At 37.6% G+C, this 71184-nt stretch overlaps 2 protein-coding genes across 2 annotated transcripts; one reads left to right on the forward strand and one right to left on the reverse strand.

Annotated features, from left to right (window-relative positions):
- Positions 1-924: 924 nt before the first annotated feature.
- On the reverse strand, positions 925-9047 carry LOC139726433 (fas apoptotic inhibitory molecule 1-like). Its single transcript, XM_071637392.1, has 5 exons — positions 8910-9047; positions 4947-5074; positions 4105-4327; positions 3250-3299; positions 925-1256 (listed from the first exon to the last, which is right to left on the reverse strand). The coding sequence occupies exons 2-5, from the start codon at positions 5055-5057 to the stop codon at positions 1107-1109; spliced, it is 534 nt and encodes a 177-aa protein (XP_071493493.1). The 5' UTR covers positions 5058-5074; positions 8910-9047; the 3' UTR covers positions 925-1106.
- Positions 9048-14956: 5909 nt separating this feature from the next.
- Positions 14957-60273, forward strand: LOC139726448 (uncharacterized). Its single transcript, XM_071637404.1, has 14 exons — positions 14957-15078; positions 27395-27453; positions 28888-28942; positions 38535-38609; positions 39855-39949; positions 43293-43457; positions 48068-48194; positions 49656-49730; positions 50720-50850; positions 51892-51952; positions 53895-53939; positions 54517-54573; positions 57004-57216; positions 58556-60273. Exons 1-14 carry the CDS (start codon positions 15049-15051, stop codon positions 58661-58663), a joined length of 1296 nt encoding a protein of 431 aa, XP_071493505.1. The 5' UTR covers positions 14957-15048; the 3' UTR covers positions 58664-60273.
- Positions 60274-71184: the final 10911 nt, after the last annotated feature.

Genomic DNA, 71184 nt, shown 5'->3' on the forward strand with positions numbered 1-71184 from the left:
CTGCACTGCCGGCATACAGGAACATCTTTCTTTCATGGGAGCTGAAGTTACTCTGTCACTGCCCTGAAAACAAGGGCAAGATCAATAAATTTCAAGGTAAAGATTGATTAGATCTCATTTGAAAAAAATAAACCAACAAAGCAGCAAAACATCAGTTGATGCGTAATAAGAGTACACACACACATACAACACACACACACACACACACGTGAATAGGCATTGTAAACATAGATATGACAATGTCCATAGAAATCAATATGACCGGCAGTGAGCATAGTGGCTTTTTGATTTTCCTTCACGCAAGGTAAAATACAAGCACAGTAATGACAAAAAGTACAATGCTGTATGTCCAATTTACAACGATAAAACCACACAGGAAGGTTATTGTCAAAAAACAACAATCTCTGTCACAATTGTAAAACAGTCACTCAGGCTAGGTGAACATACCTTTGATACACACAGCATCAAGGAACTTGATGTTGTGACTAAATCAATCAGAAAATCATATGAAATGCGCACAAACATGGGTGAGCCGCTGAGATATGACATTTGCAATTTTTGTTTTTCATTTGTCTATATACTGCTGATACATCCATCTCAGCTGCTGTCTTTACTCAACCACAGTTGTTCTCTCTCCACAAGATGACTTAACTGTCTTCTGATCTTACTGCCTACTTCACACAACCCCCCCCCCCCCCTCCCCCCACCTCCAATCCAACAAGGCTATGTCCATAGCTTGCGAATCAATGGCCTGGATTAAGGCATGTCACTTTCTCAACACCATGCTGGGCTGGACAGCGGGTTTATTTTTGCTCATGACATATTTCAGTTACAAATTACTAACGTCGAGATGTGAGAGGACTCATGATATGGCATATTTTCTGTACGTGTCTGTAATCTATTTTCTCCACTAAAATGCTCTGGACAAAATAAACAGACAAAGAAAGACAAAAATCACATAGATACATAAAGCTCTTCATAAGCCCTACTTCATTCATCTCTTGACAACAAAACCCAGTGGCATCGAGTCGAAAATGGGGCAAATGCATGAAATACATTACGTGTAAAGTTCCGCTACCACACTGCAGAAAGGGAAATTGGGCTTCTCATTCTATCGTCTCTGGGTATTCGACGTCGTCTATGACGAGGGAGTGAATGATGCCCTCTCTCCTCTTGCCGCTGCTGACGGCCTTGATGTAGCAGGCATGACCAGCCATGTCAAAGTGGGTCTCCGTTCCGTCGTCCACAAATTCACCCTGGCAAAGAGGCAGAACAAAAATTGGCACCATACATTGAATGTGAACCATTCCTGACAAAGTGTAAAGTTAATCATCTATTTCATAAAAGCATTGCTATACAAAATACCAGGGTATATATACTGTGTATACCATCTACTGGTGACTCCCATTAAAACAAAGTTCTTGGGACCAGCAGTTATTTGTATTACATCAAAATTTTATGACAGCCAAACACTAAAGTACGTAAAGATATAAAGATGATAATTTTAAAATTCAAATTCGCTTTTTGACATTGTTGTAACAAGATTTTTTTAAAAACTGTGTTTGTTATGACAGGAGGGCATCATATTCAACATTGTTGTCATATTGAAATTTTTTTGCAAGTCCACTAGTCTTTGCTAAATTGAAAACCATTAACAGAGACATTGCCTCAAGTAAGTGAAATCAAATTAAAATGCATAATTGAGAAATGGCCAAGTGTTCTCTTGAAAAGGGATATTACATCTTTCTCACTCCATAACTATGGTTCTTCATCACAGATTCAACCACTCAATGATAATGTCCATCAAGTCCCTATTTGTCACTAAATATATACTGACACTGCAGCAAGGATCTTGGAGGAAGTTTATGGCTGTGTCTGTTGCTATAAAGCTCATACTGTTATAACACAGGTTGCTAGTGCTGTGCTTGATGTTAAATGGTGTCTGTGGAACTAAGCTTCACTGTTCATGTTGATGACTGCATACTCTCCCCCCATTGCCTAACACCAGCCCCTAGGGTCTATCAAATTTGTCATTCCCAGTTTGCCGCTGGCACTGCTACATGTATGGGATCCGGATCCATGACATTTGCTCCTCTGACAATTGCTCCCATGAATATCTGCACGCTAAGCCAAACATAAATTCTACCCACAAACATAACCCTAGCCCTAATTCTAATCCTCACGTCAAACTAAATTTAACACCTTATCACAACCCAAACCCTAAGTCCTGGGAGAAAATAACACTAAAGCAATTATCGAAGGAGCAAATGTCATATCACCATGGGAACCACATTCACAGACCTCCAAACCTTTCTAACTGAAAAAAAAAGAGTTTATTTAGTTTGAAAGTAGGAAAGAAAGAGCAGTTCCCATAGGAGTGTGTAGTAAAATTATCAAGAAAAATAAACACTTATTGAAACACAAGCTAAGAATTGTCAAAATTCAGAATCTTTCCTCCAAATTCAGAATGGTTGGGAGGTCTGCATTCAATGTTCATAGCAACCTCTACTAACAGCAAGTTGATGCAATAGTCGTCTTTTTAATAGAAACAAACAGTCTAGATATGGCCACATAAATCTGTGCCTAGGAGTAAGCCAAGGATCACTGTATGGGGGAGCTGTCATGTAATTTGTCATTTTCATTCTTCCCAGTCATCTGTACAATACAAAGTAGTTTCATTTGACATGAACCAAAAGTAATCACTTTAAAAACCTAGTGTTTGGTTACGAATATCTATGATCAGTATTGTTTGTCTTAATCTGACCGGCAATGTTGGAGCTTGATTTTAATGCAACTGATTAGGTATACAGTGTACTCCTGTTATAATAAAGTCCTCGGGACCGCCAGTTTTCTTTAGTTATATCGAAATTTCGTTATAACCGAACAAATAAACAATAAAAATACATAGTGTGGATAGCGTTGCGGCCTAAATTTTTACTTTGTTGTAACCGGAATTTTGTTATAACCATGTTCGTTATAACGCGAGTGCACTGTAATACCAGCATCACCACTACTACCAAACTTGAAAGCACCCACTGCATTACAATGCATACTTGATATCTGTAGATCAAGACAAATCAAAACATCATATAATGATGTACACAATAAGTTGTAGAGTCACTACCAATTCTAAACGCATATATTTAATACCAATGCCTATTAGTCATACACATATCAGTCAGTGTTTTCCCTCCGAGTGCAATAACCTCACAAGCAAACTATTGCTGTCAAGTTGATGAGAATACTTACTGCTGTTTCTAGTACATGTCCATCACACCAAATCTGCATCGAATCCTTTTCTGTGAAAAAAAAGCACAAACAAACATGAATTAGACTTAACAATGATGAATGATTCATAAGGTATGGTGACTATCCTGTATTATGATACATTCTCAACACTTTCATGATATTACTGCTGATCAAGGTTGCAGTTTGCTGCTATTAGCAGAAAAGAATTAACCTGAATTTCTGTCTTACCTACAATTTAGTCTCATTTTACTTTAATGCCCCTTTGCACGTCACATGTGATACCTGTAGGAAGACATCCTGTAATGTGGACCACACCATATCAAAGAACTCTGAAACTAATGACTGAAATATTGAAGTTATAATGATCTTCATGAAAATATTTCAGTAAATGACCTGTTCCCGACATGAATTTAAAGGTTTAAAACAAATAAAATGCTATAAGTCACAATGTTTGGAGGCCTTTGTACAAGTCAAGCAATTTGCTAATTGATAAAGGTCTCTCCCACCTGTATGCTGAAAGATTTGTCATGAAATATAACTTATTATTCACATGATTATATATTTGTACTGAGAACTCCTGTTTACATTTTCATGATGTGTGAATACGTTTGATATTGTCATACCTATTTTTCTTTTATACAAGTGGAGAAACAAAACTTACTGAAAGTGAAAAAAAGAAGTCACTCTGACATGAAAAAATATGTCACTCTGATATGAAATACCAACTACTGTGTATCAAAAAAAAAAGAAAGAAAGAAGGAAGGCTACTAACTTGCAAGAGGAAAGAGGATTACTACTCAACAGTCGACTGTGCTAGCAAAATAGAAGAAAGAAGGGCTTTATCAGATGGATTACCTAGTACAATTCTGTGGCCAACCCCATCAACAACAGGAGTCCAAACTTTGCATGTTCGTGCCCGCTGCTCGGTGAACTTTTCCAAGCTCTTGCCACCGACCTCCAGCTGATACTCGTAGGCAAAGCCGCTGCAAGCATCGATGTTGATGACGGCCTTGGTCCCGCTTATGGTGAAGGTTTCTCTGCCGACCAGCTTGAACATCCAGTTCTTTCTGGATAATTCCTGATAAAGTTTCAATCAGCATGCACCAGTTTAGCAACATATACATGTATGTGTACTTAGCATTATTGCTGTCAAGTAAATTTCTTCACATCTTTGTGTGACATTAATTGTGCTATGTAGGACACTGTCTACAAATAGGCAGTTCCACCACCAGTCCAGGAAATTGAAATGTAGCCAATATGACATACAACAAAGAGTAACATAAGTGAAACTCATGAACTTGTGGTATGTGTGGTTGATTCTAAAATTCCTATCTCACCCTTGAAAAATTACAGTACATGGTAGCCATTGCAACTATATCTTTATGCATATCGGTGGTATACTGAAAGCAGAGCTGCTCTGAAATTACCAAGACTGTCAGTTATGGCCTATGCTTGCACAGGCGTATGTTAAATTTCTATCAATAGAAAAAGCATACACACACACACACACACACAAAGCAAATGGTTGATTAATCAATGTCATAACTTTGAAATCTTGTTTGAAATACAATGCATACCACTCATAGATGCATGGTGTTGATGGCTGCATTTTGCAGATTCATTAGAGTCAAACTGAACTACAATCAAAGCGATTTCAAAGGGCTTGGCTCATAAGACACCATGACACTAACTCTCACCTTGCCATCAACATAAATGACTCTCTTGCCTGTGGTAGTCCCATGTTCAAACTTGACTCTGTGTATACCATCACTAAGTGCCACTGTCCATACTGCCACCACGTCTGTCATTGCGAGAATGCAACGGCCTGCAAACAAAAGTGAAATAAAATGGCAGGTTTTTGTCTATGTACTTTCACTATGGGACAACAAGTGGTACCAAATTTAACATGAGAAGGGGTGTAAGCGAGATTCACAGTTTCACTGGACAATTCAGAGTTTGGTTATGTGATAGTGAATATGAGAGATAACTTTAGGTGAAATAATAAACACAAAACAAAACAAAATAAAGCACTGAATTAGGCATTATAAAAATAGGTCTCATATAAGGATTATCCTGATAAAATATAGTCTACACTTGCACCTGGTTGTGTGCAAAATATAATGGTATCACATCATAACTTGAGCACGAGATCTTCAAGCATGGGAATGTACACAAAATTTGACAAAAAAACTATGTTACATTCAAAACCTTGTTGCTCACTGTTACTGTTGGATTGTTCTGCTATGTTTTGTTTTGTTTTGAGACAGCTGTATGTGGCTGAAAGATGTAATAATCTTATTCATAATCATATGAGCGAAGCATTGCATGATACATGTGCTAGCGAGATTTAGAGGTGATCGAAACTCGGGTCCTACCAGATAATCTACAATATAATCATTGTTTTAGCTCTGTGTTGTAATTTGGAAGTGTCTGTAAACTGGCCAAACTTAGAGCCATAGTAGGTCCATACTGCTTGTGGACTACATAGAACATAGTGCATTGTCTGACAGTTAATTATGTGCACTTTTTGAATATCCCTTCATACCAGGACATTGAAACCCCCGTGGCTACACTTGGTTCTACATTGATAAACTTTTTTTTTCCAATGGCAAAATGAATTTTTATACAAAGTTTCTACTTTTTATGATTATTTGATAAGAAATTAGTGATTGATACATACTGTATCTTGAAAATGTTGTTACAATTGTGTTCCAATAGAGCAATGTTAGAGTGTATATAAGTCCAGATTAAACAGTGGCAGCTTTTTCCATTTTAAATGTACATGAGTTTGTCATTTTGACGGCTATTCTAGATCTCAAATATAGAATCTACATGATTTTGAGACAAAATCGCAAACGTATAGAAAAATGAGCAAAGTCTTCTTTAATTCTTAACTGCATTGAACATTTTCAATGTGCGGTGCAAGTTACTCAACTACATAGATCTGACTCATAAAATACAATATCTCTGAAATTTAGTTTATCATGCAGATCGTGTGAACATCCCTTAACATAATGCAGCATTCTCTAACTTCGTTGTAGGGGATTGCAAACTTAGGCCAGGACTCACAATGGAAATTGTGATAAGCACAATCAGGGTATGCAATCATGGTTTTCTCACTTTAAAAAATTGTAACTTCAAGTTCTAAAAGAATGCACCAACTGACTTCAAAATTCACATGCAGCATGCTGACATCAATAACCACATGTGGTAATACAATAGCTAATTTTTTCTCATTTACTGTTAATCATTGAAGATTAATTACCAATAAGTCCCCCAAAAGTAACTGAAACCCATGTAATGCATAAAAAAAAGCGTTTTACAACTTACGTAAAATCAAGATTTGAGGTCTGAATTTTAAGTCTACCCCTATGTGTGCGGTATCAAATTAATGGACTTTTTCCTGGCATTGCTTGCATGCAATAAAATATAGTGGTCCTTTCTGCTGGAGAAAGTTATGAGGTCTGATATCCCGGCATCGTAGGAGTGTAATGCTGGCTTATTTTTGTGACATTGTGACCTTTTATCCCATGTTGTGCAGTTATACATGGAGAAACAGCATATTTTCTCCTTTTCCTAAAAGTACCGAAGATACACTACAATATGGTGTGCTGTTTGCCAATAACTGTTCAGCCAGTTTTGAGTTTTGTGCCATTTTCAAATGCTGAGGAAAATAAGTGCAGCCGTTTTTTTTTTTGTTTTTTTCTTTTCTTTTCAGTGAGGTATATCCTAATGTGACTACTTAAAAGAACTATTTCCCCTTATTGAATATCCTTGGTTTTCTAGCCATGAATTATACATATGTAGTAATCTATTGTGGGGAAATTTTAGCAAATTTGAGCAATAAGAACATTTTTTTATATATATTTACAAATTGCTGAGGAAAAATAAGACTGATCCACGCCCATCTTCTACTGCATGAAAGTCATGGTAAGTGTTCACTGTTCTTTATTTCAATGCTTTTTTTCAATTTTTAAAGACATCATAAGCAAAAACATAGCATTTTGGCTCAATATGTCATTGTTTGAGTGTCACAGCTTGGACATCAACTCAAGTCAACATAAATCTCATATTCATTCCTCTATCTGTGTTTACAAATATGAGAATGGATCCAAACACTATGCGCACATTCAAGGTCAAACTGTACAGATAATTTTTCGATGAAAAATATCATACCTTCCAAAATACCAGCCCTAGTTGCATAAAACTTTGTAATAATGGCCAGTATATGTCTGCTACCTATTCCTGAAAGTTTCACCTCTTCACTCTTTGGCAATAGTGAAATATTATTAAATATATAAAGTGGTTTTATATGAATTCAAAGTAATGCCTACAAAATTGATCATCCATTTTGAGTAGTGAAAATATGACATTAATTCATATTTTGTGATATGTCATGGCTACAATTGTATGTGCTAGTGGTGAATGAAAGGGGTATTTATCAGGAATGTCTAAAAGCAATTTCAGATGAAAAAACACTCTCCTTTTTTTAATGAATTTTTCCAATATACCAGTCATTTCAACGTAAGTTGACACCCCTAATCAAAATGCTAATTAATGTGCATTCTAATGCAAAATTTTGACTCTTTCTTTACATGAAATGAAAATTTGAACACTCAGCTACAACAAATAGCAAAAAACAAATTTTCACCAAGTTTTCTAATTTTTCCCCTTAGGCCCTATTAGAGGTCTATATGCATTTGCATACCCTGATTGTGCTATTGACCACATCAAATCTACAATTCTGAATGCATAAACAGCCTTAAATGAGCATAATAAATCATGTACACCAACAGACATCCAGTGATGCAGTGGGCGGCATAAGTGTATTAAATGATACCTATTTTTCGTATGTTTTTGTTGATCTGAATTTGAACAAAACCTCATTTGTTTTACACATCCTTGTCTTGAAAATATTAGAGTCTACAGACCCCAGTCTAGTCTAGATCAAGATCTAGGATCTAGATTCCAGACCTTTATACGTCTTTCTAAATGACAGCCACACATTCACACAGGCATTATTCATTACTAGTCTGAAACTGATATAAATCAGTGTATAAATTTAGTGAAAGGTAGACAGAAAGATTTGTCTGTCCGGAGGAGTCTTTAACTTTTTTTTTTACGTCATTGCCTCCGGAGGGGATCCGTGAAGCCAGACACAGTCTCCGCGGAACATTTCCCCAACGACCAGATACAGAGTGAAAGAATCCTCGTGAATTCAATAGCGGCAATGCATTTGAAAGTAGGGGCCTACTACGATAGGTAGCTTGTCTCATCTGTCATCTGCATCTGATCTGGTCATGTTGTCTACGACAGACTTGTTTAATGATAATGTTAGCATTTACGTCGCATCATAAATTACAGCAGTTAGGCCTACTACAGACTAGTAGTTTCATAATTTCGTTAACAAATTGGCTACAATTAGATCTACCGCAATTGATGTGGGATCTGTTTTAACTGTCAGATCGGCCTACCCTGGCTATGTAATAATGTAACCACGGTGTGGCGTCGGACTGGGCCTTGTCGCTAGGGCCTTCGTGGGCCGTGGCGTGGGCATCCAGTGCAGTTTCCGGAATTGTGATGCTCGCATGCACGACCATGAGACTGAATTTACGGTATAAGTTAATGAATGAAACTATTTGTCAACCAGTTAATATTACCTCACGGTCACCACTTATTGTCGATTTGAGATTTGTGCAAAGCCACAACCGGTCTTTCAGCAGTCTGGAATGGAGACGAAAAATTACCATCAACCCGCAACAGGTTCTGTGATACAACTGTCCAGAAAAACAAGCCGGTTCACAGCTGATCAATGCATGCACATATATAAGTACTCTGTACTACTGGGACTGTATCTGTGTGCATACAACACACTACGTACCCGTTACGGTTTAAAACGTAGATGGCGCTGTTAAGTGCCGTATGTCAGTGCCGTATATTAAGAGAGTCTGGCCAACTCGGTTTTTGGCTTATGTGTTTTGAAGCCTGTGATTGGTCAAAAGCTGGTCCCGTGATCTACAGGCGCCATGTCGTTACCAAAGTCAATCACGCGGGCGCGAGCAAAGCTCATACGCAGTGCCCATTGTTCATTACGCGCAGCTACGCGCTAATTTTGTTTGCCTTTGGGAAATCCCCAATATCAGTCACGGTGCAGTGGGGATAATGAATTGTCATTGCCGTTGTCTACTTTATTGAAGTAGAAGGTATATAATATATAATTTTAAAGTTATTTTGATATGTTTCTGCGAAAAAACTGAAGATTTGTCATGCCTAAATTCCTGCCCAGCATGGCGTTGCTTGAACCACCTGACTCATGTGTAATGATGCACCGCTTTCCGACAGATCCAAAACGAAGGAAAAAAAAAAGATGAGAAATCAGTGTGCGACGGGAAAACTGTATGATATGTTTTCTTTGGATTCCTCACGGTGTCTTTCAGACTATCCAAGTTTTGATTTACATTTGTATGCCACCGCCATAACGTACGAAGTGTAGCCTGAGGCATCTGTTTTGGTCGTCCGTCCGTCCTTCTGTCTGTCCTTCATTCCGTAATCATTTTTTGGACACCGTTTGTAATGAAACTGTTTGACATAAGATGTATATGTGTGAGTGGACGAAGTTTTGTCTTTAGCTTATAAACTTTTGTGTGAAAGTGAAAGGTCAAAATCATGTACATAATGGTTCAATTCTTAAAACAATATTACTATTTCCCACATATCTACATGCAATTTTTTAAGGTGAGTACATGTATTTCCAGACAAAACTTACTGCGGCGACTATGATTCTCTTGTGATTTATTTATTTATTCATTCATTTATTGGGGGGGGGTAGGGGTGGGGGTCATGGGAGGGGGCCAAATGTCAAGGATCAATGTCAGGTAAAATGTTAAAATTCTAGTATCTATTGTTAGGATATTATTACCCAGTTCCTCCGTACCTTGGAGATTACCCAATGCAAAAACTTAAAACCAAACACGGTATTCGCATGCCATCATTACTACACAGTTACGCGTATATTTATAGGGAAAGATTGTGGCCATGATGGTCAGAGGTCAAGTGAAAATAGTAAAATGACAAGATTTTCCACATGTTTTTAAAATAACCACTCAAGGTATTGCCATGAAGTATAGATAGGTCAACTGACGAGTAAAAAATTCTCAATATCCTTAATACTTGCTCTCTTAAACAATAAAAGTCATCCATTCACACTTAGTTCAAGGAAAGTAAACACTCGACGTATTATATCTTATGACAAACATGCCATTTTTTTTCTGTCAATTATATGAAACTGACGTGTAACATTGTCAAAACGTACTCTACCGTATGTACCAAAAAAAAAAGAAATTACAACGGGACTCTCCGCATTGATATCTTTAAAAATAGTCAATCAATCTAAATACAAATTCATGGTATGAAACTATAACTCATTGCCCACATTATTTACAGAAAACCCCATTCGATTTGCTTCAGTGGTCAAAGAAAAATTAGGGGTTTTGTAGAAGATGTCAGAAATCTCTTCCCTCCAAGTTCTGTATATTGTATTCTCACACAAGAGCATCGTAAGAATCAGACTCATGACATGCTTTACAACAATCCACTTTTCTCTGTGACCGCTTTACCAAATTGAGAGCTAAGATATTGTATTTTAAGACTCTGAAGTAGCATTTAAACAGTTTAATCCTATTGGGTGTTATCAATGCGAAAATCTTATTGTATTTTTTTTTTTTTGGTGGGGGGGGGGGGTATACTGTACACCTGCTATGGCTGAGGTATACGCCGGTAGCCATTTGGACAATTTTATTTGTTTTTAAACTATATCTATGTTAAATGATCCTGAACGTGTAGTTTATATTTGGTACGGATGTCACTAAGGATATCCCTAATCATCATATGTTATCCAGGTATTTGTGCTTTCGTTCAATTACAGGTCTTTTTAAAAACTATTTCTAAACAATTTGAGATCATTTTACATACCTTTAAGGTATATGAAATGATCTCAAATAATAAGCACTTGCCGATGACGTTTCATGTTGTACATTGTACATAGGCGTTTTCCTTTTGGATTACCTAGAAGGCCTTCATGTCTGTTTCATACATAACTATATGGTACTAAATAGGATGGTAATTGAGGGTTATTTACGTGCTAAACAGTAATAAGTTAATAACTGTGGAATTCGTCTATTGCCTGTGCACTGCTAGAATTGTAAATTTATTTATCATGTTGTACAATATTTTTGTTCCCTGGACAGCTTGCTAATATAATATAGCATACAATCTAGTGAAAGTGTATGACAGTAGTGACACGGCATACTGTGAATTCTTCTTTTATTTTTACAGCAAAAAAAAATATATTTATATTCAAGAATTATGTCCTTTAGACAGCTTCCCTATACCTGGGTGCTTGTGTCTGCAATGGTCTATTCAAATGTGTAAAATGATTGACGATTGTTGGCTTTGTTCAACATGGATGGAATGAAAGAATGTCCCTCCCCCAACCTACACCCTTTCTCTCTCTGTGTCTCTCCCTCTCTCTCTATAATAAAAAAAAGTCAAGCAATACAGTGCCTTGCGCCTTTGGGACGCCTGCGCGTAACGCTAACCCCCAAGCGCACACGCTAAAACCTTAAGCGCGCTGTACGCTGGGTAACGACATGGCGTCCAATTTATGAGTTGGCCAGACTCTCTTAATATACGGCACTGCCGTATGTACCTGTATACGGTTACAGCTCGTTATTCGTTCGTTATCCCGAAGGCTCTTTATTCCTAAGATTCGTTATTCCGAAGGTTCATTGTTCCGAATTTCAGTTACAGATTAACCAATCTTCGGAATAACGAACCTTCGGAATAACGCCACAAATTTTCGGATTAACGAACCCTTTTTCATTTTCGGATTAACGAACCTCTAGGTATAGGGAATTTGCGTGTTTCGGATTAACGATCCTTCGGAATAACGAACCTTCGGAATAGCGAACCTTCGGAATAAAGAACAGCACCCTTTTACTTAGGTTGCACTTGTTGTCTTGAGGGGATGAGAAAATTCAATCTCTGCTCAGTACCGCATTTTTGGGATACAGCACGGTGTTTTTCTCGGCGAACCTTGGCTCAGTCTTTGCATAATCTATGCTTTCAATTATAAACGCTCCCTGCAAATGTTGATAATGTATCTTCTCTACTTCGAATATGGCTGTCAGTTCGGCAAGTCTTTCTTTGCTCCTATGATTCTCGAAAGAGACGAGTGTCTGATGACTGAGAAGAAACAGACACACTACACATCAGAAAGGTTCGATAATGTATGTACTAGGTTCATTCTACTCTCCAGTTTGAAGTACCATCCTCCAGACTGGAGGTCCACAGAAGACTCCAACTCTCCCGCTTTCGACGGGAGAGATTTCCCGCCGAAAGCCTATATTTTGCAAAATCTCTCGTTCTCCCGCTTCAGATTTAATTTCTCCTGCTCTGGCTCTGTGTCTCCCGCTTGAAATGATTTCTTGCTTAGTGTCATCGTATGTTGAAAAAAAAAATATAAGCCTTAGATAACACGAGAGAGCATCTAGAACCCTATAGCTTCCAGGGCCCTTAGGAGGGCCCTGGACCTCGGCCGCAAGGAACTTCGCCCTCGTGATGTGCGCACATCGTTAATTTGGAGTCTCCCGTTTTACAGGGGTGCCACTCGGGAAAATCTCCAGATCAGAAGGTGCTTGGGTTTGAGTCTCTGCCTATCAGGAATTCATTCTTTCCTAGCACAATAACCATGAAATGAACTTCCCCCTTCTGTAATCACACTTAAACTGATCCAGCTAAATTTAAAAATATGTTATGCAATGAAATAGGCCTATTTGTTTAAACGTCCACCCTCCGGCACCTCCAGTTAAAACTCTAGTGGAGGTATTCAGGAGGATCCCAACCAAGTACCAAGTACGAGTCCACTAAACCAGTTTGAAGATGAAATGGAGCGTTCTTTGCTTGCTTTTTTTTTTTTGTTCTTTGTTTTATGGGGGGGGGGGGTCAGCATAATCTCTTTTCAGCAGTCTGCGGGAAAAAACAAACAATGATTGCCGACATTGAAGTGAAATTTGGGGTAAAAATGAAAACTATGAAATTCTAAAATTGCGTTTGAAAATATGTTACGTAGGCCTAATCTTGGTTACAAACACTAGGCCTATGTCTTTGCTCAAGTGAGATGAGAATGATGACGATATCAGGTCTTCCAGTTACATTCTTTCCTTCTTCAAACTATACCAAAAAGATATATTTGTACATCTATTCTTTGCAGAAGGGTTGTAGTTGGTGATGCCGACCCATATAAAGTGCAATACAGTATTTGTGATTTTTTTTTTCTTCGCTGTGCAACGCCTACACAACATTTAAGAGTTGTGTGGTGATAGAACATCGTCATGAATTGTTCAGGAGTTGCAACCAATATTACTTGTTATCTAATAGGAGAAGCAGCACCTATTCTCTTGACGTAATTTTAGCGCATTTGCTCCACGATGAACAAAACATGTAACATTTCACTCAACAGAACAGGAGCCGCGTAACGTTTTTAGTTTCTTTTTTTTTTGTGTGGTCATCTTGACAACTTCTCCTGGAGGAATGTAAGGACGAGTCTTTGTACATTCATTGTACAGTAGTTTTTTTTTTTTTGTTTCAAGTTGTTTTTTTACGATTCAGCCCCCCACCCCGTTCCGCGGCCCCTACAGACTACCGTTTCGCTACTATAATGCATGACTAGGATGATTCCTTTCAAATAAAGCATTTCAGTCATCAAATTGAGTACATTTTCAAAGAGATGATAGGAGTATAGGACCTATCTCTTCGGAAATATAGACCCTACCTAATAATCGTCTCACCTCCCTGGTAAAACAAGGTGATACATTATACTCTCAGTGCTCTGTATAAACTGTTCGTTATCTATTACAGGACCTATAGATAATGTGAGATATTACTCGTCTCGATGACTTGACTTGTCAAACTTGTCATGTACATAATCACAAGCCTATAGTATATTTGCTTGTATAGATTCTTTAGGTTGGCTATTAACATCCATGCCGAATAACCAGCTGGATTTCTCAGCCGCTTATTTACTTTTTTTCTACTATTACTAGTATTTGTTCTGTCAGTATGTCAGGATTTTGATAGACTCTCCACATGGGCATGGAATCAAAAAAAAAAAAAAAAAAAAAAAGCTGGCGAAAAATCGCCGTATCACGTACACACACAAACTACCAAGAGGAGTTGGTCTACTTCTGAAAGGAAAACTCGCGAGCTCGTTTCAAAGCGTGTGATTCTTCGCGCGCTTGAGAGCAGTATCACAACATCGATCTCATGCCAACTAATTGATCTGCACATGCGTGGTTTACTCAAAACACCAGCTACAGCTGATTATGCGCACCAGAAGAGACAGGAAAATTGATTGGTTGTTAGATTACTCATCAAATCAGAGAGAAAGTTAGCATTTCTGTAACAAGACAGCTACGATACAATCGTTGTACGGAAAATGGAAAAAATACACAAATAATGTGGTAAACATATCCTCATGAAATACGTAAGCATGCAAAGTCTCCGGTCCCTTTCCTGGTAAGGGGGACACTGCGAGCCAATGAAAGTCGCGCTCTTAACGAGTGTAAGGAATTGTTAAAGTCCTGCCATTATTCCCATAACATAACACACCATAGGACATGCACAAATGCAGACAGGAGACGGTAACAATGTTATGCTCAACTCGTGCATTGTTATGGTTTGCAAGTGTGTGACGCCCGGCTGAAATTATATCACCTTGGAATCGCACTTACCTGTGGAAAAATGACGAGTAGTGTAAGAAGTAGAAGTGAGGTGAGTCTGATATGTCGAAATGAAACAAGTAAGCATAGGTTTTTGGCAGAAGCATTGAGACTTGATCCGACAACGAGCGCGAGCCTACCCGTCTGTTATGTTGTGTAGCACCTGTACTCTCCTCTGCTCTGCGATCGCGACTGGATCTATATGTGTGTGTATCGTTGGTTTTGGATCTGCAAATGTACAGTCATAGAGACAGAGTGCGGCTTATAATATGTAATGGAGCTGGAATAAGAGTTCCTTTTGCACCCCACCAAAGTATTAACCCCACATATTAGGCCCTAATTTAATTTATCCAATGGCTTGGCAATCAATCGATCCAGGGCAGGCAGGGCAGGCAGAGCAGGGCCGGGGGTTTGGCATTTTTGTAGGGGCCCGTATGGACACACACGTCCCGGTCACAGTTTTTGCCAAACACTAACACTTTAATAGTCAATTACTCAATTCCAGAGACAAGATCAACATGAAGATCTAGATCTAGATTAGTCTAGATACCAGAGTTCTAACGTTAGACCTTGGTCCAGTAGCTGTAGAACCCACCTGACCTAATTTAGATTGAATTGATATTTTTCCAGAATTATATCTGGTAATGTTACTGTTAGTGGTATTCTCACTAGATAACATGCATGGTTCAATTCAGCTTCTGTACAATGTCATGGCATCATGTCATTACATTGCAACTTTGGCCATGATAAAATCATTGCAATAAACATTGCCTGGTGCATGCAGAAATAATGAATATCAGTTCAAGATTACTCACTGACATTGTATGCGTACGTGCATGTGCTTGGCAGCTGCAGAGGGGTACGTGCATGTGCTTGGTGGAGGCGCACATTCTGCTGAAATTAGCCAGGACTCGAATGAGTTGAATTGCCAAGCGCGCGCATGCAACCAGGTGTTGCTATTAAAAAAGAGGACTTGTGATTATATAAACGCAATTCACTTCACATCAAACACAAGTATTGCCCGAAACTTTGCATTTGTTATTTTGTACAAAATCAAACACCCTTTCAGCAGCAGACTTGTGTTTAAACACAAAGTTGCGTATGATCTGGGGGAGTTGTGTGTGATTTTTAGACTTTCTCGCAACTGGGCCCAATGGAGCGTTAGATGCTTTCGATCAGAGTGGTTGAACAACTTCAGCAGATGATGTGCGTACGCTGCAAGGCATATGCGTGTTCGTATCGGGGGGGGGGGGGGTAGTGGATGAGTAGTGCAGCAGTTACTATGCGATTTATGTAGATGTCCAACAGTATTTATGGCAATAATTTGTATTGATAACCAAATTTGGTTTGCATTGGCATTGTTGAGAAGCTGAAACATGTCAGAATACACTTCTGTTTCCTGCATGTAAAGTATCGATAAGTGTCATTGTGGTCAGGTCAAAACAGTATGTGGCCCCTAACTAAACCCTGCCCTGGATTGCCAGTGGCTGGATACAGGTGTAGCTAAAAATGATATTTCCAACCATGTAATACTAATATTGCTTATTAAAGTGAGAAAGTTTGAAAAAAAAAAAATGGGGCCTATGCAGGATTCCAGAGTCCTGGACCTTGTGTTGAGGTTTTCATAGGGGGTACAAAAGAAACTCTTTCCTATAATTTTGTGCATTCTTTGACCTGTAGTGGTAGTCCAAAAAGTTATTGATTGAATCCAGTTTATATGTTCTTTTGAACATTCACTAGTTTCTGTGTACATTGTATGCATTGCGCTCTTTTCTACCCCGTCCGACAGCCGACTATACACCTCTCTTCCATAATATCAACTTGCTCATATGCATCCGCCAGAGGAGTTGATATGGCTGAGTGGTTTAAGACCACGGCAATAAGATCGCAGGCTTCTACGCATGTGGGAGGTGTGAGCCCCACCCCGACAGTAATGCCCTTTGCCATGTCACTTTATCCACATTGCCAAGTCTTTCGACAGACACCTAAAGCTGTTGGTCCCATGTTACAGGAGAACGATACCCTATACATAATGCATGTAAAAAAAATAAAACACTTCACTTCTCTTGCAAAGAGCAGGGTAACATTCCTGTGAAGTTGCCACAACAACCAGCTGATATCTGCCAGAATTTTCAGGATTGAAGGAGATAGCTTAAAACAAAGAAGAAGAAGATGCTACCAAGACTCAATAAGAACCCAGTTATAATATGGTGAAAAAGGCTGAGTGGAAAGGTGAAAAAGGCTGAGTGGAAAGACAAAAAAAAAGAGAAAAATCATAATAATACATGGGGAGGTGGCTCAATGCATAGTATGTTTGCCTTGAAATCAAATGGCCCGGGTCTGAACAGTGCCCAGTGAATCTTGCTGAGTGCTGTTTACCCTCCAGTAAGAGGCAGAACTGTCCCTTTGGGAGGACATAAATAGCAGGTCCCTTATGTTAGAGAGATCATGACCCACATATACCTATAATATCCCACTTCATTCGCAGCAAAATTGCAGGGTGCAAACCAAGTGAAGTGGTCCGCCCAAAATACACACAAGAAAAATGCGCTAGATCAGTCAAAAAGTATGAGTACATGTACTATAATGTTTATACACCAGATGGTGTGCTGTGCTCCAACCACACGAAGAAAAAGAAGAAGGAGAAGAACAATGTATTTGGCAGTCTATGTGTAATTGGGCATACGGTGAAACCCCGTTATAACGAGTTCGGTTATAACGAGGAACCGCTTATAACGAGGTGATCGCGTCGGTCCCGTTTTCCTTTGCGTGTAAACCTATGACAGAACGAATCGCTTATAACGAGTTCGGTTATAACGAGATTCCGGTTATAACGAGGACAATTTGGGTAAATCACGATATAGAAAAACATGAGCAATTTGATCGGATATAGCGAGGTTCCATTTCTTGACTAAATTGCCGTTTTCAAACACGCGACAAATGAAACATTGAAAGCCGAATTCACGCTATCCACGTCTTTTTCCCGTTTTGCAGAGAACCGTTCCTTCCATGTTTTCTTCGAAACCACGCGATTTTACGCAGGAATGTCTTCCGATGTTCCTACTAAATTACATGTATTAAACATAATCATTCAATTTTCTTTTTCGCGAGATACGCATGCTTGATATTAGGTCAGACAAGAGCGCAACGAGAGAAAAAAAAAAGCATTCAAAAACTTTTCATGTATAGCGACACTTGTGACCAAAAATGGACAATTGGAATGCGTGTGCGACTCATCATTATATCCTTTCCAATTTTAGTTCCGACTTCCAGTTCTTTTGCTAGTTAGCAAATATGAGTGTGGATGACTGAAGCCGAAATGATTAATGAAATCATCGCGATCCCGCCAGGTGACAGTAGAGTAAAAATAGTTGAATAACGCATGTTAACCTACTTAATCAGTTTTCAGAAAAAAAAACATGCATTTGTTAGTTTGGGTAGATCTGGATTTGTTCATTACCATTTAACAAATAATAATTTAAATATGAGTGTGTGTGTTTATAGCAGAAATAGTAGTGAAATCATCGCGATCCCGCCGGGTGATAGTAGCGTAAAATAGTTGAATAATAGATGTTGAACCTACTTTATAATCGGTGTTCAGAAAAAGAAACAAACGCATTTATTAGTTTGAATAGAACTGGATTTGTTCATTGTCATTTAACAAATGATAATTTGAATATGAGTGTGTATGATTAAAGCCGAAATAATGAAATCATCGCGATCTCGCCGGGTGACAGTAGCGTAAAAATAGTTGAATAATGCATGTTAACCTACTAATCGGTGTTCAGAAAAAGAAACAAACGCGTTTAACTGTTCAAGAACAGATGTACAAAACGCGAAGATATTTTCGGAAGAAAATAAAGAACGCACTTTTAATCCCTTCGGGCGCAACGATCATACATTGTGTAAAATTACAGCCAAAATGATTCATGAAATTATCGAATTCCCGCTGGGCACTAACAGCGTAAGATCCCTCGCAAGTTAACTGTAAACAACGCATGTGTGTTACTCTGAAATCATCGCGATCTCGCCAGGTGACAGTAGCGTAAAAAAGTTGAATAATGCATGTTAACCTAAATCAGAGAAAGAAACAAACGCATTTACTAGTTTGAATAGATCTGGGTTTGTTCATTATCACAATTTTAACACTGCATTTCACAATGAAGATTTTTCTTTCTTTCAGAATGGTCTACCAGGTACAGATTTGAGTAAAAAGGATCACAACCTTCCACATTCAATATTCTGTCGCATATTTTTCACGAACGGATATACGCGAAGAGATTTTCGGAAGAAAATAAAGAACGCATTTTTAATCCATTCGGGCACAACGATCATACATTGTACAAGATTACAGCCGAAATGATTCATGAAATCATCGCATTCTCGCTGAACACCAACAGCGTAAAAATACCTCGCAAGTTACGGTAAACAACGTCTGTATGTTACTCTGTTTGCGCTGGTGTGTAGAAAAATTTAACAAAACAAGAATTACGATAAAGAATTAACTCATATCAGCCCCTACTTTTTCGTCTAATTCACAAACAACTTCCCTTTATTCTCTCAATAACATTCACCCATATTATTGTGTAATAACAACGCAAAGGGTGTTCTTATAAGTTCCATTGATGGGTGTATAGTGCCTATGTTTTTCTTTGTTTTTGATGCGTACGGATATAACGAGGTACCGGTTATAACGAGGTAATATCGCCGGTCCCACGGACCTCGTTATAACGGGGTTTCACTATACTATGTCAATAGACCCCAGAATCCATTTGTGCATTGTGGCTGTTTGGATTCAACCTTACCTGGGATATTTTCCTGAAGTTCATGAAGATATTTCTAGCCATGAGAAGAAAAAAAATACACCGATCACATCCTAAGACATGTTAGTGGTCTTAAGAGAGGGATGCCTATACATGTATGTACCACAAAATTAAGGAATCTGTAAAAATCTTCTTCTCTAGAAAAAGAAGTGATAGAGCTAAGTTAATACTATGAGTTCGTACATTGATGACTGTAGTTTCAAGTTTGTTCATGGCAGAATCAGGGGTGCCCCCTTGGGACCCAGGGGAGGGGGGTGGGGAGGGGTCCTAATGGGGCCTAAATTGTACATTTTTATCTTCTTCTTGAGAACCCCATGACCCATTTTCACCAAACTTGGCAGGTAGCATCCCTAGGGGGTTAGGATCTCAATTTATTAAAATGGGCACCATGCCTCACCCAGGGGGCCCCCAGGGGGCCCACCCCCCCCCCAAAAAAAAAAAATAAATTAAAAAAAATGAAGGAATCTTTTGAAATCTTCTCTAGAATCAGAAGTTATAGAGCTAAGATAATACTATCAGTGAGTACATTAATGACTGTAGTTTTCAAGTTTGTTCATAGCAGATCCAGGGGTGCCCCTCTTGGGGGTGGGGGGGGGGGGGGGGGGGGTATGGTTGGGAAGGTCCAAATGGGGGTCTGAATTGTACATTTTCATCTTCTTCCTGAAAACCTCACGATGGATTTTTGTCAAACTTGGCAGGTAGCATCCCTAGGGGGTCAGGATCTCAATTTATCAAGATGGGCACTATGCCCCACCCAGAGGGCCCCAGGGGGCCCCATTCCCCCCAAATTAAGGAATCTTAAACAATTTGGGCCTTTATTGTACATTTTCATCTTCTACTTGAGAATGCCTGGTCAAATTTTGGTAGAGCTGTGATTAATTTAGATTAGTGACTGCGTGAAAGGTGAACTTGCGATACTCAGGTGAGCGCTAGACCTGCGGGTCTCTCTTTTTTTCCTTTTTTTTTTCCTAAATTGGGGTGTACCCCATAAATAGCATGGCTATTAATGTACAGTACTTGTTTGATTTTTTTTTTTTTTTTTTTTTTTGGGGGGGGGGGGGGTTAAATATGGAAATGTGAACAAGCACCGATACATATACATAATAAGTATGATCACCCTGTATCTTGCAGTTACTTTCAAAATCGTGATCTGAGCTCTTGGCACTAATTAGAAAGATTACATCACTGACATTGGCATTACACATTGAATGCTGAGCTACACGTAGCTTGTCAGATATCATACAGTATGGCCACTGGTCCTAATATGTGTTGAGATGGCTTACAAGTATACAAACAAACAAACCATTGTGTCCATGTGATATCAGTCACATTATGTCAAGATTATCATACTGCAAGATTTATACATTGATTTACATGCTTGTACGTCAATATAGGACAATTTGTCAATCAAATTGCAATAAGATTTGTACACAAAAGTAAAATAATTATGCATTAGTCAATAATCAAGGTAGTGCAATCTCACTTTGTCTAAGAGTGATCACTACTTAGTTTAAATACAAGATAGCATTAATTTGATAAGATCACAGTTTCTTGATTTTAATTCCATTTCACATTGTACAACTGTTCAAAGAACATGCATGTACATGTATAGAGAATACCCTCTCGTTTGGTAAGACGCAATGTAGTTCACTTCTAATGGCTATATCAATGCTGCACACTAGCACTGGTCTGACGGTCCCTGACCCTGAGTCACTGTCGGACCAGTAACATATTTAGGAATGGACCAGTAAAGCATGGAAAACTGGGCACCTACTGGTCCGACAGGCAGGTCAGACCAGTAGAAAAAGTGGGTTAGTGTGCAGCCCTGGCTAAATACAGCCCTAGGTCAGTGTGTATTCAAATTCACATGTGTACATGTATGATATGCTGGTACTAATGACCAGAAAGAAGATGATCATTAAATAGGGAGAATGGGCTAATAACCTTCCGAGGTCGGCGTACAGAACTGTGGTTGATATCCTTTGAGAGAAATTGTAAACCGATTGTATTGGATATTTCCTGAAGTACATTGTGTACTCGTATTTTGTACAATGTCTACAATAGGCTGCGCATATATGCCAGCCATTATAGTTTTCTATCCAAATTGTTCTTTGGCTTCAATTTAGTATTTTATACACACTGTAATCATACACATGTAGACCTGAATTCATGAAGATGGTACAATTGAAATCATGGTTTAAACCATGGACAATTTTCATAGTGCGCAATCTATTTCGTTATGAAATCAGTCATTTCGTCGACGAAATCTCTTATTTCGTAACGAAATAGGCCATGCGACAGTTGGCACTCCATACAAATTGTCCATGGTTTAAACCATGGTTTCAATTGTACCTCCCTCATGAATTCGGGCCATAATATTGGCTGTCAGGAAAGACCCAGACAAGATTCTAAGGTTTCCTAAATAAACTGTGTGTGAAAGGAGAATGTGAGGTGGCATGAGTGATGTATACAACTGTCCCCATCCCACCCAAACCCAAACCTATGGTGCATATTAAAATACAAATCATGTATGTGCATGGAGGAGAGCTGGCAAATACAAGGATATGGAGTACATATTTTGCTTGTGGTGCATTAGATGTCTTCATGTTATTATAAAAGAGGGCTTCCTGTCTGGTTTTAAAGTAATCAATTTTTTTTTTTCAGTTTCCTCAAAATTAAGCCCATTTTGTATGTATCCTTTATAGTGCTGCTTCAATGTGTTCTGTAATGCCCTTGCACATGAAGACTGCATTGCTTTGTGTCTTTGAACCCGAGATACAGATGAACTGTGGTATGTTTGAAGAGTTTGAATGCAAAAACAGATTAAATACCATTTTTAATTTTTAAGATCATCATCAAATAAAGAAAAATACATTCTTTTCAGTGATACCACACTCATAAAATAACAAGAAATGTTGTTAAAGATAATGAAATTATCACACATTTTAATGATTTTTCTTTGCTTTTCAGCAGCTTTAATTTGAAATCTCAAATTAATAGTTCCGTGGATGTCTGCTCTTGCATTTGAACTCCTTGTTTTGTATGTACATGTACATGTACAGCTGTATGTGTGTGGTTTCTGTGTTTGCAAAGATAAGAGTGATTTCTAATCATTTCATCAAAGATATACATGTTCACATTTGTACAAATGTGTAATGGTTTCTTTGTTTTCAAGCCAAGGATGTCAGTTATTATTTCTAAGACAAGACAAACCATACTTACTGTAGATCAGTCCATCAGCATATATGCCATGATAAATTACAGTATGTATGCATCATTTGCTTCAGTTGTCTACATTGTATTCTTGCATAAATTTCTCTGATATTCTTTGTGTCGTAGTTTGTGTTTTTTCACCTGGTTGATATCTTTGTAAAGTGAAGTCAACCAGATGAATTACATATTGGGGATATGCAAAGCGTGGCTGTGTTTTATAATTTTTCTGTTTGAGTCTGTTTCCCTGTACACTTGTAGTTGACACTCCATGCAGCACTTTGACCATATGTCAGATTTTGGTGTCATTTGTTTACTATGTACACCCAAGTGTGCTGCAACCTCTTTCATTCTAGGGCTCAAAGGTCATGAATAGTAGGTGGTATCTTTACCGAGAAGAACATAACAAAGAGAGGTTGGCACATGTTGGCAATCCTTTGTGTCTCGATCTGCAGCAACCTCGCCTTTTGCCTACGTCACCGGAGAGTCAGGCTAAACACTTCTCCGATTTCGTCATGATCAGCTTAATTCTTTTTTTTTGTTATCTTCACAGGTTACAACAGATGACACACAAGAGTACAATTGGAACAGTAACATTTAACACATATGTACAGGGTACACTTGTATGAACTGCACTGTTAGTGTGAGTAGATATACAATTGTATGAATAAAAGGTAGCTTCAAAAGCTAAAATATGATTATGTTTAAAAATTGAGTTATGAATAAGGTGCTCTATTGTTCTTTGCCCTTTTTTACATGAAAGTTACATATTGGAATTAGTAGGGGCATTGTCATGTAGGATGTCAAATAGGTCTTTCTTTTGTCTATGGGTGACTGACAGGTGCCACAGAAAATAAAGTGCCCCAGATTAAGCCATGCAGCTCTAAGGGACATAAACATAATATTTCACTGACTCAAAGGATATGCATGAAACTGCAAATGTGATGTTGCACCAGAAAAAGAAAAGTTTCTTTGTACTGTATAGGAGTTGCAGTGGTTAGTTGGCCAGTCTAATTCAAGAATAAACATTAAGCTTGCTCTAAGCATAGATAGCCTCAAGTAGTATTAGTCAAAAGGAAAGAAAGTACATTGTAAAGTCAAGAGTCAAAGATCAAACTCACAGTAGAAGTTATGACTGCCAATGCAATTAGATGTACACTTGTATGTGGCACAAAGCAGTCCAGGGTTCTGTTTTTTTTTTTTTTTTTTTTTTTGAAAATGGATCTAAAAAGTGGTCAGCCAAAATTGAGAAATCAGTCATCATGCACCCCCTACAATACAATGTACATCAGCCTTTTTTTTTTTTTAATGAAAATTTGTTAACATTATACCTATACAACTGTATTTCTACAGTGTACTTTGAAGTTCTGATGATGGGCATAATACAAAGACATAATCTTCATGCTGTTCCATTTATTTCTTTATCATATTAATTTGTTCCCAAAAAGTAGAAACAGTGCATTGGAGTGGGAGGAATATGCTTTAAAAGGTGGAACTGTGTTCTTGTATTCCTACATGTATCTGACTTTTTGTGAGGGAATGTTAATTAAAATCCTTGTGTTCTAGGGGGAAAAGTAGGCACTTGGCCAGTTTGTAAAACTCACACACATGTACAGATTTAAGTTTCTCCTTTCTTTGTGTTCAGCCTTCTTATATTATATTCAGTGTGTCCCAACTCCCTCATGTTTATTCAGCAGCTGTGAGTCAGATACCATAAATAACACAATGTTGAACCCCTACTGTGAAAGGATTGTAATATATTCCCCGAAGATGGCAAATTGTGGCCAGAGGAGGAAGTTTGTTTCCACTGAACAAATACACTGCAGGTGCTTTTGCCAAATACCACAAAAAAAAAACTCAATAGGAAAGACGACTTGTGTTTGTTTATTGTGTTTGTGGACAGTTGTTTATGAGTTCATATCATGTCAGTCTTTTTAAACAAAGAAATTAACCTACGAGGAAAAGGGAGATTAGTCATGGAAGTGAGAAAGGGCCTTCACAGAATTGCAGGGCCTACGTTTGTGTGACATTGATTGTTATTGGGTGACACAAAATTTAGAGGTACACACACGCTATGCCTGAGTAAACTGTTGCTTTATACATGCATGTGTGTGTCATTCATATTGATTATGACTTTTATTTTTGATAAGCAGATACAGCATAAGCCTATAGGCCTATACTTTGGAAATATATTTTGTACATTGTATACAGTCCTGCAAGTGTGTATTACAGAGTATAATTTATGTACATATTCATACAGTGTGCATTATGTATGTCAGCCCCACCCCTTTCTTTTCTTTCCTTCTTTTTAATACACACACACACACACACACACACACACACATTATTGTTATATTTGCCTGTATAGTAAGAGATTCAGTAGAGAAAGTCCAAAAAATTTGGCATACATTGTAATTAGGTGATGGCTGACAAGGTCAAAGGTCAAAATGTCAGTGAACTTTCCCTGATGAATAAAGCACTGGATACTCACAGTATTGTGGTGTACTCCCAATAATTTTCCGCCGATTTGAGCTGACCACCAAACTCACATCACAGGTACATCGTTAATTTACGTCCTAGCAATGCCTCTCAAGTTTGAATATGGGATGAAATCTGACTAGTTCAAAGGTCAAAAGGTCAATGAACTTCACCGGAGAAGAACTGTAGAGATAGTATTGTGGTGTACTCTCAATAATTTTCCACAGCATTGAGCTGTGACAACCAAATTCATCCCACAGGTACAATGTACCACCTAAAGATGCCATTCAAGATTGAATATTTGTGAATTCCTTCAAGGTCAAAGGTCAAAATGACATTGAACTTTTCCTGATAAACACCATATAATATGTTTTCAATAACTTTCCACAGCTTTGAGCAATGACCACAAAACTCACACACAGGTACATTATTTAAAGATGCCTTTCAAGTTCGAATATTGGCAGAGTCTGATAAGGTCAAAGGTCAAATGGACAGTGAACTAACATTGAAAAACACTCTAATCACACATTGCGATATGCTGGCAGGCGAGACATCAAGTGGCATTTGCCTTGAATACAATACAGTATGTATCTGAAGTTAAATAATCTTCATTTATCAGAGAATTTTCTTGTGCACTCTGTATTCTGTTATCTCCTGATTTCTCTGTGACATGAGGCTTATCTAAATTAACTCCAATAATCAAGCCAGGATAATGTGCAGGAACTAATGCCTAAAAATAAACAAAGTATATAACCATGTAACCATTGTACGGAAAGTTTAGATCTCTCAACTGGGAATGATTGCTATAAGGTTTTGTGTATCATGGTTGGGTGGGGAAGAGTAATGGCTGTTAATGCCAGCAGTGTCAAGTCTGTTTTAAACCTGTTCTTGTGTATTTATAATCGGTCATTTCCACACCATGCCCTAGTTGGTTTTAATGAATAGAATTGAATTATACATAACACTAGAGGTTTCATAATTATAAGACTCTATAAAGAGTATGATAAGATAAGATAAAGGTCATTTCATGCTGCTCTTATTTTCATGAAACCATAACATTATTAGTCGTAACAAAATATCCAAATTTAGGTACCGGTAGCTAATGTTATTACCTCACAAGTCTCCATTGACCTGAACATAAATTTCCATGATACTTCCCCTTTTTTGATGGTTAAAGAGAGGGGAAAATTGGCTTTAAAAAATTGGTATCCTTCAATTGTATGATTTTGTAAGAATAATTCAGCACTGATGACATCAAGGGACAAAAGGGAATTTTTATAGTTGTAGATCATTGCAACTATCAAAGTGAGTGGTACAATGTTGGATCTACCATCCAATGCTTGCGCGCCAGAAATGCATTCATATGCTTGAAGCAAAATTATTTGTACATGTATATTCTCTGAATACACAGAGTACATACATGTAGTGTTGACTTTGGCTGAGAAGGATACAATATTAGTTGCCAAAAATGACAGCATTGAAAGATCCAAGCTCAAGGTGACATGTTGGATGATAGATGTGGCTTTTAAAAAAAAGTCATTTTCTGGCCCCAGCTTTCATATGGAAAGTCCAATCATAATATTTGTAGGTAAAATAGATAGAAATAAATTTGATGATATTCCCTTTGTTGCAGAGAGAGTTAGAGGGTTAATCTTCATGGTCAGTATGGATGATCAATTAATGTAGTCAAAGTGCTTATAAAGGGCACAATGTAGTAATTGTGTAAGAAAGTAGAGGCTCTCTGTCAAAAGTGTTTCAAGGACAAATTGCAATGATGGCATGAAGTGTAGTTTGAAATTAACCCAGTTGACAGTTACTATGATCATGACAATTTTTTTTTTTCAATGTTGATTCCAGATTCGGACGGAGGAGGAGGCCCTTATTAACCAGAAATTGCCAAAGGAAGATATACTAAGGTACATGTACATTTGTTCTGTAACAATTACACAATATTTCTAGCCATTTGTAGCTAGGAATTCCCAGTGGTAATGTTCGGTAAGTTTTGTAGAACGGGTAGACATAAACAGTTAATTGCATTATGCTGACAGGTCAAAGGTTGAGGTAAAAAAAAAATAGTGTACTTAAGCAGAGACTCCAACCCTAAGCACCTTCTGATCTGGAGATTCTCCCGCCTGAAACCCCTAGCAAACGGGAGACTCCAACTTGATGTGCGCAAAGCGCACATCACAAGCACGAAGTTCCTTGCGGTCTAGGGTTCTAGATGCTCTCTAGTGCTATCTAATGCTTATTTTTCAGCATAAAATGAAATTAAGTAAGAAATCATTTCAAGCGGGAGAAATTAACTCTCAAGCGGGAGAACGGGAGATTCTGCAAAAAGGGGCTTTCAGCGTGAGATCTCCCATCGAAAGCGGGAAAGTTGGAGTCTCTGCTTAAGTGAAATATATCAGTATGACATTCATAGTTTGATAAGCACAGGTATAATATAATGTGATATGTGGACAATTACTTTATTGAAATGAATTTTTTTTGAATTTATTTATTTCCTCTTCATGGGGTGGAACACCCTGATCAGCAGAGCTGGTTTCCATAGGGGTCCACAAATAGATAGAGTTACTGATCACATTTTGATATTAAAGGTGAGTAGATATTGGCTAAAAGTATAATTTTCTTACCAGAATTCAAAGAGTCTTCAATGGATTTGCTCAGAGTTATAGAGACAAATTGACAATTTCATGACAAGGTCACAGCAATGCTGTGAATATTTTCAGAAAAACCTTATATGGTCAAAAGTGAAATGTTTAAGCCCTAATGACAGCTGGAACTGTAAGTAGACTTTGGATATTGTACATGTAGGGGGCTACAGGTACTCAGTGTGGCAGAACAGACTGAAAGTAAACCATCCCAGTAAAGGTGCAGGAGAGAATGAATGTGAAGGTCAAAGTTCAATTTTGTGCCCCTTATAATCGTATTGCTTGCAATTTGTTGCCTTTTCTGAGAACGTGATTTGTTTAAATCAACAATTTCAGTCAGAAATAATTGCAGTGTTATGTGAAAAGAATATCAAAAATGAATGGTTGTATATGCAGCTGAAAGAATATCTGCCTCTCCCATGAAAAAGAACCCCTCAAATATCATAGATAACAAATGTATTGTACCTTTGTGCTTATGAAAGAACAAATGTCTAAATTCTAAATATACCCATGGGAGTTGATATACATTTTTTTTTCCTAGTTAGTCTTACACCTATTCAAAGAACAAACTTATGTCAAATAAAATAAATATGATGTGTGCTTTGCCAGCCATTTACTTGTACCATATGTTTTACCATGTTCCTTCAATATTCTTGTGTATACATTTGCTGATTTTTTGCTGCTTACTATTCTTTGCAGAGTTTTTTCCTATCTGGATGTGGTTAGTCTGTGCAGATGTGCGCAAGTTTCAAAGGTTAGTATAAAAAAAAATGTAGCAAAAGTAGGTTTTTTAGAGTTGTTGGTTTTCACCATCGAAGTGCAACAGTGATCTCTTGTGAAGCGTGCTGGAGTGGCTACTGAAGCTGTCCACATATATGATGGAAAAGAAGAAGGTAATTGGTTGAATGAAAATGTTAAGCACGTTGAAACTACTTGTATTGTGTAAAACAGGCACATGAGAGATGGGTCATGAGCTAGTACAGTGAATGTGACCATTCAGGTAGAAAAAATATGAGAATTTGGTATACAGATGTCTTACAGCTTATATATTTCTTAACATGTCCCATGTAAAGAAGTATCGGGAATATTACAGGAAATGCTACTGCAAATCTCTAGTTCCTTTCATGATTTTATGAAAGAAATATTTTATGTGCTCGTGATCAGACAAGAAATTCACTTCAAAGTCCTAATTTTTGTAATTGAATCAAAGAATATTGTAGGGGAAAAACATGAATATTCAGTGTGTTTAAGTCCGCCATGCCCATTGTCAGTATTCATGCTTATATAAGGCGTTTTCACATCAGCCCGATAAAAATCCAAGCTCAAGATATTTTTCGCAATCGCAAATAAGCGCGCTATTTCATTTCCTATTCACATCAGCCTTAGAGAATAAGCCCGACAATTTTTCGAGCTAATTCGACAGCTGAGCATGCGCAAACAGTGTCGGGTATACCAGTAGAGTGCGCGCTTTGCCGGGTCACACATGCTGGGCATGATGGGATGCATCGTGCTAATTTCTTGAGGCGATTTCACATTATCAAATAGCGCGCTAGTTTGCAAATTATCCCGCTATTTCGGAAATTTCCCGAGTTGGACTTCAGAAATTTTCTTGATCAGAGCAATAAAATTAGCACGCTAATTTGTATTCACATTATCAAATAGCGCACTATTCCGTGATCGGGTTAATTTCCCAAGTCAGAAAATAGCACGCTATTTCGAAACATCGGGCTGATGTGAAAGTGCCTACTGCGCCAACTAGAGCTGCAAGTATTCATTTTTGTCATGATGTAACAATGGTGCTGATCCACATAATAAAAAAAGCAAAAAAAAAAAAAAATGTTGTGCTCCTTATAGTTCAAAACATACCTTCCCCAGTTTTTCTGTCAATATATTTGTGTTACCAATACTATACTTGGGCTTTAATGCTTGTTAGTAATGTCCTGAATCACTGGAGGAAACCTGAAGGAAAGTCTTGTCTTTCAACTGGCAGACAGTTCTACAGCCGTACCTGAGATTTGACTCATGGTTCAATAATAGATTTTCCTTCGTCTACACTTATTGTGACATTTAAAGGCTTTATAAGCCATGAACACATCATTTCTGCTGTGTAGTTTTCATTTTATGGTGAACATTTTGTTTTGAGGATTTCTTTCTTTTTTTTTCTTTTTTTTTGTACCTCAGCCACGAAGTGTCATTGGAGGCATTATGTTTTCAGGTTCACGTTTTCCGTTCTTCCTTCTGTCCGTCTGCCCATCCTTCTGTATGGTAATCAATTTTGCGGACAGCATAACTTAAAAATTGTTTGAGGCATCCTAATGAAACTTGGTGTGTGAGCAGATGAAGTTCTCTATCAATTTTGGGTGCAGATTCTTACGGTCAAAGTTCAAGGTCAAATTCTTGTAATTTCACTCTTTCCCCCATATCTATGCAGTGCCTGAATGTTTTTTTTTCTGGAAACTTTAGTGTGTACATGTATTAACAGATGAAGATTCTCGAAAAAGTTTGGGCCATGGGGTCAAAGGTCAAGTGAAAAATGCTAAAATTTCACTTTTTTTCTCCATATCTCAAATGGCTCAAGGTATCTTCATGAAACTTGGTGCACATACAATGCATGTATGGCCTGTCAATGATTCTCGTTGGAATTTAAAGGTCAAGGGTCAAAGGTTAGATTAAAATGCTGAAATTCTATTATTTAATGCTGTAAAATTACATTTTTCCTCCATACCATGGAGATTACTCAATGCATAAACTTAAATCAAACTAGGGATTACCGCACAATAACTCTTTAGGGAAAGATTTGGCCATGGGGTCAGAGGTCAAGTGATAACGTTAAAATGTCATAATTTTTCCCGATATTTTGAGAATTCATAATTGTAGCTATACGTTTTGTCATGAGAATGGATGTTAACAGTTAGTGATTATTTGAAGAATTATGGGTCATTGGGGTCAAAAGGGCAAGGGTCAAAGGTCAGGTAAAAATGCTCAAATTCCTGAATACTTGCTCTCTTAAATTAGCCATCCATCCAAATGAAACCCAGATCAAGGAAAGTAAACACTGAACACATTTGTGATAAATATGTCATTTCAATTTTTGCCAATTATGTGATTGTTGTCTTATTGTCAAGACATACTCTAAATCTGCTGGTACTGAATACTAGAGAACCATGTGATATGGCTGAGGCATACCAGTCGCCATAGCAACATTTCTAGGTTGTTGGGGTTTTTTTTTTGACACTGATTGTGTTTTACTCTTTTTTTTCATGCCAAGTAATGATGTTTGTTTATTTATTTATTTATTTTTATCAGGTGCACTACAGAGATTTTAAGCACATATATTAGAATTTATCAAAGATCAATGAATATGGGCTAGTTCAAGAATATAGATTCAGAAAGTACAATTTTGGTGAGTGTTTCCTATATCTTTTTTATTTTGACTGTTACTAAACCTTTCTTAAACATAATGAATTCTTCCGTATTGTGAAAGTAAATTGAAAAAAAAAAAAAAACCAATGCTTCTTTTCTGATGGTATCACAAGACTCTTAGAATTTACATGTACATGTACAATATACAAATACAATGTTAAAAAATCAGCAAAACACTATGTTGTTGGACTTTTTCCAAAGATATTGTGAGTCAGAAATTTTATGGTGATAACTTCCTGCTTGACACAACTCTGTTAATTTGACATGGATTAAGAAAACACTTCATACATGTACCTGAGATACATGTACAAGGTCACGGTCTATCATGGTGGATCTGATGCTCAATATGCATGCATGGTCAAGAAAGAAAAAAAAAAAATCACCATTAATGGCAAATTGAAGCTTCAGGTACTCTTCTTGTGGTTGCCGTAAAGAGGGTACATCATGCATTATTCAATGTTTTTATAGCCAAGTTTATAAAATGTTACCGTGTGTTTGGTTTCTGGACAGTGCGGCTGATTTAGGGGTAAGAGAGCTGGGGCATTACAGTGTGCACAAACCTGGGCTAGCCTGTGTAGTGCATTCTAATCAGCATGTGCTCCAAACTTGTAGCAGTATTAAAGCCTACTCAGAAGGCAGCGTTGCTTTGTGTACAATATGTGGTGTCATGTGAAGGCTCATTTTATTTCAACTAAGCTGCAAACAAAAGTGAGCGATTGTGATTTCTACTAGCTGTGCTCCAGCACATATCAACTCTTTCACTGTTATAATACATACTGCAGATACACACATCATGCATACACACCATGTACACATGTACTTATTGTTAATTGTCAAGGTACTGTACATTGTATATGATTGAATATTATTATTATTATTATTATTGTTATTCTCATTGTATGCACTGTATAACTCTCTGGCGACTGGAGTATGATGGATTGTTTGCACAGCTGTGATTAGTGCACTGAGATGTGCAATACTGTCGCTGGATGAACATGGTTCGATTGTGGTAAGGTACATGTACCATGAAAGATGAGAAAAAAGAACCATCATCCTTTGTAATATTTGACAAAAAAAGTCGGGGTCCAACTTGCACTAATTCAGAATACAGTTCTGCATGTCAGCTGTTGGATGTATGAACTGTAAGTAATGTGATTATTAGAAATGGAAAATATTTAACTCCACGAGGATGTAGTGCAAAGTTACCTCAGTGCTCTACAGCTGTGAAAATGTCAAAACCCTACCAAAACAATTCACTCTGGTCTTGCATTCATATGTTTCATCCAAGACACGTGTAATGTATACATCTATGAAGATGTACCTGAAGCTCATTGTATGGACTGAAGTTGTTGTTGTATATACAGTGTAGATAATACAGTATGAACAACAGTACCTTAGCTACAATGTAGGATAGTGCTTTTATAATTCAGGCACACATGGCCTGTGGTTTAATGTCTCAAGAGACTTGAGAGCATTTGCTCTAAGTAATTCATGTTCTTTCTGCATACCTTAAGCTGTAAAGTGCAAAAATGCTGGAGACCTTTGGCATAATCCTCACCAGGGGGGCTTCCGCATTGCTGTAGTTGTATAACTACAACATTCAGCTCTGATCACAATATTTTATCCAAAAAGTAAGGTGTAAACCTTGAGGAGTGGTCAGTACGCAGGAAACAGTCTGATAGAGGCATTAGCTCTATGTACAATGTATCAGTAGGTGACTTCAAAAAATACTCTGCAACTACCATTGTAGTTTCAGTCAGAATTTGTTCATGTACAATTGTAAGAGGACGATGAGGTATCTACAAGTTTATTTACATGTACTTGTGTCCTACATGGCACTGTCTCTTGTCCTTAACATCATGCAGCACTGTTATATGTTTTTTTTTCTTTATAATGATGTTAACATTTTCACACCCCCCCCCCCCCCCCCCGTAAAAAAATTCTGTTGATCAAGTTTGATTTATAGCATATTTGGTATCATGTGCAATAATCCCCACATGCAAGTAAGATATGGTATTGCTTTGAGAATATGATCTGAAGAGGTTGGCTGCCTGATCAGACTTCTGCAGTACGCCATGTTAGAATCTGTGACATAAGCCTTTTCTAGGGACTTTTTTTTTTCTTAGAGTTTGAAAAGCATTCAACCAAGATTGGACTGGAGCCAATATTTAATAGCTTAAGAATATTTAGTTTGATGTCTCTGCTCTGAAGGATGACAGTATGTATTATGTTTTTCGAGCTGTCTGTTTACAAGTCCATCCGTCTTGTTCTGTCTGTCTCACATATCATTACACTGACTTTAATAGTTTTGTTTGTTGTACGTAGTCCTTAAGATCGGATTTTCCGTGCAGCAAGATTGCTTTTAGATTTTAGTTCTACCATCTGTACATGTACAAACTAGCTATTAAATCAGTAAAACCTGAAAGTTTGACAATCTTGAGCTCAATTTTTACATTTGTTCCCTTTTTGACAGCTTTTATATTGTATAACATCTATTGTTACAGAGACTCCAACTCTCCCGTTTTCGACGGGAGATCTCCCGCTGAAAACCCATTTTTGCAAAATCTCCCGTTCTCCCGTTTGAGATTTGATTTCTCCCGCCCTGGCTCTTTGTCTCCCGTTGGAAAGGATTTCTTACATATTTCTATCGTATGTTGAAAAAATAAGCCTTAGATAGCACCAGAGAGCATCTAGAACCCTGGGAATTTCGCGCTTCGCACATATCAACTTTGAGTCTCCCGTTTGCTAGGGGTTTCAGGCGGGAGAATCTCCGGATCAGAAGGTGCTTTGGGTTGGAGTCTCTGTTGTTATTTATAATGACTATTGATTGCAGTGAATTTCATTGTACAGCCTGGGCCATGCATGCCTGGTACAAGTCTTTTGATTGAGATGGCTTGTAAATCTGCTTGACATTGAATGTCATTTGAAGGTTGCTTGACATTGAATGTCATTTGAAGGCTACTAGGTATATGGATTGCAGTATGATGGTGTATACAGCCATTATTTAATGATATTTCGTGACTTACATTTATGAAATGAACTGGTATTAGAATAAATCTTTTGATTTTTACATTGTAGGTTTTTTGTTTCTTTGAAATTATGCTGCAGGTCAAGATCAATCTTATGGAGGTCATAATTGTGAATGCTGATTTAGGGATGACTCCGACAAATTACAATATACAGTATCCTCCACCTCATCTTCCAATCGCGAACTTTTGTTAAAATATGTGACCCGCTACAACAAAATGATCCTAAAGTCGGGCGAGGTCGATTATTTGAAAATTGCATGACACAATTCCCTAATCTTTCTGCTTTAAATTGATATATAACACGTCTTATAAAAATAATCGGCTGCGGAGATATCGATGTTTAAATGAGAGCATGTCAAGACGTCTGGGAAATCACTGTTTCGAGAAAAGCGCCCTAAAAGTTCTCCTTGCGACGCAATCACAATCAAGAGACACGCAGGTCAGTATTCACCTCCGGACAATAGAAGTTAAGCCCTAGCAACCCCCGAAATGCTCATTCAAACACAGCGTCGGCGGTCTCCTCACCGACCAATCAGTGACCAGGATATCAGGAGAAGCGGCTGGGCATAGCGCAACCCGCCCGCACGCACCAGTCGACTGGGCAGTGTGCGAGCTTCACGCTTCGGTTAGCGGCAAGCAGCAAACTGACCAATGAGATTACTCTGGTCGTTGTTAGGGGCGGAGCCTATGTGTGGCGCTCAATCCAAATGTGCGAACCAGTTTCTGCTTCGTTGAAACGCCAAAAAAACATGGCCCAGAGAAACGCTGTTTTTTGGTCTTTCCTTTCATCATATTGCTTCAAAATTTCGACAGATGATAGAAGACATGTCAGACTCTAATAACATGTCAAATTCAGAAAATCGTAAGTTTTGACCAATTTTGATGCTCTAACTTCAAACTCGATTTTCACGGCTTCGACCGTGTGCGACTTTAGGACCATTTTGTTGTAGCGGGTCACATATGATTAAAAATGATAATGTAGTTCTACATTCCTACCTACAACCATTCACATTCACCTCTAGCACCCATATTGCGTAATGATAGAGCATAATGACTGAACATCGGCACATATACACTTGTACATGTACATTGTACATGAGCCAGACTGAATGCTGGTTATCTTGTACTGATAATAACTTCAATTTGTTTAATGTATTTCATCTTGGTATGATTTTATCAAAACATTAACACATCTAAAATAAAAAAAAATTGTTGACATAACATTGAGCAGATTGTATACATTTCCTCAGCAATTGTTAGAGTAGAGAGCTGAAAATGACTCCTTTTCTAAGTAGCTTGATATTCATGTTAAAACTTTACTTGGTATTCATCAATTAAGTGTCTTGTAGGATATAATTATGATATTATGTTTCAACAGACAATTTGCAGTCATACTCTTAAAAGTGATTTTCATAGCAGATGATATATGAATGTTAACCTGACATATATTCTCTATAGTGAAGTACATCATGTTGAAGTCTTGACTGTCATGTTCTTTTAAATCTGTAGTACTTAATGTAACAGTGTTCATTGAAATGTGATTCTGTGTAAGATTTTCTTTAGAAGTCACAGCAATCTTTACTTCTCATTCCATAACTTACAATTTAGGTCTCTCACTTTACTTTAACAGTACTAGTAATTAACATGCATTGTAGTCATGAATACATTGATTTCATCTTGTGAAATAAAGGTAAACATACAAATGGTCTCTTTACTTCTTTTGTAAAGTAAATAGGGGGGCAGATATGTGAAAAAGATGCTCACATCCGGCGGAAAGTATGAAATTTTGCATATAGGGGTATTTTGGGGCGCTGATTTCAAAAATTGCCCGATCCAAGAGATCTGACCACGGGTCGGCCGCCACTTTGAATTCCAATATGGCCGCCATCACAAAACATTTGAAGATCCCTATCTTCAATTCTGAATAACATAGGCCATTAAAACGTGATACATAAAAGCATGGTGATATGACGACTTCAATAACAGACTTATTTGATATGTCTGGTAAGCTGCACGGCAGCCAATTTGAATTTTCCTACGTAGTTGCCATGTTGGAGTGTGGAAAATTTCTATCTCGGGTTTGTAAATTAGGCTACCTGATTGAGCGCACGTTTGTAACTGATTGAGTATGAGCTGCTGTATTTACATTGTGACATCAGTGAAAGGTGCATTATGCTTTATTTTTGCTGCACTTTATGGCATGCCTGTGAATGCTAGTCATGTTTGTCTTGGCAGCCTTATTGGAATTCAAAATAGTGGGCATTGCGTTTGTCAGACACATCACATTACTTATCCATTTTTTTTTTTACTCAGAATGTAAAAATACCTGTTTGCAGCTAATTTCCGCGTCACTCGTCACTTAGAACTTGAGAAAGGGATTTTGACCTTTTCGTTGAGGCGGCCATCTTGGAATTCAAAATGGCGACCATTCTATGTTTGTCAGGCACTTCAAATTAATCTGTCATCAAATTCAGCATGTCATAACGCTTTTATGTACTAAATTTTGGTGCCACAGGTCGTTTAGAACTGAAGATAGGGATCTTTAAATACATGTATGTTTTGTGATGGCGGCCATATTGGAATTCAGAATGGCGGCTGACCCCGTAGTCAGATCTCTTGGATCCGGCAATTTTTGAAATCAGCGCCCCAAAAAATACCCCTCTATGCAAAATTTCACATTTTCCGCCGGATGTGAGCATCTCGACCAATTTTTGCTACATACATCTGCCCCACTAAAATGCTTCCTGCTCATTCGGCAGAGCTCTAAGTACGATACAACCCTTGGAAATCTTGGCTGGTAACAGTGTGTGATTGTGTAGCTCATCAATCCTGACTAAAAATGCTACATGCTAAATGGGCTGCATGAATACTGGTCAGTGGGTGGTCATAATGCAATTAAGTGACTAATGGAGCAAGGAATGAAATTGTTATATTGCCTGGCACAGTGATGTCATGTCAGGTAATGTCATTCCAGATTTTGACTGACTGCCAATGAGGCTGAAATGGAATGCATACATTTATGTGCCCGGTACAAGGTGACCGTATAACATAACAAATATTGCCTTATCTATTGTTGTACAACTGTAACATTCAACTGTCTCTTTGGAGTTTGATTTCCCTTCAAGACAGTACTTGTAGTTTATCTCAATGCTATATTGGATGCGCTTCAGGGAAAATATAATCTCCTGGGGGAAAGTATAAATCCCACAGAGATGTAATGTGGTATATTACATCTCCAGATATTTGTCTTATTTTTGGTTTGCCTCCAGACTCACATAGATTCAAGGAAAAGTGATAAGAGATGTCCATCCTGTACTATGTACAAATGTTATGTGAAGTAATCAGCAGCATATTAAGGCATGGAGACCTACATTTGTAGCAGAATGATAATAATCAAAAAAATTATGTGATACCTACAAGTACTGTGTATGTGCAGAGCCATAAATGTCATGTAACATTGTACAAATGTAGGTTACTTGTAGCCGTAGTGGTGACAGGACTGTGTGAAAAGCGAGCTTGCCTTGCCTTAGGAGCTACTACATACCAGCATATTTGCAGTTATTTGTTTAGTATACGTGTACATGTACATGTGTACATAAACACTGAGCATTGTATACCATGTCAAGTTTTGATGAGTAATAACTCCACGATGCACAGATATCCTGGAATTTATTAGCAGAATTTTCATCTTCAAACATGAGGAACTTGCAAACAACTGTGTACCCAGTAATTTGATGCTGTTGCAGTCTCAGTCCCTCTTCTTCTTCTCCTAGTCTGTCTGTCTGTCAGTCTGTCTGTCTCTTTCTGTCTGTCTGTCTGTCCATCTTTCTCATACTAAGTTTAAATGGGTCTAACAATAGATCTGTGGAATGATTTTTTTTTTTTCCTTTGCAGTACTGGAATATCCTTGCCCTGGATGGTAGCAACTGGCAGAAGGTGGACCTATTCAACTTCCAGACAGATATAGAGGTGAGAAAGATTTTTTTTTTCCTCCAAATAATTTTCATTCACTTCCAATCAAATTATACAAAACACATCAATTCTCTTTGGTATTAATGTGCAAACATAAGGGAATAATTCTTGTATAGATAAGTGAAATAATCATACTTTTTCATGTTTCAATATGACAAATAAAATGTCAATAATACAACGATGACTGAAGGAAAAAGAAATGGAAGTATATTGTATCTAAATAAAACCCATCCCCCTAAAACTAAAGATTGCTTCAGTCTAGGTTTGCAATAAGAATGTATCAGTTGTGAAATGATTGTTGATAATGATAAAATATGTACATGTACGTCAATGCCTGAGACATGTCTGACGGTTGAAGAAGTGCAAGCGATTGTGTACAGCCTCTGAGATACAATAGTTGTTTAGATGTACCTACAACCCTGAAAACCCTGTTATCAATTGTTGAACAATGATTCCATTTCAAAAGTCTGAGTAGCATCATGTTATTAGGTGCCAAAGTCTTTGATATCATGTGAAATTTAGCTGCGGAAAAAAAAAGTGGTTGTAAAGGATAATGAAGGCAAAAATCTGTAAAAATCTACTTAAATGACAGGTTGTAAACAAAGGCCAATTTGGATTTGGTTAGAGTTTATGAGCATTGTGTTTCTTTTCCCCCCATAGATATCTTGGTACTAGCAGCATGATTTCAAATTTTTGGTATGCTCGAGTGTTTCGTCATTTGAATTTTTGAATTTTTCGTCCATTTGAATATCATTATAGGGCTCAGTCATCGAAGTTCCACAATTTTCACAATTTAAAAAATTTACAGTATCAAACAGCATCTTCAGGACATTAAAATGCTAGAGATATTTTCATACAAGCGCTTTTCGTTTCTGCATTGTAATTTAACTGCAAATGTGGGAAAAGTGTTCATGCAGTAATTTTGGACAGATGAATGTAAGAAATTCTTCTGAAAAAGATACCATTGATAGGCCAGTAATGTATGTAAAGACTGATCTTTGAAGGACAAAAAAGAAAATAAAGTGTTGAAAATTATGAGATATAATAATGTTGCTCTTTGTAGACACTATGCATTGGTTACTTGTAATCCTTCCACAGAATTCACTGTCATTCTATCAAAGTTTGATAATTTATACACTCGTTTCTCTTTTTGCTTACATGTCTGACATGACTAGGGCAAGTCACTTAAACTCTTCTCACTGAGCTGACCATTTCACATTCTTTTTTTTCCCCTCCTCCCAGGGGCCAGTTGTGGAGCACATATCAAAGCGCTGTGGTGGTTTCCTGAAGAATCTAAGTTTACATGGATGCAAAAGTGTCACTGATGATGCCTTGAAGTGAGTTGATTTTCTTTTTTCTCAGAGAGTTCAGAGCTCTCACTACTTTCACTTCCAAGAAGAGGACACACACCGTGATAGAGCTTTGCATGGTTGCAATTTTGTGTGTGTGTGTGTGTGTGTGATTTCTTGAGAACAGTGCTTGATACATTGTAGCTCATCACAGGGGCTGTGTGATGCTTTAAATGGGGGTGGGGGCATAGTCTCTGGTAGTCTGTAGAATCTCTGAGCACAACAGTTTGGTAGTCATTGGTCTTATATATCTTTTTATTCTTTTTTATTTTAGGCCAGAAGTGTGTGGAGCCACCCCAGCCCCATTATGCTGTTAAAACATCACAGGATGTAGATGATGATGATGATGATGATAATAATAATAATAATAATAATAATAATAATAATAATAATCTAAATGATAATAATAATAATAATAATAATAATAATAATAATAATAATAATAATAATAATAATATGGTGGTGTTGATGATAATAATAATAATAATGATTATTATTATTATTATAACAATAATTAAAAAATAGAATAATATCAAATAAATACAAAAAAAATCAAACTTTATTTTGTTTGCTGAAAGAAAGAAGGAAAGCAAATAGTTTACGAAGAAGGAACATTTATGGCTGCAGACTGTACTTTTCACTTCTCTCTGTATTTGTTTGGCTTTATACCAAAATGATTATAGTGCAACTCATGTCATTGAGGTGATGTTTACATTATGCAAGGAAAACTTTAATATGTGGAGCACTCTATTTATGTTTCGTTTGTACCATTGCCCTACTGGACATCACATGTTTTGTAACCTTCCTCAGCCAGTGATTACAGCACATGGTGTTAACTAACATTTTTTAAATGGATGTGTTCCACTAATATTTCTACATTTACTGAACCCACAGTTACATGCATATTTGGGGCGAATTCCCTATCATGTGTGCAATAAATGCACACAGTGCACAATGTCCATGGGTCTGCCGAACTAACTTCTACTGTGCATATGATACACTGCCTTTTGAGCCCTTAGAGAGCTTTGAAGGTTGTGTGCATATAATTATGGTTAACTCAGCAAGAAAAAAAAAACTGTGTTCCCTGACAAAATGTGAAGTCTTCTGACATCTTTCTGTCAAAACAAACAACAAAAAGCAACAAAAACTCCAAAAACAAAGGACAGAAATCACTCACTTTGTAATAGTCCTATAAGATATCTGGCAACACTGTACAATCACGTCTTTGGAAAAATGTACCCTATCACTGAAACATCGTCAACAACAGTTGAAATATATTCTGCTCTAGGATGAAAAAGAGAATCCCTTTGACATTTCAAAGGGATTTGGCACAGTCTATCTGTATGATTATGCATATCAACAAAAATTTACAATGTAATTGACAGCCATGAGTCTTTTGCATAGGGCTACAAGTGGTCAGGATGCTGTGAGATTAAATGCTTACATATGTCATAAACTAGATGTAATTGTCCTTGAGCGTGAACTTTGGTAGTAGCTCTATATCTACAGAAGATACCATTAGCCAGTATGCACGTGCCCTGACAGTTTTCACACCATAGTTTTTTTTTTTTTTCGTTTTTTTTTTTTATCCATGTATGTTTGTGAATTATCACAGAAGTCCATTTAATGATATTACTACCAATGCAATTATGTAAGTAAGGTAATTTCAAAATCAGCATTTGTTCCATGATTCCAATATTACAGGGCTAATACTACACTGTATGTGTAACCAAGCATTTTGAGCCCTATTTCATTGCCAAAAATGAGTACAGAGCATGAGTACAGAGGGTAATTATCACATCACAGCTTACCTGAGAATGTTGACCAAAGTATGGATGATTTTAAAAGGTCATTGCAGTGACTACCTGAATCCTGCCACCACCAGTGAGTTTTGCCAGTACATCATGGAGAACTGTGCTCTGTGTGCAATACATCAAATTCAAGCTGAGCATTCATTTTCCACTGATTGGATAGAATTTGTGCTCTTGTCATCAGCCACTCAGCATTTTGATCTGTCCATCCTGATATTTAACAGTAGTGCAGCCTTGGTATCCTGGTTTCATACCCATATGTGTAACAAGTGCTCTCTACAGTGATTCGTAGTACATTGAAGAAATACATGTACTACGAATCAATGCAGATATTTGATAGATGGTATTTGCACACTTTCACAAACTCTCAAGAAAGCCTGTGTCTCCGTGCAATGTAAATGATTTTGGCTTGAGACCCAGAATTGAGAGTGTGAAGATAGTGGTACTGAGAAGGCTGGTGAGAGATGATGTTAATCAAGAAACCACAGGAAATGTGAAGAGTTAACATTTTGAGAGTTAAATTGTGTGCAACATTCTTCATCTTGTTAATTTTTATACATACAAAGTATCCTATCCTGACAATGACTGTGCATCCAGTAATATCGATTTTAAGTGCAGGGCCCTGTTTTATGCAGAGTTAAAATTGATTATATATTTGATTTCAACTGTAAGTCTATGGCAGCCTGTGTGTTACGGAAAATTAAAATCAATTTTAACTTTTGATAAAATGGGGCCCAGGACAGCCAGTCTGTATCTTCTCAAGTCCTCATTGCTAGTATCTCAATTCATGTTTACTACAAATGTAGGTGTAGGCACATTGTATTGAAAAACAAGTTAAGTCTGCTGCGATGTGTCTAATGCTAAAATGTTGATGCTTTTTTTTGGAGGGGGGGGGGGGGGGGGCTTGCCTGTGCCACCCCAGTTGATGAAGCAGTCTTTGGTTAAAAAATGTCATCCAAGTTGATGTTGTCTTTTGTGTATGACATGTAAACCTTTTAAACATTTGTCTTGCACTACATGTACCTGTCAGACTTTAAGTGCAAACTACATGTATGATGATCACTCTGGAGAAAGGGATTAATTTTCCTTGTTCTATCAAAGAATTTGTCTTTTGTAAATCCAGCCCAATTGTAGAAAAAGATATGAATATTTTGTAAGCGACACTTATTCAGTTTCCATGGTTATGATCAAACTGCTCTTGCTTGTTTGCTTGATGCTCGCCTACTGCCATGGTAAAGACTATTGACTAAGTTTCAGTGTAGTGAAGTGCTTTATAAAGTTTCGTTATATCATTTTATGGCAAAATAATAATAACAATAATTCTCTGAATATATGCCTATTGAATTGTGAAATGAAATGAATTTACTGACAAAAAAAAACATTGATGGGTAAAGATGAATTTCTTCAAAGGTACAAGTAGCTTTTTCCAATTTCAAATGATTTTATGGATATTTTGCATCGAATAATGTGTTGTCACTCATTCTCATTAATCTGTATTTCTGCCCTACTCGTATCTGCAGCACATTTGCCGGTAACTGCAAAAATATAGAAGTACTGAACCTAGAAGACTGCAAAAGAATCACAGATCATACAGCGCAGAGTCTAAGTAAATTCAGCAAGAAGCTGAGCCAGCTCAACATGGTGTCCTGTACAGCCATCACAGACAACGCGCTAAAGAGTCTCAGGTGAGATACAAACTGTCATACACCATGTAAGGTCAGGCATGGCACAACGTAAACCAAGAGGAGATTTATGTGTGTTGTTCATTGCTGGTCATAGCAACAAAGCATGTTTTTTGTCCTTTTTTTTTCAGTGTTAACCCGTTGAAGACAAGTTCCAAGAATACTTGGGCAGGTATCTATGGGAAATGTGTATTATATCAAAATCAGTCCATCCTCAGCGGGTTAAAAAGTCAAGCTCTACTTGAAAACTATTGTTTGTAATTAGAGTTCAGTATTTACTTGAAAATGAAGCTTTCTATTAATCATTGAACAGCTATACTGTGGATTTTCATTATATCAGGCAGAATACTCTTTTCCTAAAGTTGGCTTCAATATCAACATAAATGCCAGAGTGAGATACTGCCTAGCAGTTTATTAATTAGTATTTATATATTTCTTTATTTTGAATTTCATTTTAGTCAAGTTTTATAGCTAAAATATTGTATTTTTATCTGCTGGCTCTGATGTCTTTTGCTGTATTATCTATCCTCAGTATTTTTGTTTGTATTGCTTCAAGATTTTGTAAACTAGGCAACAATATCATGAGAAAGCAGCACTAATTGCCCAGTAGTATTAGAGACATGTAAAGAGTTCCACAAGTATCAGATGAAAATACTGCAAACATCACTATAGCCTGGTTCTGTGGTCTATAGATGCCATTGAAACTTACATACATTTTGTAGTCACAGAAAGTTGTGACTATAGCTTCATGTCTGGATTTGTTAAGTGTCAGCTCGAGTGAGCTGTTGTAATTGCTTTGTGTCCACTAATTGTCGCTTTTAATCTGTGTATGTTGTATTCGTAATACATAGGTGTCATAATGAGGACTAGACATACCATTTTTTTCCCCCAAATGATAGAGGTTGCCTCATATGTAGGAAACCCAAGCATCCTCCATCCTTAAGGGAAATTTTATCCCATATAGGGAATCACAATCTTCAAGCCACTGGCTTTTTCGTGGTTTATTCCACATTTGACTGTTGTAAAAAATATTGCCTGCATTGTTTTTATGAAATCAATAAATTGAATTGAATTTGAATATTATGGCGCTTTGTAAGAAAAAAGAAAAATTAGAGATGTAGATCGTTGATTTGTTTTGCTTGTTTATTTTTTTTGGGGGGGAATCAGACACATTAAAAAAAGTTATGAATTTTGAAAGTTAAGAGAGTAAAGCAAATTTGCAACTCTGTGTCACCTAGGTCTTAAGCAGCATTTCATTCGGTGTGTAAACACACACACGCACTCAAACACACAAAATCAATAGTTTTCATTTTTCTCCCTAGAAAATTTTCTCAACAATTGTTGGTGGTATATAATCAGAATAATTATAATTAAATGTTTTTGTGTGTCTTTCTCAGCAGATAAGTTCTGTCTGTGCCCAAATATTTGAGAAAAATGCAGATTGGTGACATTTTGTGTGCAGTCCCCTGTCTGATCTTTCAAGTGTATACGCCGAATATTTCTTGAGGTTTTCATTTTTGCAAATTTTGCGAATAGGGTACTATTCGCAAATTCAAAAACACACGAAAATATTATCTCTGATCACAACCTGAACGTGAACTACACTCATATATTTCTTTGTTCAGGGTTGTGCTCCACAATCGCAAATTTAACCACTTGCCAAATTGTCAAGAAGTCCCGATTCACAAAAAAATTACATGTACAGTATGTCCCCCAAAAAAATTACAATAAGATTTTTGCATTGATAGCACCCAATATGATTAAACTGTCTAAATGCTACTTCAGGGTCTTAAATTATAACATCTTAGCTCTATTTTGCAGAAAACCCCATTCAATTTGGTTAAGCGGTCACAAAGAAATGTGAAAAGTTGTAAATCTTGTCATGGGTCTGATTCTTCCAAGTTTAGCACTTCGATGCTTTTGTGTGTGAATACAATAGACAGAACTTGGATCGAAGAGATTCTTGACATCCTCTACAAAATTCCTCATTTCTCTTTGACCACTGAAGCAAATCGAATGGGGTTTTCTGTAAGATGAGTTATCGTTTCATACCCTGAATTTGTATTTAGATTGATTCTCTATTTTTAAAGATTTAATTCCGGAGGGTCCTTTTGTAATTTTTTTTGGGACATAGGTAGACTCGCTAAACATATGGCGTATACAGTATATTATTTGTTATGATGCTCTGATAACGGCCTTTCACTGAAAACATGCATTTTTAGCTCACCTGAGCCAAAGGCTCAAGTGAGCTATTGCGATCGCCCTTCGTCCGGCGTCCGTCGTGCGTCGTGCGTCGTGCGTCGTCCGTCGTCCGTCGTCCGTCGTCCGTCGTGCGTCGTGCGTAAACTTTTTACATTTTCATCTTCTTCTTGAAAACCCCAAGACCGATTTTCATCAAACTTGGCAGGTAGCATCCCTAGGGGGTTAGGAACTCAATTTGTTAAAATGGGCACCATGCCCCACCCAGGGGGCCCCCAGGGGGGCCCAAACCCCCCAAAATTAAGGAATCTGTAAAAATCTTCTTCTCTAGAACCAGAAGTGATAGAGCTAAGTTAATACTATGAGTTAGTACATTGATGACTGTAGTTTCAAGTTTGTTCATGGCAGAATCAGGGGTGCCCCCCTTGGGACCCAGGGGAGGGGGGTGGGGAAGGGTTCTAATGGGGCCTAAATTGTACATTTTCATCTTCTTCTTGAGAACCCCATGACCCATTTTCACCAAACTTGGCAGGTAGCATCCCTAGGGGGTTAGGAACTCAATTTGTTAAAATGGGCACCATGCCCCACCTAGGGGGCCCCCAGGGGGCCCAAACCCCCCAAAATTAAGGAATCCGCAAAAATCTTCTTCTCTAGAACCAGAAGTGATAGAGCTAAGTTAATACTATGAGTTAGTACATTGATGACTGTAGTTTCAAGTTTGTTCATGGCAGAATCAGGGGTGCCCCCCTTGGGACCCAGGGGAGGGGGTGAGGAGGGGTCCTAATGGGGCCTAAATTGTACATTTTTATCTTCTTCTTGAAAACCCCATGACCCATTTTCACCAAACTTGGCAGGTAGCATCCCTAGGGGGTTAGGATCTCAATTTGTTAAAATGGGCACCATGCCCAACCCAGGGGGCCCCCAGGGGTCCCAAACCCCCCAAATGAAGGAATCTTTATAAATCTTCTCTAGAATCAGAAGTTATAGAGCTGAGATAATATTATGAGTGAGTACATTAATGACTGTAGTTTCAAGTTTGTTCATAGGAGATCCAGGGGTGCCCCTCTTGGGTAGGGGGGTGGTTGGAAGGGTCCAAATGGGGGCCTGAATTGTACATTTTCATCTTCTTCCTGAAAACCTCATGATGGATTTTTGTCAAACTTGGCAGGTAGCATCCCTAGGGGGTCAGGATCTCAATTTATCAAAATGGGCACCATGCCCCACCCAGAGGGCCCCAGGGGGCCCCAATCCCCCCAAATTAAGGAATCTTAAAAAAATTGGGCCCTTATTGTACATTTTCATCTTCTACTTGAGAATGCCTGGTCAAATTTTAATTTAGATTAGTGACTGCGTGAAAGGTGAACTTGCGATACTCAGGTGAGCGCTAGACCCGCGGGTCTCTTGTTATGGAGGTGGAGTTCACTTATGCACTTTCTAGCCCCTAAGTTTTTTTGTGACCCACTTTATGTTTGCACACATTAATGTCTGTGTCTGGTGTGTGCATCTTACATATTGTATGTGTGTGTGTGTTGTGAATCTGTGCTGTGCAATGACTGCTTGCAACCTTTGTCTCATAACAGAATTTGTTTGTAATACGGATAGGGGAAATCCCTATCAACTTTGCTCTTTGAAAGCAGCATATCCACTCTTTATCCACTCGTTACCAACTCAACCCCATCAATCTTGTGGTTTAGTAGGGATTCATGTTTCTCAAAATTGTTCATTTATAATGTAAATCACAATTCAGAGTGGGCGTAGGGCCTGATATGCCAGGTTTTTTTAACTTGTATATGTACAATTGTAAGAAGCATACTGTCCCTACGTGTTAAGCAATCACATGACCAAGGTGATTATCTATGTGCTAACATTACACACACAGACACACACATACATACTTTACATCAAGAAAACAGTGCAGGTGTTATTAGGAGCAGGAACTTGCCAATGATAAGACCATCTTGTGTGCATTCAACACATTGATAAGTATGGCAAAGGACACAGAGAGCTATTTTCCAGTCTTGGTAGGTTCGTGAGAGTTTTTCAAACTGCTGTAAAAGTGGAAATTTTTGCGGTGTTGACATTTTTGCGCATTTTGCGCAACCAGAAGCTAGCGCAAAAATAAAAGCACACAAAAATATTTTTGCTTGCCATAATGTTCCAGTAATTAATGTCTTGATTCTGCGGAATTAAAAACACGCGAAACTCTTCTTAACCGGTCGAGCGTGAAAAATTAGTCGCGCGAAAATATCCACTTTTATAGTAGCCATAATGTGTTTCACTGTGATGGTGTTGTTATATGTTTGAACAGGTAGTGTGTGCAAAGTTATTGGTCTTGTCATTTTTACTACAAGACTTTGAATGAGAGCCAGGGATATAAAGTCCACTTCTTTGACAAATTTTTCTTTTCTCTGCAGCGATGGCTGTCATCTTCTTAGTCATCTAAACATTTCATGGTGTGACCAAATTGGCGATAATGGCATCGAGGCCCTTGTCCGTGGTTGTCCAAACATCAAGGTTCTCATCCTCAAAGGTTGTCATGCAGTAAGTTCCGTGCTACACACAAAACTTGAAAATTTCAACTATGTTTTTTTTTTTTTTTTTTTTGCTAATGTGAGTTTTAAGCACTGTCTGAAGTACAGTGTAGTACTTGTGTCTTTGTTTGCGTATAACAGATGGTGCTTCCCTGTTAAAATCAGTTGGGGGGATGTGCACACATTTTTTGCTGTTAAATGACCTACATTTCTGGAGATGAGATTTCATTGTAACACAAGCAAGAATTTGTCTTACAATGTAACCTGTGTCAGAACTGTGATTAATTATGAATATTTGCAAGCAAAACCAGAAAGGTATTAAGAAGGTTAAGACTAAAAAAATGACAGCAGTGGTTCAGTCGGGAGCTCATAATGATGCTATGAATTCTTTTTATGACTGATTTATCTGCATTTGTACTTTTCACAGAATGTTAATAAAGTAAGTACATTGGTTTTCTTGCAGGAGGATATTTATTAAGCTACAGAGGGCATGAAGAATCACATTTCTTCAGATGCAGAATCTATCTTTTACTCATAGGAGCTATACCTTGTTTGTGTGTTCACATGCAAAGTAGATGCAGAGCTCGTTGAGGACTTTGGCCATGAGTAAACAAAATGACTCATTTAATCCAGCGACGAGTCTGTGAACATTGTATGGTTTGACATCCAACATTACATCACTAATGAAGAAGAATTGTAAGCATTCATTGCTCTTCTAGAGATGCACAACACACACCAACAACTTTTTAGTGCAAAGCTAACATAGTGAAGATCTGACCTGATTTATAAATACATCAATTCTAGGCATTACCTTCATTCTTTGGTACTTACCATTTTGACACACTGTATGGCAATGCTAGAAAAGAAGTGTACTTATATTACAGCATGAATTGATATGAAGACTTGAGTTGATAATAACATTACATTGTATCATTGTATATCAAGAAAGAGCAGTTTGTGTGTCAGAAGGGGATATGGATCAATTGGAATGTCAGGATTATCAGATGTGGATGGAATTTATGAGCCTTATTTTTGTGTCATGCTGCTCTTCAGCTGCTCTGTGATGACCATGGCTCACTTTGTGATGACCATGGCTCACTTCCACCCGTTTCTGTTATGTTTGAAGTAAACTAAAAACATGATATGTTTATGTGTGATTCACACGTATTGTAACAGTGGGTTTCCTTATTTGAGGTATGAGTTTTCTTCAATTTTGTCTGCCCTTTGTATAAATGAAATTTGTAGGATCGCAACTGCTGATCTACATTTTAACAAACGTGTCAGAAAAAGGAACCAGCAGGAATTGAACAAATTGATGAAAACTCATACCTTATATCTTCACCCCTCTGCTGAATAATCTCTTTGTTTCCTTATTTGTCCACAAATTCTCATTTCTCAAAGTATTGCTAGTGCAGCATAGCTTGATGTTTCTTTGTTTTCTCTTGATTTCCTGTAATCCTTATATCTACAGACTACAGATGATGGAATCACCCACATAGGCAGCCATTGTAAAAATCTAACAACACTTAATGTCCAAGGATGTGCAGTAAGTAAACCGTTGAGAATTGTTGTGAGCGATTTGTATGAAAAAGCAATTTGTGAGCTAGCTGTGGTTTCAGCTTTAAATCTGAATGAAAATATTTCTCTGACCACCTGCTCTGAGATGCCTTGATTGTTAGATGTGAGTTTGTCATCGTTTAGGTTGTATTCATCAAAACTATTGTTTGACAATTGATATCTTCAGTATTGCATACTTGATAGTAAGTTGTGATTTCAGTTACAGATGTAGCCCAATCTCTGTGTTACTCCTGTTTGTGATTAAGATATAGGGATAAGGTATTGTATAGCTAGTGATTAGAGACAATGTTCATGTGTGGTTAAAGTGAGAAATTTGAGAAATATCTTCAGTTTCAGATTCAAAATGCAACAGTTTAAAGTGAAGGCAATTGAATGTTAAATGGCCTTTTCTATGGCTCCTTCCAGTTTCTATGATATTTTATTTAAAAGTAGCTGTGGAATCAAATAAGTGTCTCAGATTTCTCCAGCAAGTAGTGATACATTCAGCAGTGATGAATGGATATCAAGATAGCCTCATTTTCTTTTCTTTTCTTTTTTTTAAATATTTTAAAACTATATCTGTCTCTTGCTTGAGGATTTAGAGACACTGTGTAAAGTGTTAGATTCATCTGTGACCATGAATTGAATTCTTAAAGTTGTCAACCACAATTTAAGTTGCAATGTCATTGCAGAGTGAACCCACTGTAGTTTAAAGACCCCTGTGCTGATTACTGTAAAATCAGAAACATTTGCAGAATGATTTTTTGTTTCGCAAACTGCCACTGGCATTCATTCAATGCATTTTACTTTCGCAAGTCTTGGCTCGCAAAATTTACGAAAGTTTCATGCACACAAAAAATTGTGATTTTACAGCAATGTTTCATGTAGACAGTACGTAGGGCTATCAGAATTGACATCACTGTGTGTAAGCAATGTGTGTATGATATAAGCCCTGTGTTTCCATTCCCCGTAATGCAGCTAATAAGTGACGACGGGATGCTGGCACTGGCTAAAGGCTGTCGGACATTACAATCACTCTGTGTGTCCGGCTGTACCCACCTGACTGACCAGACTCTTGGTGCATTCAGTCAATACTGTCACAAACTCAAGTGAGTCACTCTAATCAGGTCATACTAAGCATCATCTGTCTATCTAGTGGCCAAACTTATGAATGTTGTCTAGACAGTTTCATAGGGTAATGGTGGATATTTTACTTTCTTTCTATTTCTTTCTACATAAATGATAGTTTGATCTAGATATGGAGTTTAAATGCAAAAACTGATACAGGTTGTACATCCATTTTCATCAGTTTGAGATATTTGAGATCATGTCTGCTAAGAAACAAAATAATTTAAATATGATATGTAATTATTTGTAATATCTTCTAAATATTTCTTATTTAATGAGTGCAGTATCATTGAAAGATTTTTTGTTTCTATTTAATGATGACCTTACTTTAAAAAACTTGAAAAAATTGCTTTTATCTGTTTTTACATTCAAACTCTTCATATATTTCAAAGCTAATGAATGAAATGTTCATGATACGTGTACTTTGGTGACTGTGACATATTTGATGTTTTCACAAATGTGGAGTTAATTACAGTGATATTAAATGTGGAGTTCCATACAGTGATATTCATCCTAATTCTTCACTCTTGTCTTGATATTTAGCAGCCTCTGCATTCAAAGTCTAAAAAACAATTGACTGTGGTCTGTACTTGTGGTCATGGACTATGATATTGAAAGTGCACATTGGTGTCATCTTAAAAGTTTTAGTATGAACAAAACACTAAGTTAACCCATTGAGGACAGTTTGATTTTGCTACAACACGCAGATGTTGCCGGAGTATACTCTGGACTCGACCTCAATGGGTTAAGAGGCTGCTTTCTTTTGTCATGAATTTCTTTTTTCATCGTGGACATGATTACAGATATTTAGAGTTAAACGTTAATGAAAGTTATCACAGCGAGAATGATTGTGAAAGGCAGGCATTTTCATATGAACATGATATGAGGGAGATATCATCATCATTTTCTGTGTAAGTGAATACGTACTTCTGTGCAGCAAATTGAAACTGAGATCTGCCATTATTTTGATATGTGATACCCTTGCAACCTCACTATAACCTTCCATATCTTCTGATCCATAGGACACTAGAAGTATCTGGTTGTTCACAGTTCACTGACAGTGGCTTCCAGGCCCTAGCAAGAGTAAGTGTATCAGCGTACACTTTACAACAGGATATATCTTATGGCATGTACAAACTGTAGCATGCTTGATCCAGTATGACCTATTTTGAGCTATTCTTTTTACCTTCTTACATTTCTTTTCAGCTTACCTGTGCCATCACAATTTCTTATTGTTCATCAGTTGTCATTTTATTGTTAGTCTGCTGTGTATTTGGTACAGTTTTATCTCTCTTAATACTCTTGTTCAGATGTTAATCAAACTCTTGAAAAATAAGTTTTAGGGGCAAGGGATACAAACTTTTGCAATTAGCCCTTGACCCTTACATTGAAATGTCGGAAAGGTTCTGCCTCAGTCTATCTATCTGCATTGATGCATGAATGCAATCCTTGATGAAGATCTTTGTCCAGATCACTTCTGCTTTGTGGAGAGATATATACAAAATTTAATGGGTCACATTCATTTTTAGCTGCCTCTATGAAATTATGGAACAATTTACCAGACTATATTAGGAATTTGTTTAATGTGCTTTAAGAAAGCAGAAAAGCACTCCTATTTAGTAAACCTTTTGCTTTTTAAGTTGAGAACTCAATGTGAATCTGTACCCTCCTACATATTCATTCTTTAGTACATAAAGACTGAAATGATATGTGCTACACTGTATATACCATTAAAGGACAAGTCCACCTTTATATACATGTGGATTGAGTGAATGCAGCAATATTAGTAGAACACATAAGTGAAAGTTTGGGGAAAATCGGACAATCCGTTCAAAAGTTATGAATTTTTAAAGTATCTCAGTAGTCACTGCTGGATGAGAAGACTACTACAGTGTATGATGTCATATGCGTACAACCATATAAAGAAAATAAAAAGAGAATTTCACGAAACTTTACTTTTTAAATAAAGTGCACATTTCTTCGACTTGTTACTGACATATGTTAAGGGTAATGTTATTCCCCCTGCCTTCTGAAAGAGAGAAGTCAAGTGTTCTTTTGTTATGGGAGAAAAGTGAAAATATGTTGAATTTTCTTTATTCTTTCTTTATATCGTTGTACTCATGTGACATCACAAGCTATAGTAGTCTTCTCATCCAGCCTTGAGTGAGCAGAAACTTCAAAAATTTATAACTTTTAAACAGATTGTCTGATTTTCCTCAAACTCTCAATGATGTGTTCTACTAATATTGCTGCATTCACTCAACCCACATGTCTATGAAGGTGAACTTGTCTTTTAATAGATAAAGTTGTAGTATTATCCGATGGTGTATGTACACCTTGGGAAACCTAGAAACTGTATTGATGGCAAATATCATCTTTTGCTGCTCCAGATCAGATGGCAGTAATCACCTGTCTGGGTTTCTCTCTCAATAGATTTAGAATTTTAATTGAAATTGGCCAATATCATCCCCAGGAATAATGATTGCAGAAGTTTTCAAAGCGCTATGTGGCAGGTCTTTTGTAATTTCAAGCATAACTTTGCTGTTCTGTTTCCGAAAGGATCACAGTTTCAAATATTGTGAGTGGCTGCCTTTCCAGGTAATAAATAATGCGTGTTCATGCAGCTCCTTTTAAGAAACAGTTACAATTTCATCACTGACATATCCCTTGTTGAAGCATCACAAGGATGTACGTCAAGTTTGAATCATCTTAAAGCTCAGACAAGTGTCAATCCATGTGGAATATCATAACTGTTCTCTTTCTTAGTGCCATCCACTTGTTCCATGACAGTGTTTATGAACAGATCTTCAGAATTACAAATTTATCAAAGACACCTTGTTTAAGTCCTACCCCCGTGAATTTGAAGGGAAAAAGAGCCAACATTCATGTCATAATTGCCTTGATCATAAATGAAAAGGGGTCTAGAGACAGTCACTTGTTTAGGTCTATTGCAATTTGAAAAGTGAACCCATGCAGTGTGAGTACTTGTTAATCCATTATGTATGTCTTGTTTGTGCAATATCAGACATGTACAGAGCTGGAAAGGATGGACCTAGAAGAGTGTGTTTTGGTAAGTATGAGACAATTCAATATTGAAATTTTGTTGAATTAATATGAGTTCTTTTCATGTATGGATCCTGCCTTTTCAAGAATATGGCAAGTATATAATATTGATATACTTAGATATCTTTTTTTACTACTGCAGAGTTATTGGTTTTTGTGCATGCAATGTTTATGAACGAATGAGTGTGTAAGACATCTTTGTAATTTTAAAAAAAAAATGTTTGCCTCCCTGTCCTACCCTTTTGTATGTGTGCATTTCTGAATTTTATAACCATTCTTTAGTGTGTACATCATGAGGAAGTTCTTTTTCCAGACCCTTTTGTTACTCAGATGTCTTGGCAAGAAAGCTAATTTAAATACATTTTTCCCATTGTGTGATATGGGACTCCAGCATGAAGAATTAACTAAGTGTAAACTCCCCAGGATTTAAATATTGATTGTTTTTCTAATCAATCTATTGTGTCAAATCGAATCAAACAATACTACCTGAAAATTACTTAATTTGCCAGTTACTCTTTTGCAGTGTGTACTTTTGATTAATTTGTTTCTTGGACTATATGTTTGTGCTTTTATCACCTGTGCAGATTACAGACACAACATTAAGTTATCTAGCCCTGGGATGTCAAGTCCTGCAGAAGCTGGTATGTTGATAGGCATCAGATCATTAAGACACCTTTGAGAAAGGCAGAGCCATTAAATGGGGGAACTTTCACAAAGGTAGTTTAAATCTGATCTTATGGAACACGTACATTTTGAATGCGTAAAAGCATGTGACATATCACATGCTCCAGCAGACCTCCGATAATAGCTTCATGATAACACGCATACTAAAGCAGAATACACCTTTGTTTTTGTGTGTTGGCTATATCTAAAGCATTGATTTGATTTAAACTACCTTTGTGAAATTGGACCAATGTGTTTACATGTGAAAATGGCTGCCAAGCCCAACACTATGCACAAACATTGTACAGGCATGATATTCTATAGATTTAAATCTAATTTCAGATTTTTTTTTTTCTGAAGTCTACACACATTTTGCTTTTTCCATGTATCAAAATCACCTGAAAATATTGATATCCAATTTTTTCAACAAACATCAATATCATCCCTGATTATAATCCAATTTGAAATGCTTTCCAGTCTAAAAAAAAAAAATAATAAAAATGTTGGCAAAAGACCCAAAGGGTCTCCACAGTCAGGGGTTAGGTGTAATACAAACTGTTACTACAGTAATGTGCGTCTTTTATTTCTATTGATTTAGAGGAACACAGTACAATTGTGTTGCTTTGTTTATACCCTCCAGACAGCACAGATGCTCATGAAACAGAAATAAGACAATGTTGTAGGTTTTTAATGTCCATCATATGTTCATCCAGGCATGTGATTTTGTTTAAAGGAGAAGTCCGGACGATTTTGAAAAAAATTAACCAAAATCTACATAAATAAAGGACCATAATGACTAAGTTTCATTGAAAAAGACCCTCCCAACTCGCCACAATCGATTTTTTAGCATCACTAATTTTGAATCGTAACCGTTCGATTTCTGTACGCCCGCGAGAAAGATCACGTGACAGCGTGACGTTTCATCCTCACATTGCTTTTTGCTTGGAGCGTCAGCTGGCTCGGGGGAGCCCTGCTTGAGCAACGGTGATACGGGCCAAGCAAGCGGTAGTAGCGTACCGCTCAACAGTCTCTGACCACACAGCGGATGCACGCGGCATGATCTATTGCTTCATTAAAAAAATGCCGATGTGTCAAGTGTTAGGGTGTTGTCAATACTTCAACTTTACTAGTAAGTCTTCAAATTGAAGAAATATTTCGATTTTAAATTGATATCTATCCACGATACTACCTTTACATGATCCTGAATGCTACAACACGCAGCCCGATTACGCTGTGTGTATTGGGCTGCTGGTCGTAGTTACCGGCGCGGCGCGGCGGTGGTACCAAGCTGGCGCTGGCGTTTCTTCCTCGGTTCAAGTTACATGTATACTGTCGTATTTTATCACCGTCAGACACACTTTTCAACAGTCTCGGACAACAAAAGAGGCAATAATTCTGACATTGACAGACTGATTTCAGATTGTTCACACTCAGAAGTCGAAAAAACGATCGCGGATTGTGATAGCACTTGGCAGCAGCAGACGTAAATGTATGCCTGCACAGCCCGACAACAGCTAATGCATTGTAAGTGATGGGGTGGACACTAATAAGTACGGCAGTATTATAATACATACATATTTCAATTTAAACGAAAATGTTATAGCATTGCAACTATTTTACATTAATCTTTGAAGATTTTATATAGATATATAACGAAGATTATTTGAATAAAGGAATACAGCGTTTGGCAACAGCACTCCTAAATCGGTGTACGGTCTCCTGCAGTAGCGCCGACAAGGCACACATGCAGATACCGCCCGTAGTCAGCAGTGCAATGGGAGATCGATGCGTAGCTGGGCTTCGCTCGCGGTGCTCTCAGCTGAGGAAACTGCGCCCGATACGTCACGCGCAATGCATCCTGGGACAGATAGTACGAAGGGCAGCTCGCGACGGATTCGAACATGAAGAATTACCTTATTTAAAAAAAAAATCATAGTAAATGTATCTGATGGTCTTTTCTCGTCGGGAAAAGGGTAATAGGTTCATGAAATATTGTTCTTTACACACGAAACGGCTGATAATCGTCTGGACTTCCCCTTTAATTATGCAAAGAAAGCTCTGAGATGACAATCAGAGTCTTCCATTACATAGCAAAAACTGAAGATGATATTCAGACAATACTGTATGTACTACTTTGTTTCTTCTTCTTTCTGTATTTTGATTATAACCATTGTTGACAATATGGTGTGTGCCATGTTTCGTTTTGCCTTAATCCGTTGAAGACTAGTCCCGAGTACACTTGGGCAGGTGTCTATGGGAAATGTGTGTTGTAGCAAAATTAGCCATCCTCTATGGGTTAATGGCAGATATATTACAATGAATTTTTTAGAATTGAGGAAAGTGATCCTTGATCCATATATTAATCGATGTAATTACTGATTAATCGTTGATTCTTTGCTATCCGTCAGACGCTATCACACTGTGAACTGATCACAGACGAGGGCATCAGGTTCATTGGTACTAGCGCCTGTGCCACAGAGCACCTACAGGTCATTGAACTGGACAACTGTCCCCTCATCACGGACGCCTCGCTAGATCACCTGATGGGCTGTCAAGGGCTGCAGCGGATAGAGCTCTATGACTGCCAGCTTATCACACGGGCAGGCATCAGAAGACTTAGGGTGAGTACCAGTGTCTTGAATTCTTGTTGGCACAGACCAGTCAAAGTATGTCACATATTATGATGTGGCACGCTGTAACGTCAGGATGCTATCATGCTCAGTGTATTAAAATTACTAACACATCTAAATATTCTTGCATATAGCACTAAAAATGATTTTCATTCATTTTTGTTCAGCTCACGGGAGGTGAGAGGGGACTAAGGGATGGCCTGCGGCGTCTGTCCATCTGTCTTCCGTCCGTCGTCCATCCATCCGTTGTCAGTCCGTAACTCGTCCTTCCGTAACGCTACAAAAACTTGAATAACGCTCTACTGAGGACTTCAATTTCAATCAAACTTGGAGGGAAGAGTGGTTATACAAAGTTACACATTTTACCAAACATGGAGGTCATCTCAAGGTCAAAGGTCACAGGCAGGGGTCAATGAACTTTAGGGCCCAATGTTAAGTTTTTACAGCGCGTTTTGATTATGTCTCACAACTTTTGATGTATATGTCCCTTTGTGACCAAACTTGGTTGGTAGATGTCCCTTGGGGAGTTGAAGGTCACCACGAGGTCAAAGGTCACAGACAGGGGTTAACAAATTTTTAGGGCCAAATGTTGAATTTTAACGGCACTTTTCAATTATGGCTCATAACTTTTGATCCCTCTGTCCGTTTGTGACCAAACTTGGATGGTAAATGTCCCTTTGGGAGTTGAAGGTCATTACAAGGTCAAAGGTCACAGACAGAGGTCAACAAACTTTAAGGGCCCAATGTTAAGTGTTTACGGCGTGTTTCGATTATGGCTCGTAACTTTTGATCCCTGTGTCTGTTTGTGACCAAACTTTGATGGTAGATGTCCTTGGGCAGTTGCAGTTCATCACAAGGTCAAAGGTCACAGACAGGCATCAACAAACTTTCAGGGCCCAATGTTAAGTTTTTACGGCGCGTTCCGATTATGGCTCATAACTTTTGATACATATGTCTGGTTGTGACCAAACATGGCTGGTAAATGTCCCTTGGGGAGTTGAAGGTCACCACAAGTTCAAAGGTCATAGGTGGGGTCAATGAACTTCCGGGAGTTAGAAAAACATAAATTTAAACATTAATGGGCGAGACACATTTTGGCACATGCCTTGTTTATAATCCAAGCTACTGTGCAAAAAAAAAAGAATTAAACAAAATGATCAGATTTTTTAGTTGAAACACCAGGGTACCAAATAACGTATATTTTGTATAGTGAGCAGGGGCTATCTGAAGACACAGCTATGACCAAGTGCTTTGCAAGTGAACCAATTCTGTCCCTTTTCTCATATTGTATTTTGTGTATCCTTGTTTTCCATATACATGTCTGATACAGGCACAGCTGCCGAATGTGAAGGTCCATGCCTACTTTGCACCGGTCACACCCCCTCCGTCTGTAGGCGGAGTCAGACCGCGGTACTGCCGATGCTGTGTTATATTGTAGTGACTGTGAGGCGTTCATGGCTTTGACACAACTCAGAACTAATTCTCGAGACACGAGTGCAGATGACTGTAGATGGACGGGTGAAGAAGAAGTTTTGTCGTCACTACACGATGTCTTTTATTCTGAAAACATTGCTCACAGCACCTCTGCAATGTGACCCTTTGATGATGTAGACCATTTACAGCGAGTGAGATGCGTTCTCTATTTCCGGAGGAAGCAAGCACTGAGAACACACTGCTTGGAAACTTGAAAACCTCCTCCTCTCTGTAACATGCACTTAGAAGAGCAGAACACGTCGAGTTCTTCAATGCAGACCACAGCTGATGCTGGTTTTTACATATCATTACGTAATTAGCCAGTCCACACTAAGGAGAAAACCAGCCAAGCTGTCAAACTTCAAGCCCACCTGGGTGGGAGGCACACAAGCTGCTTCTTCACAGAGGGGAGAGGAAAGGCTTTGTGAAACCCATGCAACGTTGAGTTCGTCATGATGCAATATCCTCTCAATATATATTGTAACTGCCTGCCGCCCACATACTAGTCATGCTTTGATAACCATTAGTATCAGGATCTAATCATGTTGTCTTCACCTAGCATGCAGCAACCTTCTGAAGGGAAGAATCAAGCATCCTGTGGCAACTTTTGTGCAAAGGAACATGCCAAGGGCCCTTAAGTTCCTTTTTCTACACATTGTACTAACTTTGTCAGAAAGATTAGACTGCTTCACAAGGATGGTACCTAATCAAGACAGAACTAAGGGTTACCACTCATATTCTAACTTGTCACTGAATAAGAATGTCTGGTGGGGGATGGTATCTAGGATGATTGTGGCAAAAGTGAACCCAGAGGGAGCTTTTTTTAATCCACAGGTAACACTGATTGAGAAGTCACACTAGTAGAAATTGTTAGCTTTGCTATAAGCAAGATGCTTCCTAAAGGGCTATGGGATGTCATCTGTCACATAAATGTGTGAAATAAGTGTGAAGGGAAGGTCTTGAATATACAGGGGAAAATTGTGCACTTCAGATAGAATATTAGGAGTTGATTATGCTACAGATGTTGTACGTCATGTGATCGTGGCATTTGGTTGCATTCCAAAAGAAAATCCTGTAAAGGGATTCTTTGAATTTGTTTTTCTTGGATTGATGTGTTTAGGTGTTTAACCTGTTGCCTAAACTTTATGAAAAAAAAGAAAGAAAACTGTCTACTTTATGTAAGTGTTGTAACCATTAATAGTGCGCCTTTTTCTTTTCTATCTTAACAGAACACTGCTTGCAAGTATGTCTTCCTTGTTTGTGAGTTTAGGCTAATTGTCACACGTGGATAAAGAGGACACTAGCTGATCTCTGATATGAATGCTGTGATGGTTTATCCTTGAAGTTCAACGTTGGCCCCTTTTTTATCCTAGGATGTGTAATAGAGACCACCTAGTTTGTCACTAGTGAAGATTTCCTGCGAAGAACCTGCTTTCCCTCATATCAAACAGGTTAACTCTGTTGCAAGAAGGGTAATCGGTGTGAACTTGGTGGCTGCCCATATTAAGTGTGGCAGCTGTGTTAACAGCTTGTCTCCAGTGCCGATGGCAATGATTCTGATGCCTCGCTTATTCAATGAACCCTTAAGTGAAATCCAAAGTTGATAATATTTTCTGTAAATTTTATTCAGCAGATTCTTCTAATTTGAAATTACAAGGTATTCTCACAGAGCAATTAATACTACTCGGACACAGGGATGGGCTATGGCTACTTCTATCTCTATTAAAATCATTAATGTTTTGAGTAGGGACACAAGATTTCCCCACAGCATACTGTTTGCAGTCATTGTTAATTTTCATGCAGATGATAAATGTAAAGATAACTTCCATATCATCAGATAAAGGCCTGCACTTGATACACAGGTATCCAACCTCATGCCGTTTGTCTTACATTAGCCATTATTTGGCTCTGTACGGTGATGAGTCAGTGGGATTGTATGCTCCAAGTTTCTGTGGCAGTGGTAATACTGGATTGGGACTAAAGGGCATTGTTAAGTTATCTATATTTCATATGGCTTGTTCCACCATCCGTCATCATTGTGCAGCTTAAGGGTATAAAGGGTTACATATTTTTTTTTATCATTAAAACAATGAAGTGTTAAGGATGTTCTCGCTGCCAAAATTTTGAGAATGCCAACAAAACAGTAGTACCGACTGAGGAGATTGAGAAGGCAACAATCCGTGTAAAATATACCAAAACACATACAAACTGCTATTTGAATTACTAACCAGGTGTAGAGAATTATCAGTTGCCGATCATGACATGGGGACAAAACAAATTATGAGACTGTCAGTTTTCAGCTTTAAAAAAAAAAAAGAAAATTCATTCCCAACCCAACTTGATGCCTTCTCCTTCAAACAAAGAAGTTTAGTTTTAGGTCTGTTTAATAAGTTCTGTATGTTTTCGTTGCCCACTCCCTCCAACTGAAAAGAAAAATAAAATAATCATGACTTCTCTCAATATGTATAGCACAAGTTGTGAACCTGGAGAAATTCCTCATGTATTATACATGCAGTGGCACACCCCAACCAAGCAGCTTATCATGTCACATTTGAATAGTTTGTGGATAGAATGGTCAAAACAAAAACAAGAGTTTACTCTTCCGTGGTTTTCTCATACATATTAGTCTTACACATCTAAGGTTAATTAATTTTTTCCAGATGTATCATGTAAGCAAACGGCTCATGTGCACTTTGAATATTTATAAGTCTTCGATTCAAATGTACAAAAGCAGATGGCACATTTATTGTTTCAAATGTACAGGTGACAGGTTGTCATTTGCAATTTTAACTTTTCCTAGTAAGTCTTAAAAAATGTGAGCGGATGAATGGAAAGGGTTTTGTTATTGGTCTTTGTTTTTCAAACAGTAATTGATCTAAGCAATACTGCATCCTGTTAAAGAATGAACTGCTTTCCCTGTGCTTTAAATCTACAAGCACTCTACCAAGAGGATGGTTATTATATGACTTCATGAAATATATTCTTCATTTAGTATGACTAGTGCAGGGTTATCAATTTTGTACACTTCAGGATTTCGAAAGAGTGTAAAAACAAATAAAAGCGAATTAAATCAACAACTAAACAAATATCTACATTTACATCTTTGCAGCAAATAATGAGTGTTTCTCATTTTCAAAACTTGCACTGAGATGCAGGTAACTGCCTGTCAAAGTGCTGCATGATAAAGAATCCGTTGTTGACATGTTTGTCTGTTGACTTCCACTAGAGTGCATGCAGTGAACAGTCTTGCTAAGCCTGCCTTAAAATATGACATTGTTGTAGGGTGAATGGAAATGAGCGTCTTACCTATTAAACCAAACTTCATGTTTGCTCTCAAGCTTTCAAGTTTATCCTAGAAGTAGATTAGCTCATATAATGTGCTCATTGAGATTGCCTGTTGAGCATCCAGATTAATGTCTTAACTACATTCCTGATTGGATAATCACATGAATGTGAAGGCTGCAATTTGTTGAGTTTGTTGAAAATAATGTCTTCATGGCAAGGTCAAGTAATTGTTAGTTGAACCTGAAGTGATTACCAAAATATGCAAGCTCATGCAATACTGATGCTGTGAGAGATATCCTGCATTGGCCATTTCCTCTTACAAGGTACTATTCATTATTTCAAATGTACACTATCCCTTAGGTGGCTGGGGTAAACAATAACCTCTCCCATCTTATCTCATTAGCCGTGAGTCTGGACAGTGATATGCTTTAGGTGGTAGCATGTCTGCCTCTCATTCCATATGACCCGGGTTCAATTTCCGTGCCAAGCTGAGAAATGTTGTGGGATTCTACATACCGTCCTCTGCTCTGATAAGAGACAAAACACTGTCCATCAGATTGGACTTTACATAGAGGTCCCATGTGTTAGGTACTCCCGCACGTAAAGATCCCTCTTTGTTCATTCATTGTGCAAAGAGTAGGGTGCTAACCCGGTAAGTGGTCTACCTACCTTCCCACACCAGAAAAGGGGCGAAAGATGCCGACTCTTTGTGGTTCACCCCAGGTGACTAGCAGCAGTCGGCAAACCTTATCAACTCCTGCACATTGTGCTCTAGATTTGAGTCCTACAGTTATCTGTAGCAAGAGAAATTATGATCAGTTTGTATTCATGGAGAGCTTATTATATTCAGCAAAGTTCAGCCAGCCACTGTACCACCATCCTTCTCTCTTCAGTCGAGGGTTACGACACCGGGATGAAATCCTGGAGATTGAATCTGTGTGCGTTTGAGGGACATGCGTAGGTCTTCTGAATCCTACTAGTGTTTGTCATCAGAAAGTTGCTGAGGATGTTGGTAGGTAGGAGTAGCTGTGTTTCATGTTGCCTCATCTAGAACATCTGTAGTCTCTTACAAGTCTCTGTAATTTTCTTGAGGAGAAGTTCTAAATGGATGCTGATTTGAAGCTCTGCTATTTCCCACTGAAGAGCAGTATATACAATTACTTTCCATCTATCACGGCATTTCAAGTTTGAATTTTCAGATGACCCTTTATTTGTATCTGATTTTTTTTTTGTTCTTTCTTTTTTACATATCACTGTAATTAAATATTCACTGCAATAATTTTTATTTTGTATATAACCTGTTACTCAATGAATCAACTGCTATAAATTAGTGGGCAGGAATAGCCCATGCACAGCATGCAAATTCCATTGAGGTAGCTGTTTCAGGTTGTTGGTAGTAGACCCTCCATCTACTACCACTATTACTGTGATTGACTTTCTATTCTACCCCTAATCTTCCAAGGGTTACTTTTTCACTTTATGTGTCGGCATGGAGGAATAATCGCTTGAGCTGTAGACACGCCAAACAGAAAACAAACGTGTCTGTATAATGTGCACATCATGAACAGTGCGCAGTCGAGAGTGAGAGTGAGAGAGAGAGAGAGAGCAAGGGTGACTGAACTTGCATGGCTTTGTAAATACTATTTGTGAACATATTTATACAACATCTGTGGAAGGTGATATTTGAGAGGAACACTTGATGAACATTGACTTCTATTCTTGTTTCCTACCTTTGTCAAACTTTTCAAGTACTACTGCAGCACTGATGATAACTCCACTCATTCTGTTATGTAGGCTGTAGTATGCATTGCAAAAATTTTGTCAAGTTGCTCGGGAATTTGTAGTAGTGTGAGATTTGTCATCAGATAGCTTCAAAGGGCATGGTATTCCATTCATATGAGACTAGCGACTGGAAGTTTTGAGATATACTGTAAAACAAGGAATGTTCGTGTGCATATTGATTTCACGGATTTTGTGAGAGCCAAGAATTGCGAAATTGAAGTGCACATGAAAGTTCTTGTCTACGCTATATGCATTGAATGCCAGTGAAAATTCATGAAAATTTTATGCCGCGAAAAAAGCCAATGGCTACAATTCACAAAAATTTCATGCCGCCAAAATTGTATCTTTACAGTATGAGGGCAAGGTAAGTGGAGGGACCTGTTGTGTAATGAAGCACGTAGGAAAAGTACTGTTTGCATTTGGCAAATGTGAAAAAATATCTTCCTCCATAGCTCATGAATCAATGTAGCGCTTAAAGACTTCAAGTGAATAATTCATGTTTGTGAACACACTTTTCCAAACGAAGCTCTGTGACCCCAAAGCAAACGTCCTGGTATCTGTAGAACAAGAGCACAGTTTGCTGACATACATGTTGCTTGGCACAAAAGGGGAGAGGGGTACAGAAACCACTTGATATTTGTGCACTGAAGTGATTCATTGCTGTTTAGGCATGGTATCTACATGTAATTAAGTGACCAATTATTAAAATAGAGATAATCCTCTTCAACTTGTCCATAATATTCTAGCATTGTGCCTGTGTTGATTCCAGTTTGCTATACTGTAAAAGTGGAAATTTTCGCGCATTTCGCGCAACCAGAAACTAGCGCGAAAATAAAAGCATGCGAATATTTTTGCTTGCCATATGTTCCAGTAGTTGATGTCCTGATTCTGTAGAATTAAAAACCCGCGAAACTCTTCTTACCCAGCCAAGTGCGAAAAATTAGTCATGCGAAAATATCCACTTTTACAGTAATCCATCCACTTTCAGGCAGCTGGCAAATTATATGATGGTATTGAGGCACAGCATTTTTGATCTGTAGGACGTTTTGACAGAACCATGGCTTACATGTCAATAGTGTCTGTCAGGAAGTCGAATTCATATGTGGCATTTCAGAGTGATTTGAAATCATATTAAAGTTAATTTTTTTATGAACCTGTGAGTGAAAAAGGAATGTCTTGAGCAGTTTTTAAATAGGAAACATATTAAATGAAAAGAGAAATGGAGGAAGTGGTGATTCTTCATGTTCATTTTCCCAAGTGCATGTCTATGGCCCTTTGAATCAGAGAAGCAATTATTCTCCCCGTTTGTGTCTTGAAAGAGAAACTTCATGATACTTTGTAACGGCTTATCACAAAGCACAATACTGCTGTATTGTGTTGATATCTCATGTTACACAATGTTGAGTTTTAAGGAATGGAAATTTAAGTCCTCTCGACCTTGCTCCGTAAATGGTTAGCAATTAGTAGTCGGGTAATGAACTTTGGTGAGACTTGTTTTGCTAAGCCTCATAGAAGAAAAATTTTCACCTGTGTTTGGTTGCTGTCCAGAAGAAACAAAACATGACTCAAATATTTCTGTGGACCCATCATTGTGTTGAAATGAAAGCTAGCCTCACTTCTGCCTATGGTCCTTTGTATGTGCCCTGCCCAAATTTGTACGTGGGGCCTGTTGCACAAATCTTTTTACCATAGAAAACTCTGGTTACTTTTTAACTGAGTTTTTCCTGTGCTAACGCCAATGGCAGAATCATATTAACCTGAGTTTTCATTTCTTACCAGAATTTTTCTCAGGTAAAAAGTTTTATACAACAGGCATCTGGTGAAATCAGATCAGAAGCTGTACAGTAGTTTTTGTTAATTCGCAACATCTCAAGTTGGTCAAAATATTGTGTAGACTTCATTGAGGTTTTTCGGCACTGTGCTGCGGTTCTCTTAGTTTTCAGGACAGCAGGCAAGTTATGAAGAGTATTTTGGAGGAAGGTATAGTGCCAGTGTAACCTTGAAAAGTCACAGTCCATGTGGATTAATCACATTATGGCAAACATACTACTTGCTGTTAGAGCACTTGTGAAATAGTAATGTTTAGTAAAAGTGAAATTATGTTACATGTATGCCTCAAGGAAAGATCATAATGCTTTGTGCTGCAGGCTAAGCTCTCCTTACTGCAGTTGTAGATCTGGTAGAGAACTTCAAAAGGGGTTTTCTTATCAAGAAACTGAAGTAATTTTAATTCTTTTGCTCCTAAATCATCTTTTTCTCTTTTTTTTTTCCTTGAAAGTTTGAATGTTCTGTGGGAAGTTTGTTCCTCGAGTTGGCTTATCTTGAAGGAGACTGGTGCGTTCAAACAGAAAGCAGATGTAGATTCATGCAAGAGCCTGTGTAGAAACATGTATCTGGAGCAGAATGTGCTATGTGACAGTGGTACAATGATCATTTTATTTATTCACAGATTACCTTTATTCATGCAATGCAGAAATCTTGCCTCCATGCTCTATCAATGACCAGTGATTTCTTTTCTTACAACTACGATGTTGGGGTTTTTTTTTAATATGTAGTACAGTTTCAATTCCTGTTTTCTTTTTTTCATTTCATGATATAGATTATGCTGGCTTCATTGGTGTGAAATATGTACAGTGGCTTAGGAGTGCTTGTCCTGTATTAGGTCACTGTTTGCCATTGCAAAAGCTGAGAGCTATAGTGCAGATAATGTATTCTAAGTAAAATTGACATACCAAGGAAAACTTTATTTTTGAAAAGAAAAATTTAATTTTAAAGTTGTATTGTGATTAGGAGGCAAATTCCCCAAACTATGTCAATTTGTCTGCTATTTTCCTAATCTGCCTAAATTGATGTATTTTTTTTTTTTACTTATCTATTTGTGTGACACCACATATGCACCCCCACTCTGTCCATGAAGTCATTTCTCACTGAAATTCAAGTGAGAGTGCAATATTGCGTCATTTACCAAATGTGCGGAGGTGAAAGTATACAATGAAGGAGGGAGGAGCTTGGTGTTACTTCCTACAATGTGTTTGAATTGTGTCTCTTCAAGAACTATGTTAGATGAGAAGTTTAAGTCTGGTTCTTACATATTTTTGCAACTGGGAGCACTTTCAGTAACACAAGCAAGCACTATGGTAATGTAAAGAATTGCAGTGTGTGCCACATAATGCTTCCTGGCCAAAACTTAAGGAACACATTATTGAATATTTGCTGTATATTTTTCTTAAAAGGCAGGAGATTCCCATATTTTGTGGTTGGTATTTTATTGGTGTTTTTTTTTTATATAATTTGATACGCCAAAATTGAGATGTATTATTTTTATTTGGTTCATTAAGGTTGTATTTATATATTTCAGAAGAGGACTATACCAAATGATCAAAGAAATGACTGTGATTGGTACATTGTCTTAACTATCTGTAATTGTATGTCCTAAAGCAATTTGCTATGAAACATTAGTAATATTGCCTGATAAGGTTTTCCTTGTGTGTCTTTAAAATAAGTATTCCGTGAAGTAGCAAGTTTTCCCACGTTGTCATCACACAGACTTGCAAACTATGTCGGTGCTTTAATACCAGAAGGGCATCATAATTTGTGAGGCACAAAGAATAGTTTGGAAGCGTCAAGTACATGAAGGGGTGCCTTGTGCTCCGGCCTCTGCTCCCCTGACAAGTGACAGAGACATTATGTGTTTTTTAGTTTTGTCATGTTTCATATCTTAATTTAAACAGGTGCAATACACACATCTAGTATCCAAAAATTGAAGTTTCATTCATGTGCTGATGTTAGTGTTAAAAAAAAAAACCAAAATCTTTAGAGGGAAAAAAGGAAAACAAAAAGAAAATCAGATTTATGCCACTGAAAATTTGGGAAAATCATATTCTAGGGTGTACTCAAGTCAAGGAAATGAGAATACATCATTCTGTTGGCATTACATACTGATTAGATCATTGTTCATCTCATGTTACACTATTTACAATTGTGCATGACTGCATTATATAATATGACATTCTCATATTTTACATACACAAATATTCACTGCACAATGTGAACCACATTTGCACAGACAGTATTTATGGTTAAAATGTTACGTTCATTTTTTTTTCCATTGATTCAAAAGGGATCTTTCGTATTCTTTAAACAGAGATGGTTACTGCACATGTTGGTTGCATGATAAATAATGAAGCATCAGTATTTATGATGATGATGATAATAATTATCTCCTGTGAAACTTGAAACACCATATGAGAGATTAAATATTGTGTCCTTGTTCTGCAGAAGTGTGGTGTATGTACTGTTTGAGTGATGTGGAAACAAAAACCAACAAAACAATATTTCTGATGACCTGTTGACATTGTTTAGGATGTGATCAAGAGTGTGCTTGATAATTTTTGTTCCTACATATTTTTCCAAACTTACTGTGTAAATTATTTGTGTTTGCAATGAAAGTTGGACATGGGACGAGCGGTTAAGAAAACTGTTGTTTAAAGAAAGTTTTGTGAGAGTGCACAAACTACGATCATTTAAGAGCCCAGTCACGCTGCTAGTCAGCTTTTATCATCGCAAAAACTTGCACAAGTAGGTAGTGATTTAAAATGTGGCTGAGACTATAGAGATATTTAAATGTAATGTGCAAATTTTTTTAAATTAACTGAACGTAATTACTACACGTCAGCCCAACTGATCGTTGGCTTGTACAGGATACATCAGATCAAAATGCTCATCAAAAAGAATGCTGTTTGTCGACATTCTTTTATAAGGCATAGCATGACTACTATGTAAAGTAACAGAATCTCACAAAGTGTTTGATGTACAAAAGTCTGAGGGGAATGCAATTTGTGTACTATGCGAACTTGTATTTTTAGCAGACTGCAAATGTTTTGTCTCACCAACCGTTATTGAGAGAGTCACAGTATTGAAGTGAGTATTCACAGTGCATCTTATGTTTATTGTTAGCACAGACAGTAATTGTTATTAAAAACGCATAGTGAGGAATGAAGGATACGGTGCCAGCAGGTAAAGGTGAGATTCAGTTGTGTGATCGCTACGATTCTAACGTGTTTGTTCCAGGGGACAACCAGTAATATAGCTCGATTTTTTTTTTTGTTTAGGGCAAGAATGGAATACTCGATGTGAAACTTTTGAGACTGTGCTTTGCTTAAAAATGCTTTGTGTGTAGCTGAGATGGCATGCATAGGTCTGTAGTTATGACACATTTAAAATAATGATTGGAAGATGAAGAATCATTGAAATGGTTATATGAAATTAGATATATACATATTATATTCATAATGTCTTTGTCACATCATGTGAAAATAAAGGAAACAAACTAGTACTCTACAAAAATCTGAACTATCCTGCAGATGTGTTCTTATTGGTCTCTGTTTCAGTTTATGTCGATTATAATTTGCCAAGTTCAGTCAGAACAGATTGTCTGAGATGATAGTTTAAGCGGTCATTCAGAAATTACCAAACACTGGAAAGGAACATATTTAACATTAACAAAATACATGACTGCATAGAAACAGAGATGCATAGATACTTCAAATATTTATTTCATTTTACAAACTTTGCACCTATAAAAACATTAAGCAGCACCCTGTAATTTACATCTCCTGTTCTCTTTTCATTTTATGCACTGATTGAACGGATTTCTTTGCGTTGTGGGCACTGTAGGATAATGTAATCAACATTTGGCTCAGAAAGCATGACGTTCTTTTCACATTTTTAGTTGAAAAATGTATAATATTCAATATGTGAATACTTTCACACACAACATGCCGGGGGAGGGGGGGAGGGAAGGGGGGGGGGCACTTTTATTTGTACAATACATAGGAATACGTTAAATAGGCAAAGTTCCATGACTCATGGGGTCACATGTACCCTGATATATTGGCATGTGTACTGCTGAAGTTTAATAAACAATCATCTTACAAGCTGAGCTTCAGCACTTAGTATCTTGATTTCAATGTTAAAAAACTACACAGGTTCAAGCATGTGTCAGTGATCATGCTTAAAGTCTGCAGAACATTGCATGTACGCTTCATACGTTTCCAAAACATAAACATTTTAATGCAATTCTGATCTGAGCCATCAAAATGAACAGAGCAGCCATACAGCAAGTGGGATATGTTTAAATCTGTCTGGGTATGTCTAGTGAGAAAGTTGGTGATGTCATTGGAACATTCCGCTTTGCTGCAATTATATTTACATGCCATACAATAGTATTGCTCTAGAAGGATAAGTCATCACTTTAGAGTTTAATAAAATCTTTTATTGTTTATTAAAAACATATATATACAGTAAAATTTGCACAAGTTGAAATCCTGCGGGCTGAAGAAAGACATTCAAATTAAGCAATATTCAATTCTCATGAGAGTCAAAGTTTCACATTTATTTTCTTGTTCACATTCCTCCTGTTTGTATAGTTGTCCTACACTGTACACGTATATGTGCTGCATAGACATGTTCCATGCATATGCTGCTGTTATTTAAAGTTTTCCATGAGTTGTGTTCATTTCCCTGAAAGTTTACATTGCACAACAAAAATGAGCTAATGCATAGATATGAGTTCATATATTAGATATGTATGTGTCAACACTATTTACTGACAGTTAAATCATGAATTACTACTGTTTTGCCAGCAAACACATTCCCATCAGTAGTCACCAAAATTATCTAAACTTTGATGCTTTCATAACTGAAATAAAAGTATTACACATTCAGCAACAGACAAAAATACTAAATCCAAACCAAATGTTCAGCTATGGCTTTACACATGAAAATCACTCATTTACTTCATAGCCATAACAGAGCATTACACCATTCAACTGCTTTAGCTACATAAAAGGCACGAATGGTCATGTGGCTTGTGAAACCAGACAAATATTTCAGCCAAAATTAAGAGGAGTGTACTTGAGTTGTATTGTAGTATGACACAAATTTGTGCAGAGTTTTTTCAGAGGATTCTGCCACCACCGTGTTAAAGTCAGACAAATATCTGGCAAATCAAAATTTCTATTTTGACTCACACAATGAAGCTCTCATGACTTTTCAGAGAAAAGGACTGAAGTTTTCCTTTGACTTGTCTGATGTTATACTGTAACTTCCATCTTGGCTGAAAACATTTTGCACACAAATTCATAGGGAAAAATACGGACTTGTTTTTGGCTACCAGTAAAGAAATGAGTGGCTTATCTGACTTCAATTCATGTGAAGTTTATTGCACTTGCACTTTATTTCCTCACCTCAAAAAAAAAATTACTGTACACGCCGAATATTTCGCGAGGTTTTTATTTTCGCGAATTTCGTGAGTCACGTGCTATTCGCGAAATTAAAGACACGCGAAAATATTGACTCTGATCCTGATGTGAATGTGACGTACTCGTGTACACTTCTCCGTTCAGTACAGACTCCACG

Source organism: Diadema antillarum, unplaced genomic scaffold (assembly GCF_040938485.1).
Source record: "Diadema antillarum isolate AM-2024a unplaced genomic scaffold, OU_Dant_1.0 seq00000083_RagTag, whole genome shotgun sequence".
Lineage (NCBI taxonomy): Eukaryota > Metazoa > Echinodermata > Echinoidea > Diadematoida > Diadematidae > Diadema > Diadema antillarum.

Bases quoted from the DNA above. Each gene is read 5' to 3' on its own strand.
- LOC139726433 (XM_071637392.1), bottom strand. From the start codon at position 5,057: ATGACAGACGTGGTGGCAGTATGGACAGTGGCACTTAGTGATGGTATA. The intron at 4,328-4,946 runs GTGAGAGTTAGT...AAACTTTATCAG, and splicing joins TCATTTATGTTGATGGCAAG to GAATTATCCAGAAAGAACTG. The intron at 1,257-3,249 runs GTAAGTATTCTC...CCTCTTTGCCAG, and splicing joins GACATGTACTAGAAACAGCA to GGTGAATTTGTGGACGACGG.
- LOC139726448 (XM_071637404.1), top strand. From the start codon at position 15,049: ATGACGAGTAGTGTAAGAAGTAGAAGTGAG. The intron at 28,943-38,534 runs GTTAGTATAAAA...TTTCCTTTGCAG, and splicing joins GATGTGCGCAAGTTTCAAAG to TACTGGAATATCCTTGCCCT. The intron at 43,458-48,067 runs GTGAGATACAAA...TTTTCTCTGCAG, and splicing joins AACGCGCTAAAGAGTCTCAG to CGATGGCTGTCATCTTCTTA.